Source organism: Trachurus trachurus, assembly GCF_905171665.1.
Source record: "Trachurus trachurus genome assembly, chromosome: 7".
Taxonomy (NCBI): domain Eukaryota; kingdom Metazoa; phylum Chordata; class Actinopteri; order Carangiformes; family Carangidae; genus Trachurus; species Trachurus trachurus.
Window position 1 is genome coordinate 16,826,362 of NC_139901.1, and position 72,089 is coordinate 16,898,450.

Genomic DNA, 72,089 nt, shown 5'->3' on the forward strand with positions numbered 1-72,089 from the left:
GGGTGAGACACCCTGGACAGATCTCCAGTTTATTACATGACCACATACAGTACAGGCGAACAAAACACATTCACAGTGACACCTGTGGGCAATTCAGATTCACCAATCAACCTAATGTAATTGGACTGTGGGAAGAATCTGGAGAACCTGCAGAGAACATGCAAACTCCACACAGAAAGGAACCAAGCCTGGGGATCAAAACCAGAACTTTTTGGTACCATAATAAACACTGCACCACTATGTCTCCCTGAGCTCCACAAGTTAGGGAAACAGGATCAGACACGAGGTCTGAACCAATATAGAGAATATACAAACTCCAGCCGAAAGGCCCCCATCTCGGGAATCTAACCCAAAAGACAGTGTTATTCAATCTCTCACCAAGCCATTCTGTGAAACATGTTTGTTTCACTGTTTTAATTCTCAATGCCACAAAATCGGTGTGTCATAGGCTGCATTTCAAAAGGCTCTGTCTTCAATTCCAAGAAAAGATTCAGGGGTGAGTTGTTAAGGTTAGGGTTAGCACAGGGTTGGGGTAAGTCACTAAAAAATGAATGTACTGTCCCCCTAATTGACAGAAGCAAATCTATGCGTGTGTGTGGCAGGTGGCAACTGCAGCTTCCAATATTAATGATGCTCCACTGTAGCAGTGCTTTGGCCACAAAGGCCAGTGGTTACACCTGTCTCTCCAGCGCAGCTTTTATCATTCAATCTGTGTTCATTAGCCTGATTGCTGCGGCCGAGGTGGAACAAGCGGGTAAGCTTTTAAAATATGATGGATGTGCAGATGAGTGTGTGTGGGATTAGGTTGGTGTTGGATTGCAAATTTGATTTGATTGAAATGAAAATGTGACAAAATTTGCTCTATCATTATAGACACATCTGCAAAACCACATCTGACAAACAACTGTCACTGCCCCCTTAAAAAATAATTATTCTAATAAATCACATTGCTGTAGCCTCTCCAGAGAGAAGCACTAATGTCCTCCAGTATCACGACTCCTTTATCATACTTTATTTACTTCTTCAAGTGGGTTATAGCACCAAAGGGGTCCACTCTGACCCACTTACATCTCTGCATGGTAATTTTTCATTTCAAACTTTAAACCGACTGAGGTTTATTATCAGTTTATTTTTGAGACATTTAAACTCTTATGTGTTGCTGGGCTTTTGCCGGTCAAACCCTGTGTGTTAAATTATTTGACATGTACACCAGGATCAAAAGCCCTAATGCATCTTTTACGGCCCCTGTGCGTTATGCAAATGGAGGTGTTTTAATGAAGAAATCATGAATAATTCAGGAGTGGTGCTCCATGAGAATCGCATCGCAGAAACAAAAAATCACAGGAAAAGAATTGGTTTGGAAAAATAAAAATTGACACTTGAGCTTCGCTTCCTTCCGTTTGATATCCAGGGCCGCTCATCACTTGCTTATTAACAAACATCAGCAAACTGAAATAAACCATTTAATTAGTTTGTAAAGTACAGGAGAGTGTCCACTTAACTTCTCTCTCGCTGCCGCCAGCCTTTTGTTCTGTAATAACACTAAAACGAAACACCAGTATAAGGTTTCAGTCTCTATTTGTCTCTTTGGGGGTTCTTTGTAAAATACCAGAGTCTGATTACTGCCAACACAGGAAAAGGAAACTTACAAAAAACTGCAGCACTTTGTGTTCTGACATTTGTGAAAATAGACCAATTGAATCATTATTAACAAGCATGTTGATGCGCTAAAAATAACATAAAAAAAAACATCTCTGTGGGTGAGCAGGTGGGCCGTTCAAACATGAACAAACAAGAAAGTCATTTGTGGAGAGAAGTTATGCATGCCATTTGTCTCGTGGCTCAGCAGCAGAGAATGTGAGCACTCACTTATTGTGCATGGATGGCAGTGTGTGCCACCACCACCGCCACCGTGTTGGTTTGGCAGCCGCAGGCTAAGAAAGGAAGGTGAGAATTATTCACTACCCACACAGCACTTACAAGTCTATTATCTAATCTTCTAGCAGGTGTCTAGATGAAAATCCTTATCTGGATCAAGCTCAGGATGTGTTGACCTAAATGAGAGACTGCAGTCTTGAATGACACACATATACCTGAGTTGTTTCAAATCATCACTTTGTTGATGTCAGTGTTGTCATCTGATTGACAGCTGGTTTGAGCATCGTTCCCACCACCTGGACCATCTGCTCACTTTCAGGAAATGTAATGCAGACTCAAGTACAAGTGAACAGCCCAGGGTCCACTGTGTCCAGTGCAGATGTCTCTACCAGAGCCCTCCTCCCCTCGCCCCCTTCCCTTTATTCTGACATAGCCAGGCTGACTTTGTAATCATATTACTGTAGGGTAGTTGCCTTTTCGCGACCATGGATGGCGCTGTTGTGTTGTTTTTGGCCCTCAGCGGTTTAGCGATTGTGGCCTTTTGGCCTTACAGGCCACCGTTTTGTTGCAGAGATTCGCCCGCACAAGCGCCATTTTGGTCAGTTGTTTGTTTCTCTGCCGTAAGGTAAGCTGCATAAACGGTGCTCTGTGTAAATGTAAAGTACTTATGTTTTATCCGTATGTTTTGTGGTAGAATGCTAGCCGTAGGTGAATCCTTATCTTCTTTCTTATTTTTTATACTTATGAGAGTTGTTTGTTTCTCTGCCGTAAGGTTGAACAGAGCTGTGAATGAGAGAAATAAACGGCGGCGTGGTCCGAGCCATAAATCAAGAAAACCATCCGTGTGTCCGACTCGTCCCTCCTTCCGCACCCCCCCAACACCTACACCAAACACAACGCAGAGTCCGGGTGTGGAGTGGCGTGAGCTCGCACGGCCTGGGTTACATTACCAATGCATGTCTCATTAGTTTCTGCCATGGCTGAGTGTCCCTGCCTCCTCCTGCTCTACTCATACCCTCTGTCTCTTACACACACACACACACATACACGCTCACACACAAATATCCACTTAATTGCTGGCTGGCATTTGAGAGTGTCTAGGCTTGCATCTAAAGCAGTTTACCAGGGAAATAATAGCCCTCTAAAAGGATTCTCTGTATGCAGAATCATCCCATTCCATTTGCATTCTAGTGCGACAAATTAAATTTTAGCAGAAGGTGAGCATAGCACCATGTTGAGATGACAAAAGAATGAAAGGAACAGGGGAGGAGGACGCCTGAGACCTAAATTAGATGGGAGCTCTTCCGTGTGTTACGGTGACTGGGACACTGTAACTTCCATTTGATGCATTTAGATTTCTAGCTTTTTCAAAAGTGGGAATCAATAGAGGCTTTCAGGTGAAGAAGTTTTGATGGAAGGCTGTGAAGAGAGAGACAAAATGCATTTTAAATTGTTCCAACCACAACAGACCCATGAATGTTGAGATGTTGTTGTCTTGCTTGACAGCGCTGTTTCTTTCTTTTTTTCATGGTAAGTTTGCTTGGAATTTCAGTAAACAGGTGAGCCAGGTCATTGTTCCCACATCAAAATGCAGACAAAGAGTGAAGGCCATGTGGAAGAATATGGATATTGAAACACTGCCATTTGTGTGTCAAAGTCATTCTTTTCTTTATCTGCAATGTTGTTGAAGCAGGTTTCAATTAAGAGCGTGCAGTCAAATAACCTTCGGTTCTTCTTAAGTCCCACCCTTTCCTGTGCCCACGCTTAAATCTTTCTCTGGTGAAACACTCCCAGCTCGTCCTTGAGACTATTTGTTCCGAGCAGGCCCAACTGGCTATTTGTTTCTTAAAGAGAAAAAAAAAGGAAGACTGTGACATTGGTTTATCTCTTGAAACCAGTGCCTCTGCAAATGCTTTAACTGTTTTCCTTCAAAAGCCACCAAAGAGAGGAAGGTCTTCCTTAAGAGCATCTCAGGAAACACCTGTCACGGTTCCCCTCTTGGTGAACCCGACGGTGTTCATTATTGATGAGATCTTCTTTAGTTGCAGCGTAAACTCAATATCTTGCGCCCTGAGAAAACTGCAAATCTTCCCTGCGTGCTACAGTTTTTTTTTTTTTTTTGCAGTTTCTTGTCCTTGCAGCATCTTCAGTTGGTTTAAGGTTGATACAACACTGAGTGGTTACAGCCTGCGGTTACGGGGCTGAACTCACAGCATGTGCGAGCATACTATCGATTTCCTCCCACCAGGCAATTTCCAGGGCACTTAGCCTAAATATCAGCGCCGATCAAATCGACTGAGAGGGAGAGATCTGTTTTGAGCTGGGATCTGTAAGTGAGTGTGTAGCATCCACCGGTGATCCCATAAGCAAAACAGCAGCCAGGCCACTCCATTCAGCATGTTGAAGTGATCCTGACCCATGCTCCTTCCAAAATAGGGCATTATGACTTAAGAAAGGGTCACCTGCATGTCCTCAGAATAGATTTAGTGCAGCAAAAAGAGAAAGCTGGTGGTGACACTCAGGGAGGCTTTGACCAGAGTAATCTTTTGTTGTTGTTTAGAGGTTTTAACATTCCATGGAGAAAGCAATTTTAAAACGGATGAGGGCGTAATCCCTGACAATACAGGGATTATCTCTTTAAATGACCTTTATCTTGCCATGAGGCATGGAGCGCTTACTATCCCAAGTCTGGTTTGATTACGGCTCGAATGCCTATTTTTAATCACCAGTCTATAGACAGAATGGCTGTAAGGAGGCTGTGTATTCAAAATAGAAGATAAGTGCCTCCAGGGTATTGTAGAGATATGCAAGAGGTCCAGTGACAGAGGTGGGAGGATTTGAATGAAGAAAAGCTCACATAAAGTAAAACAAACATTGTAGTCTTATATTAGCCTCCTTCAATAACTGCTCAGACTGGTGAAATTGGGCTCATTTTGGGATGAATAAATATGGTAGCCTACATACTGTAAAAGACAAGAAGAAAAAAAAATTCCCTGAGCCTCCTGAGCTTTTTTTTTTTTTTTTTTTAATTATTGTTATTATTCAAAGGCTTCAAAATGAACCAGAGAGATAGTTGTTTAAGAGGGATTTTAAAAGGTTCCCATAAAATGACAGATGAGTCAATCGCCTCCCATCTTCGTTAGTTAGGATTTGTGCCTCATCAAAGGTGCTATATTTCCCCTTCAGAAATTGAAGGGGAGAGCGAGCACTGCTATGGTTCAGATAATTGGAGCCATGGGACCTGGTACAGTAATGGGAAAGAAATTGACTACAATGTTGACTATATTTCATAGCTAAACTTTTATTTGATAACCACTGTTCTGTTTGGTTTGAAGTGAAAATACACTTTATTGTCAACTATTGTTTACTCATGTTGCTGACTGTGTGGGAGAATTTGTTTTTGTCTTTAACGAATGAAAGAAATTGATACAACATGCTGTGGCCATTAAAGTTTCTCTGGGTTTGCATTTCAAACGGGTCCACATTACCTTTCTTCAAGATGAAACTCATGTTTACAAAGAACTCACTGTTGAATCGTAAACATAAAAAATTTGCCAATGAAACATTTAGCACTTTGAAGGAAGCCCCACTGCTATATCCTGTTTTATTACATCTGTTTAAGTAAGACTGTTGAATAGGTCAAATCTCAACTTTATTTGACTTATATCCTTGATGAATATTTTAGCGACATGCATTATGTATGTGCAGATTCTCGGTATGTAGTACAGAGATAACGGGCAAAATATTTCTGTTTGACCTTTAATAGAAAATCTAACTTAATTCAGCCCTGTTTTTATCACTTTGTGCTCAGTCTGTGAACAAAATGTGCTGTATAATTTTTAGAAATAGCTAAGTACCCAAGAAGGAATTCTTGTTATTATGTTTTCCCATTCCATGTTCAGTAGAAGGACATCTCAACTTGAAAGCGAGCTTACCATAAAGTGTGGGTGCTTTTTAAATGACAGACAGGGGGCAACAAATAGAAACTGATGAATCACTGCGCCAAGTTTAAAAAAAAAAAATGAAACGGGAAGAAAGGACTTGACATTTAAAATTTCAAGATAATAAATAGCCCGGCTGCCAGATAATCTTAAAGGGATGTAGAGTGATTCACTCTGTGATATCTGCCAGAATAAAGGCACATGATTAAAAATAAGAGTGGGAGTTGGACAATTTGCTTTGGTTTAAAAACTTCCTCTTCAGTACTACACTAAGGTGAAAGCGTTATTCACCAAGTAGTCACCAAGCACAAACATATTATTACTTTAACCAATTTCTAAAGAGCAGAAATCTATCCCTTGTTGCTAAACAGGCATACAGGTGTCGTAAAGGTATGGTGGCCCTAAGATATGGGAGGCCGTTTGGAAAATAATTCATATTTGCTCTCACACACATCACTATACTCATACACCCACACTACTATACTCTTGTACACACACTACTATACTCATACACAAACACCACTATATGAGAGAGTGTAATAGTGTGTGAGTATACTAAGAGACAGACAGTCATCCATTTGACAAGAATTCAGTTGCAAATACTCACAATACGAATACAAATTTGTGACTTTTGAGGTTAAAACTATAACAATAAGTGTGTCCCAACCAGGTTCATTACTTACACTTGCACTCTAGCCGGGAAACACTTCCATTAATATTGTTTGTGTTACCTGTAGTGTTTTGTGAGTGTAGTGCACTCAGGGCCACCATAAATGCACATAATGAGCATTTTGGCAAATATATCTTTTTTTAAATTATCAAATTTCACCCATAAAATTTAAAATGTATACATTGAATTTGCAGTAATGGAAACATATAAGCATCAATGACTAGATATTTGTGATAATATGTCAAAATAAATTTCCTTCAAACTTCATGGTGTGTGATATGTTAATATTGTAGATATACATTGTATAAAATATATGTTTGATCCCCTGCTTTTTGTTACAGAAAATAATCAATGCACACCACTGATGATTCTGCTTAATAGGTAAAAAACACTTTATTATCATTAATAAAACCATGACACATGTCACAGATACATTTAATTGTCTTACAGTATGTACAAAAAGCCACATGGTTTTCAATTCATTTTGTATGGCGAGGATATTCTTTCTTTTCCAGTCTTTAGAAAATATCTCGGCCAACGTCTGCATATTTGAGTCATTTCTATTGCTCCATATTTGGCTGTTTAAGTTATATTTAATGCCATGGAAGATGAATATAAAACGTTAGGAGCTGATGTTGATTGTTTCCAGTGGAACGGGCTTTATGTAGTGACTGGGTTGGGTCCTCTGTGCTCGCTTACAGAACCTCTGTGTTTTTGTCCAGAGGAATATTCTCCGATAAACGAACCGTCTTCATCAAATTCTTCTCCGCCGTCAGCGTAGTCAACCAGGCTGTCTCTGCTCACGCCGTCTCCATTGCCATTCAGGGAACGCGAGCTACTGCCCCTCAGTGGCTTCTCTTCACTGTCACTGCCATCAACAACAACAGAGAAGGATGACCTGGGTCAGTGGTGCAGTGCATAAAGCAAACATATTGTAGAGCACGTCAGGCAGATGTTTGCGAGCAACACACATGGCCTTAAGCGGCTGTCTTTGACACATAGTGCACACACACACACACACACACACACGGTTTCACATACAATCAGAAGCTCCACACAGACACACAGAAAAACACCAGTGCATAGAGCGTGTACAGAACATATAGACTATAAAATGCTCTGCTGCGCTAACAGATACACAGGCTCCCACTAAGTTCTTATGGTTTCAACACATCACTACGGGCAGTAAGCAGGGGGGATGCAGTGGCTGCACAGCGGGAAAGCGAGCCGCACAAGGGAGGTGGGGAGAGCTTGCTACAATCACTTCACTAATTGCTAATTGCCAAGGCTTCAGGACCAAAGGCAATTTCAAATCTCTTTAGAGCCAACGATGGAAATTGCCAGAGTGCAGTGAGAAAGACGACGCTTGTGTATATACTATATGTGTGTGTGTGTGTGTGTAAGGGGGGGGGGGGGGGGGGGGGGGGGAGCAAGATTGAGAAAGGGAAAAGGAAGGCAGGAGAGGGCATATGCAATCCCAGACAAACAGCCTGTCATTCCTAGTATTCCCAAAGGGCCCTCACGCGGGCAGAGGAGATTAGATACCAATTTAAGGCTGGGCAGCTGGCCAAGTTGCAGGTGTCTCACTACAAGATGCAGGGTCACCTCAAAACACTGAGGATATTTCTCCTCCCTGACCTCTTTTCTAATTCCCGAAAAACCATCCATGTTCGGTAACACCTTTTTTCCCCCGGCTTAGTATTCATTCCACAGAGCGCCTGTGTTCAGAAACAGCGCTCAGGTGGCTGGTGTATGATATCACCATTGAGGCACGCTGTAGTTGACACTTGTGTCAAATACAAGCAAGACATTTTGAACGGCATTTTCTTGCGCGGAAATGGGGTTCAAGCTACGATTACAAAATCGGGTCTCCTTCACAGGGATTTTTAATAACCAATCTTATCTGTCCTATTTAACGATGCCGTTTACCATGCAAGCCACATAAGGTCCGCATTTCAACTCTTATCAAACCTCCTTTCTCTGACGACTCTAGAGCGCTGAAGATAAGTGGCTGTTATCTAAGAGCAGCGGAATGCCACAGCCGCTGCAGCCCCCCCACAGTGACTTTGAATACAGTGATAAAATGGGGCTGAGGGGCTGAGTGCCTGTGAGCCGCAGCTCATTCAAGACCTTGGTCGGGATCCAGCTCCGTCTCAGCTGTTGCAGTGAAAAGGCTTTTCCTTCAGCCTCGCAAATAGGTGAGAGATGGAGGCACATCACCAGGCAAAAGGTAATTAAATTTGTCTTGCCATTGACCCATGCTGACTTGGTTTGGGTGCAACGGGGAGACTTCAGGTGCGAGATGGATTTTTTACCCCGCCTGTGCCACCTTAAGTTGTGTTTGTTTTAGCTTAAAGCTGTCTGAGGGAGAACTGCTCACATCTGCTGCCATCTCCTGAATTGCATATAAACGTGTGAGAAGATGAGAGCTAAGATGAATGGAGTGGAAAAAAACAACAAAAAAACAACAAAAAAAGAAAAAGCCCGTTGATCCAGATACTATGACACCTGCTGTTCCCACAGTGGACAGCGGGGCAAGGCAACAGAGGGCTGTCTCCGAAGAGAAATCGTCTGGACCATAATTACCACTTGTCAGCTCTCCAGACACGTGGCATACCAGTGGGTGGTCCACTGCCTTCAGAGATTCAAAGGGCACAAGAGAGCCCTGAATCCCACTCTAAAGCCAGAAAAACAACATCATAGTGAGGCTAAGGGCACTCTGGGGGGACAGTAGTCAGAGCGGCATCATGAACCCAAACATGAGAGGCATTCTAAACAGAGAGCTGCAGCCCGGCCACACAGCTCACAAACACATATTAATATGGCTTCTCCTGCCCAAGTGTGGAGGCCGACAAAATGTCAGTGTTCAGCAACAACTCACTTCCATCTTCAACCACACATTTGGAGCTTTGAAGCAGTAAAACTTAGTTGTTATAATTTGTTGTATACTTTATAAATGGATTTGTACTGTAGTAACTGGGCAATGCATTCACCTTTTTAAATAGAATTATAGTTTTGGCATGAATCAAAGGAACATAATTAGCAGCAAACAGGCAAATTTTCAGTGGCTATGCTCTGAATAATATGACAAACAGAAGAGGCTGTTTTAGGTGATTTCTGTTGTGCGTGCATAAACAACCAGGCAGGCCACTGTCACACAGTCTGTGCAGCGCTGTGGAGAAAAATGGGATTCAGTCGATTTCCCTTAACTGTTGTCACTGTAGCAGCTAAACAATGCAAACAATAGAAAATTCAACAGCTATTATAAAACACAACAGCTGTCTGCCGCGGGCTTAAAGGCCCAGTTTTTCCACCCATTTGCCATGCTTAGTCTTTGCCTGTTTCCAGCAATTACTGAACATCTAAAATCAATCTGCATCTCTGCAACGCGAGCTTCCCCTTCTGCAATTAACAATGGGGTCTCTGTTGAGGGTAGTCTACAAAACACATCCTAATTCACAATGTGCATCGGTATTTACTGGTAAATCTACATCTGTCAAGTTGCCAGGTAAGCTCAGGCACTGGAGCAGCAGACAGCAGCATTTAATGTTTTAACAATATCTACCTCTGCATAAGCAGATCTAAGAGCTCGCAGCTGTTGTTGCCTGACATTCACTTTGAGTGAATACTACACGGCTGTCGAAGAACGAGCGTCCTGTCTTGGTCCAAGACACCCGGTCAAAGTTCAGCCACATTCAGTTGTTTAAATATGCATGGTGGGCAGATAACATGCTTGGCACAATATCACTGAATACAAGAGGATGCATGTTGGAAATGAAAATGGGGCTCATGTTATATGCATTATATATGAGGACTGTTGGGATTGCTGCCTCTGAGGCGTATGAGGTGGATGTGTGAGTGTATGTTTTTCTCTTTTGTCCTGCGTACTGTAAATCGGCTATTAAATATAAAACACACAGAGACGACAACAGTTACTTTCAGGCAGACAAGTTAAACTAGAGAAACTCTGCTTGATTTAAAAAACACACACTGAGAAACAAGCAGCCTACAATATGCACAAACACACACATTCTAACACATAAATTAAGTTAACTGATCCCTACAGAAACAAGCTGACTCACACTCTCTCTACTGAGTGCACACATGCACACAATCAGAAACTAACAACAAAGTGAAAGCACAGACTGCAAAATCAAGCTACAAGGGAACAAATCTTAAGTTGAGTGCCACCTTCTACTCTTAGCTACTCTGTGTGATTACCTAGCCCGTAAAATGACGAGAACACTGGCTTCTAGGCTGATCCTGGTAAATCTCATGAATGCAAGGTTTGCTTTTGGGATGGGAGAGAAAAAAAAACATCACTGTGACACATGACAAATGAGTTTCTCAGCCAGAAAATATTTAACATATGGTTGTTAGGTGAATATTGCTATAACACAATGCATTTCAAGGAGATAAAAAATGTAATTTCCTCAGCATACTGTTGCACTGCAGTTTTCCCCTGCAGAGAAGAAGTGCGGCTCACCTGTATTCACAGAACGTGTCATCATTCATTCCTTGTGACTCCACGTCAGGGTGAAGGTCCTCCTTCTCTTTCACTGCAGGGGAGGGGGGACATTTCAGCACCATTGTAAAAGAGCAGCACTTTCATCCACAGATGTAATACATCTTATTTGCACTGCTGGGACACAAAGTCATTTGCAATGCTCCTAATTCAGATTACTATAAAGGTTCCTGTACTTAACATTTTCCAAAGGGGAAATAACTCTGCACTATCTGTCATTTGTAAGCTTTTATCATCTCAGTGATTTTCTGTCAGATGATGCTTGGAAACTAGAGCAAAACCAACACTGAGGATTTACACTATACAGGTGCACAGATATGAATGATATGAACTTTTACATCACCTGTATGTGCACAGGAATTTAAATTCAAAAGTCAAATCTGAAAAGCTTTACTGAACTAAATATGACTGTGTAAACTTGGTATCAAGTCAGGACACTGAAAGCCTCTTTCTGTGCGTCTGCACAAAGTGCTGCACATCAGCTCTTTGTGTAAATATGCTTTAAAAATACCAGTTGCTTTTTGAGAGAGACAAAAGAGGGATTTCATGAAACGAGCTGGATGGGCAAAAGGGGGAATCCAAAGAAGCTGATGAAATATTCAGTGCTTCATGTCAAAAGCTGCTGCAGGGAAAGAAGTGGAGGAAGAAGTGGAGGAGAAAGCGAGCGAGGAGACACTTTGCAGGTAGGTATCATTGTGAAAGTGAATTTGGCCCTGACACAAGGTGGCACAAAGGCGCAGTGGTACAGGAAGATCTGACGAGAGGCGGGGAGGAGTGGAACAAAGCCAGCTGATTCTTACTCATCTCACTTGACAAGGTATGTAATCACAGGCATCAAGCAAATCTAACAGGGTCACACAAATTATTCCACATGCGGTAAAAAAAAAAAAAAAAAAAAAACAGTATGTTGCAAGCGCATTCAGGGGTAGACGAGCCTGGGCTTGGTGGAAGGATTGCATGCACACTGCATTTCCAAACAGGGTCAAAGTCAGGGTTGAGGCTCACTGCACATTTTCATTCCTTCAATAGGTCAACCAAAATAACACAAAAAGCCAAATCAAAGCATAATCCTGAAAAAAAATGTGGTGTTTAGAAACGTCAAACATAATTCCAGTTATTGTTACCAAATTGGACAGATCTCCTGTATGTGCTGTATTTTTCATGAGCAGAATTTTGGTTCACCTCTTGAAGTGAAAAGACAAGCAGTCTCAACCCCGGTGAAAGACTAACTGACCTTTTTCCATGGAGATTATGTCTTGTCGCTGGTGCGGCGGCGGCGTACCTGCATACTTGCCACCTTTGTTTCTCCTCACAAAGCAGGCCATGAGTGCAACAAGGGTGAGGAGCGCCACAGCACACATGGTTCCAATGACCCACCCCCGGGTCGAAAAGTCACTCTGCTTACCTTCCACAGCTGAGAACAAAAACAGGAAAGAGACATAGAGCTCAAAGAACCATTAAACACTCCAGTGTGTTTGAGTATGACAGCCCCCTCAAGCACTCCTCAAACAACTTTATCTTTGACCAAAAACATAAAATACATGATGGATTCAAGTTTGAAGATGTTCTCTCATCTTATTTCTCTCACATTCCCCTCAGCTACAACACTCTTATCTCCTCTGAAAGAATATTAGATAGGAAGGAAACAAAACAAACACACAGATATGAAAGAAAGAAATAAACTCACACATACACCACACTCGCTGTCAATTTGTCAATGGCATGTTTATGGCAGGTTAGAAGTGAAATGACTGAATTCTGTTGATTGCGACAACTTTCTGACCTCTCACCTTTAACTTGAGTCTGGATAACGTCCTCAAAAATGCTAGCATTATCGAGGAGCCTCTTGGTCATGAGGCGTACAGTGTACAGCGTTCCCGGTTTGAGCCCATCAATTACGTGGAAACTTTGAGAAGTGTTTACAGCCTCTGAAATCCGCCAGTTACCATCACCTACACAAGCCAAGCACAAGAAGTGCACAAGCAGCAAGTCTGTATTAGCATTCATGCTATCCAAATAAAAGATAGGACGAGCTGATTGATTAATAATTGTTTCAAAATGATTGTATTGGTTGTACTATATATAACTTTAAGTACATTTCATATCATGGACATAGAAGCTGCAAACATTGGGGTTGCAATGTACTTGTAGATGTTTATAGAAAACATCCCCAGTTGCACTTAAACATGATGGCACTTAAAAACATTTTCTTTTTTCTATCAATGCTTAGCAAGGCGGAGACAGGAAAAGTAGCTTACGGTTATTCATATAAGCCACATAAAGCTGTGACTCCTGCTGCTCTTCTCTGGCAGTCCAGCTGATTTTGGCAAAGGTGTCACTCACATAAGAGCTTATGTTCAACAGGGCTGGAACTGATAGAGAGAAGAAATGGTAGGAGGAAAATCAGGAGGAAAGGAAAACACAGACAGGCACAGAGAAAAGGAAAAAGAAAGCAGGAAAAGAGGATTAGCAGAGGCAAATAGGATCCCCCCGCAGCTTGAGAACAGTGGAGCTAGCAGAAACACTTCAAGACGACAGTTCAAAAGCCAACCCTGGGCCACAGACTTAATTGAGTGGAGCTGGATTTCGGCTCATAAAGGGTAGATATAGAGATTGTGGGCGGGAGTGACATCTAGTCTGCACTCTCTCTTAAACAAAGCTGGCATTTCCTGACTCCTCCACCAGGAGTGGAGGATATCAGAAGAGTTTGAAACTACTCCACCTCTCGGATCCATTGTTAGTTGAAAGTTCAGGTACATCAACATGAGATCACAGGGATATTATTGGCTGTGCATGTGAGAGTGCGAGCTATATACCTAGAGAAAGATGAGCAGAAATGTCTGGGATAGAGCTGGGAGAGGAGCGAGAGCAGTTGTGCCCTGAAATGAAAGATACGCCTCAGATGTTAAGATTCCTGCTACAACACTGTCAGGTCTAATGCTCTATATTGTGCAGCAAGCAAGCTCTATTGACTACACGAAGGCAGCATTGTCAGAACAGCCGGGAAAATTGATTAATAGCAGCAACGGTGAGAGTACAGTGCAGGTGATAGTAAACACTGTTACTATGGCAAGGACTGTGTATTTTTACAAAGAAATATATTGTCTTTACTGAAGGTGAATAGGAAAATCACCCAAAGTATATCTGTACAGCTTTAAAGGACAGACGTTCGCTCAGGCTACGGGCAGCTACGCACGACAGCAACACACCTACGACCTTGTCTATCTCTACCAACACTACTGTGTTAGCACGCTGCAGCTGCTGCAGGTGGTGATACATACTGTTCTGAACAGGGGCCACAGCTGGCGTCAGGGACAAATCTTCAGAGGGGTGAAAAGAAAATGAAATACAGAAGAAGATTACAAATATATGGAGCTTCAAGGTTTATAGGACGGGCACAAACACAAACACACGCTCACACACTCACAGATTCGTAGGGATTCGCGATTACACGTACATGCCACAAATATGTGGGCAACACAGCTGCATATGCCACCTCTTTGTTACTGTTGCTTTAGACTTTTTGACTGGTGGAGTACAGTACCAACAGAGGGAGCTGGTGAGCAAAAAGATCACACACTTTGGCTTCTGAATCACATCCCACTTATTTACTTGATTGAGGGTAAAGTGCACTTAATGACAGTTGATGGTGATTTAATTGACCATATTATCCAACAATATAATGCACAATAAGTGGAGGAGCAACTTGAAACTGAAGCAAAGAATCAGTGAGTTACATAATCTTCTCCTTTTTGTTTTTACTTCAATAACTTTCCATGTTTATAGCTGGTAGTTTCACAGTTTGACTGACATCCACTGGCACGCATACCCTTATCATTTCTAAAAGTCATTTCTTTCATTCTAACCAAACAGAACAGTAAGATTTATACCACATACTGTATGTACGAATAGTATTCCCTTGTGGTTTGGCTCCAGTTTCTCATCATGATATTATTTGAAACTACATTTCTTAAAAAAGAAAATGGAAAACCACAATATGAAAAAAATGTGATCTCTGTCAGAATTAATTTTGTGGCCAGTAATGACAGTCATTGTGTGTTTTATGAGAATTTGTACTTATATTCATTACGACAAAATGTTTGGTACCTTTTACGTAAGTTTGTGTTGGACACATAATATCATTTTTTTCTTTCTTATCATTTTCTTCTTTCATGATTATTTTTCATTGGTTTTGGTCTGAAAAACTGTGTAGTCATTTTCCAGTGTTAGTGATTTGACAGGAGAAATGCTACATTAACTGTGGTACATATCATTTAATTTGCACATATTTTTGTATTAGCTCTCTCATTGTCTGCTGTGAATATTGTGTGCTCGTTCCTGAACTTACAGTGTAACACTGCTGTTTACTGAAACAGCCTGTTCTGCTCTGATTGCTGAATCCTGAGCTGATTAGAGTCAATGTAAAGCCAGCCGTTGATTGTTATGTTTCTAACTAGACTTTTTCAAACATGACGTTCGAGCCATTAGCAAATTCGGTTTTCAAATGCCAGTGCCAGGAAGCAAATAATTTAATCTCTGGAGGAGCTGGTTATCTTTGTGTGGCTATAGAGGTATCTACTCCTCTGTGTTTTTTGTCAAGTTTGTAACCCGATTTATCTCTGCTGCTTTGTTATCTCATGAGACTTGATGGAGAAAAACAGATTTTTTTTCTGTGTCTGCCACACTCCCCTGCTATGGCTGTTGACTCTTCTCTCTCTCTTTCCCTCTCCTTACTGTACAGATGTTTCACACCATCTTTCTGTGTTTTATATTTTATCTATAGTTCTTTCTTTGCATTACAAGCCTTTCAAATAAACACACACAAGGTCATGCGCACACACATACACTTACTGCTGTTCAAGTAAGTTATGATAGACAGTTTTTTCCTCAATTTTTTTGTTTTGTTTAAGCTAGACAATTGTTTATCCAAACTCAATGGTGATAAGCATTAAAAGCTCACACAGTCACAAAGGTGAAATTTAAAAGGAACAGTTCAGATCCTGGGAATACTATCGCACATTTTCTTTCACCGTCACTCCATCCTCTCCATTAGTGTCTCTAAATTCACGATGCCCCTACTCTGCGCTATTGGCATCCATAAATCTACTCTCCCGTATTGTGACTAACATGCCCCGAGGACAGCGCTGTGACACACAACCATTTTATCTCCCCACCGAGCATCTACTCAACCATATTTACAAATAATGCGTCTAATGGCTCTCAGGCTGGACATCCACCTACAAGATGCACACTCTCAAAGGAAATATAAAAGCCAGGGAGGAATGAATAACTTTTATTAAAGCATTCAGAGATAGTGGAGGAACATTTTTTTTCCATTGCTAAGTACGGGGGAGTTTTTCAGAAACTTTCAACTGTCATGAAATTCTGGCAATCACTGAAATTAAAATTTGGCAGGTAATACTGTCAAATTTGTGAAATGGAGTATCAAATTAAAGTTGTCGTGTGAAATATAAATATAATATATAATTTATATAATTATATATAATTTAAAGGTACATTGTGTAAGTTCTCCTGTTATCTATTCACGAAAATCGATTATTTCGTTCAAAAGTACGTTTTTCATTCACAATAATTACCCCCATCAACAAACTGAAGTGTTCCGGTAAGCTCTGAATTTGCCGTTCATATCATTCATCTATACATCGAGCGGGCAAGCTCGGTGGTGGCTGACATGTCGTTTCGCCATGTTTTTACGTTCAGTGGCAGCGTGACGGTAGGAAACCACGGAAACTCAGCGGAGACACCGGAGCTGTGGGCTCAGGTCGAGGTGGCATCTGTGAAAAGTCACAGTGGTGCAGTGAGGACTGTGAGGACTGCACCTGAATGCTGCATTCAGGTGCAGTCGGAAAAATGGCAGTCGGTAACAAACCAGATGTCATTTTAGTCACAGAAGTTGAGAGAAAGCCAGTAAAACGTGGGTCAGGTAAACAATACGACATCGCGACGACACAACATATTGTCACGTGTATTGTTTCGCCTCGTGCTGGTGGACCACTTGTTTACATAAAGGCTTGTTTAAGCCGTTACGTTACAAGCAGCTGTTGTCCGTCTGCCATCTAACCGATTTCACGTGAATGCAGCATGAAAAATACGACTGAGTTGCTTGCGATCTACAACCGCACCGCTAGATGGGAGTAATTCTTACACAATATACCTTTAATGCATGGGCGTATAGAGAAAAGATAAAATGTCTAAGACAATATGCCGATGACACGTAATTTTACATGTCTGGAGTGTCAAATGAACAAGATGCCCTCCATCTTCTTGCCTTTAAAAATCATAATATTACTATCTTTCTACAGCACACAGAAAAAAAACTACAAGGCCTCAAGGCCAAAGAGATGCACTATCAAATAATCTTGGATCTCTGCCTCTGCAGATCAAATCAGAAGTTATACTTTAAGCCTGTGTCTTTGAATCCAAGCTAAGCTTTAAATCGCATATCAGCTGAGTGACCAAAATAGCATTCTTTCATCTAACAAAGTTTATGTATACGCCAGCATCTCAGACAATGTGAGAAATACTGGCAGAGTACAGGCACTCCTAAGCTAACACGATGCCACAAAGCCAATTCATGCTTTCATCTCAATAAGACTATTATAACTTCCCACTGGCCTTCTTTAAAAAGGGTATTTAGGGGATAAAAATTACTCATGATTGTGCTGCCAGACTTCAAAACAAACTAAACAGATAAAGCACAGCACTCCAGTTTTAGATGAGCTACACTCTCTCTCTATGTCCTTTAGAAGTTTTAAAAACGTCTTTTAGCTGTTTTACGAAGCTCTAAATGGACCTAAGGACTGATCTTAACTGCCGACTTCCTTACATCTTCAGGTTCACTTGGATCCTCTGCTGCAGGTTTATTAGACATTCACAACCACTATTGTGTGTAAACTGCATGTAAACACGTCATTTTCATCCAAAGTGTGAAAAAGCATTCACAAGGATCTCAGAGAGGCGATCTCAATGACACATAGATTACCTGTTTCAATTACATGTAGTTTCTTCCTTTGTTATAGCTAGTGCAGTATGTTGTGTACTGTATATCCCTCTATTACCTTGCTGATGTTACTTTGTACTTCGTATTGCTCAACCTTCTTCTCCCTATACCCATTGTCTCTCCTCGTTGTAAACCTTTAAGCTATTCCTGTGTGAAGGGCACGACTGTAATAAAGTTTATTTTCATGAACAAAAATTCATGTCAAAACAATTTTGACATGTGGAAATACAGAGAGGCAGGAATATGTAAGAGAGCTGATGATAAACCATCCTGACTTTTATTCAGTGTGGGCTGAGCTCCTAAAACACTGGATCCTACAATTCCCTCAGCTCAGTGGAGTCTTTGGATTAGATCATCCATGCCTTGTAAACACCCACTTTTTTTTTTTCAAACTCCATGGCTCAAGCTTGCAGCTCAAGCTTTACATAAAAATATGTAGTTTCCTGGCAAAGATAACCCTCATCATCATCAGAGCTTATTTTTTTTAGACTTGGCAAAATGTTTTCAAAGGCTGATGCTCACTACAACTATGAAAAATAGTTTAATTTGAGGCACAGTGCAGTGTTTGATTAGTATAAATATCTTTCATTTGTGTGAATTATTATAATGTAACTACTGTGTCTACAGCACATTATGCTTCTAATGCTGGGGGGCATTAAAAAAAAGAACTGCAAATCTGATTTGGTACACTCCCACCACAGGTACACTGATTTAATTTACTCACTTTGTGGAGTGACGGTGTTGCTCTCCTGGGCCAGCGGAGGTCCACAACCTGCTCGAGTGCAGGCACTGAGGTGGAAGCGGTAGAGGCTGCCCTCCTCTAAGCCCCGAAGCTGCCACTGAGTGATGTCAGCCCCAGTGATGTTCATCTCCTGGGAGTCAACCACCTCAAGTGTGGTCTCATTAACTATAGACGAAGGAGAAAGATGTCAGGTCAGTTCAGGTGGCGTGAGTGATCCAGCGATGGATAGACACGGAAAAAGTCATCACTGTTTGGCTCATGTTGTATGTTAACGGAACACAACTATAATGAGGGTCATTGGTTGAGAGAGAGGAAGGATGAGGAGATGTCATGCTAGTTCATGCAGAAAGTGAACGTAGCAGATACATATCCTGACAGGTGAGCTGAGGAGGAATACATTATGAAGAAAGGCGAGAGAAGATGAAATGAGCAGATAGAGAGCTCAAGAAGTGGTGGTGGGGGGTGTAAACAAGTGGCAACGGATGAAAAAATGAGGAAGAAGAGAGGAGCAAAAACTGGAATGAATGAAGGAAAAGCTGAAAACACCGACCCAACAATGTAAAAAGAGACAAATATGAAAACGGGTGGAAATGCAGCAGGAAGACAGAGACAGAAGGAAAAAAAAAGAGGCAGTAAAAGGAAATCAGAAGAGTAGCAATCACAAGCAGCATAACGTATCACCAAACATGCATTATAGATCAAAGTACAGTATGTGTGCAGAATGTCGAAAGCAACACACTTCTCCTGAAACCCCCTTCGTTGATGTCACTGCTGTGCCAAGAGTATGTGCCAAGCCTGTTGTACCTGATGTGTGTTTGCAGCACAGACCACTAGATATTTAATGCGTTTGTGAGCACCGTCAGGTTATTCCACAACAGATTCAATAGGTTCAACAGTTTCCAGCAGATGTACGCGCATAGCATGGCATGTAATATTTTATTCATGGAATTAACAGAAAACAAAATTTTGAAATATGCTCAGATGTTGCGTGGTGAATCAGTTCAAATGAAAAAACCTGGAGCACTCCACAGAGCACAACGTGTTAGAATATAAGGTCTGATTGTCGGTATGGGAAAAAAGGCAGAAAGGCGAGAGGGACAGAGTGTATTGACGAGCTGGTCAGACTCTGAGGGAGTTGGTGGAGGCGGCAAAGGGCTGTCTGCCTTCACATTTTACACACAAAAGACTTCAGAAATGTCAGCCAATGGGTGTGTAGGCTTTGAAAACAGGGAGAGCATAATGAAAGCCCTTTACTCATGTATCCATCCTAACTGAAGGTGTTTTTTTTCCAAGAGAAAATGCTCCTATACAAAGAATGGCAAATTTATCTGAAGAAGCGGCACAAACAGCACTGATTTAAATGATCCTATCTGGAGGAGAGCCTGCGGTCCAGGATACAAGATGAGAAACACTAAGGAAATTGACAGAGCACAATCTAAAGTAACCTTCACGACCATTGTGGAATGTTCAGTGTTAAACACTGCCACCTAGCGTCTGCTGTGATAACACATGTGGGAAGAAGAAAGGGACGGGAGCAGATGAGGGTTTGTGTAGCATGTTTTTGAGGGGTTTCTTTCAAATGGGAATCAAATCACACTAAGCACTTTTCTATGTAGAAGCACTTTTCTATTTCTATTCCTATGACTTTGACCATGTATTTTGATTATATTGTCTTTTTCTATTTGTGATTTGTGTGTCATGATGTCTGTGCGTGGCTGTTTTTTATACTGGGATTGCTGAGTGCCTGTCCGCACAACAAATTTACCAGCTGGTATTAATAAAGAAACCTTGACCTTGAAATCATGCTGAGAGGTAAACTGTGGTATCCCCAGATGACCCCCCCCCCCCCCCCCCCAACACACACACACACACACACACACACACACACACACACACACACACACACACACACACACACACACACACACACACACACACACACACACTTCCTCCCTTCTGACCTGATCTTTTCTCATCTCCCACCACTAATGCTGCACCTACACTCCTGCTTATACACCACCCACAACACCTCACACCACAGCGAAAAAAACACTGAGGTAACAGTACAGAGAAATCTTACTGAAAAACCTTGCAAGGCCAAAGGTCCTCACTGTGTGTGTGAGAAAGAGTACTTAGTCAAACAGCACTGTGTGTACTTACTGAGCAGGTACAGCAGGAGGTAACCAGTCAGGACTCCGTTTGCCTCCAGGGGGGGTCCCCACACCAGCAAAATGGAGTCTTCCTGGGCATTGGAGGCGGTCAGGATCGGCACTTGTTCAGGAACTACGCATATGACAGTATTGAATATTGTTAAACATGGTGGTGGAAAAAATATTTTGGAATGCTGACAGCTACTGTAGTCATGTAGTTTTTTTTAAATGTTTTTTTTATTATTGTCTTCTCATGCTTGATGTTTTCTGTGCACTTTATTTTGAACGTTTCTTTACCTTGTCACAAATATTATAGGTCTAGTGTGATGCTCTTAAGCAGCTTTGTCATTTTACAAGCCTGCGACAGTGAGACTCCTCTATGTACTTTCATGAAACATTTTGTCTATTTGTCATGACTTCTTTTTCTGTGTCTTCATGTCTTACATACTGTGGTGTAGCAATGTTATTGTAAGATTCCTGCAGACACGTTTTGAGAGAAATCTCTCCACTTTGAGTTTGTAGTGTGTGTACTTTTTCCAAGTGATAATAAGTGTTTGAAGAGCACTCATATATTGAGTGCCTTCTGCCATGTGTTGCTCACAACATCTTACCTCCTTCTGGAGTGGTGAAGGTGACAGGGTCACTGTTGGGCCCATTGCCCTTCTTGTTGAAAACACTGACATTGAGTATGTACTCAGAAAAAGGTGCGAGGCCTGGCACTATAGCATGACTCCGCTTCCCAGGGAAGGACAGGGACTGGCGGTCATCTAAAATCTTGTTGGGATTCAGGAGACTCCGTTTCTTCAACCACTGGACCTGTTAGAGAGAGGTAAAGAATTTTCTTCTTTCTAGCTTCGTTTCCCAGTATTTGGACCTCACCCACACTGCAAGAGTCCAGATCGTGACAACCTCACATTTTTAGACAATGGTTCAGTGTCTAGCTTCCACTATGGCTGCTTGTGCCCAGATGGAGCCATTTATTGATAAGAATGTGGGGAGAGGCATAAATTTGAGGAGACTATCCAAATCCAGTTCCAGACAAGTATGAGTGAAGAAGAACAAAAGGCAATAGACACATGGCATTAGTTAGATATGAACACACTGGACGTCTTCAGAAATGTGTGTGGCACAAGTCTGATGCACACGCTGGCTTTGTGCAGCTCATCATTTTCTCCTTGGCAGCACGCTCAGAAAGAAATTCTGCCTGAGACACCTGAATTCCTGGTGATCATGTGCAGCACTGCTGCTTCTGAGTCAACTCATGACAAAACCAGTTCAATGGAAAGGGTACACATTCAGAAAATGGACATTAGTGGTGTCTGACATACAGAACAAGGAAAAGGTTGTGCAAGCCTAACATCTTGCACATCTTGGTCTCACAATGTGTTGCCTCTTTTAAACAGTTTTAGTAGAAATGGGTACATAAAACTGAAGACACAGTGGAAGTGAGTGGTGTCTCTTTCCTTGGGATCGGCCTATGGTTATGACTCACTGCAGACAGGTGAGTGAAAAAGGGTAAGAGAAAAAACTGTGAATATAATGAGACCTAGAAAAACAATTAATAAAACTCTAATTTAAAGGTAAAACAGCTAAAACATTCTCACCCATCAATTGCCTTTCCAATTCAAAGCTAATGCTATTAGCCAGCAGCTCTCTCTACCCTGCTGACCTTCCAGAAACAGGAAAGCAGTGGGTATACTGTAACTTGAAAAAACACATTGACAGAACTCTATGTTCTATTAAAGCAATAACTTTTTAGGTAATGAGTAAATATGATGTCATAGGACTTTGCATTTAATTTATACTTGTTTGCCTTTTTGCCCTTTAATTATAGTCTTTAATAAGTGAAAGTTAGCTATTCTATTTTTTGGCTGCAGCTCATTATCATTATGCACCAGCTGTATCAACTAACTAATGTTAGGTAACCTTTGTTGAAGTAATTAGCCCTACTGTATGAACATAATTACTAGGTCAATCAATTACTTGGTAGTCACAACACACGTTAGCCTATAACATTATCTCAGGATATTAGCAGTAATTGTCTCTTTCTACATATCTCATGAAAAAGCCAGGAAGTTACTGTATTGTAAATTGCTGCTTTTTTAGAATTTCTCTGTTGCCTTCATTTAGACCACACTGGCTAAAAAAAATATCAGGCCTCAGGACCAAACTTACATTGTAGCCCCCAAGATGACCTCTCACTGTGGAAGCGGGAACCGGGGTCCAGCTAACTCGCAGAACAGTGGTGTTGATCACCTCCACCGCTATGTCCTGTGGTGCTGCGGTAGGAACTGCAGAACACATGGCGAAAGGTCAGAAACAACTGCAAACAACAGGTCATCTTTGCAGAGACTTTTTAACACTTTTATAAAACATAAACAAAGAAAGAAAATGAACTGTAAACTGCTCACAGATACAATAAATAAAAGAATAATAAACACATAAAAACATTTGGCAGAAACTGAGTATTTAGATGGTCTGTGGCAGAAGATGTCGTTCTTTTGGTTTAGGATGCGTAAAAGTGACATGTTTCTGGTAAAGGTGGTAAACACAGACCAGTGCTAGGGCAGCATAAAAGTGCACAAATACATCCTCTGCTAGACACCAAATAAAGCAGCTCAGTTGTTCATAGGTATTTATTTTTTTTATTCAGCGAGAAGAAATTCAAAAGAAAACATGAAATAAAAACACTAAATATTTTCCTCTCTACATGTTACTCCTTTGACAGAGTACAGAAGCACAGCAGACACTACTAGGGAAGCAGCCATTATGCCTCAGTAGGCCTACAGTGCAAAGTGTGTCGTGATCTGTCAAATCTCCGACAGCTTCTGAGACAGAAGTGGAAATTTGACATCCCTCTGCTCTACAAAGGTTACCTGCCACCTGCTGGATTTGAAAAGGGGTTTTACTTTTTTTTTTTTTTCACAGGGGAGGGAGAGTCACTACTGCACACCTGCACGGGGTTAAAACCACGGTCAAAAGGGGGAAAAAAGCAAGAACTTAACCTGACACATTTTCCTGCAGACAATGCCAAAAGACAACTGAAGACAGGGAGGAGTATGTTAAGACAAGAAGTCCACAGTAAGTTACAGGCAAAGCAAAAGCTACATGTGATAGTTCAGCTTCAGTGTGTGTTTTAATGAAATATTAAAACTAATATGCAGTAGAGAAAGTATTACAGTAAGTGTACAACTCACCATCTTCTCCAGAATAACCTGTGACAACTCTGGGTTCTGGTCCCCAACCATCGCTGTTCTTGCTCTGGATTTTGATCTCGTAGGGGACAAAAGTTCCCGCGTTTTTCACAACAAAGGAGTGTCTCTTCACCAGGTGATCTTTCCATGGATCCTCCATCCCCACTTTCCGATAGCTCACCTTGTACTCAAGGCCTGGGCCATTATGTTCGATAGGCAGCAGTGGCTACAACAGGACATGGTACTGATGACTTAGCAATCATAATGGTACCTAGTGTACAAGTTTTTTTTTTTTAATAACATTTTTCTCTTACCTCCCAGCTAATATCCATTTGATGAGGGAGATGACCTTGAATTTTGATGTTCTCTGGGTTCCTATCAGGAGCTTTGGAGAGATTTGTATTATTGTATTACTACAAATGAAAAATGTATCTTACCATTTAAAATACAGCTTTTACTGTTGTCTTTTTCAAAAACACATTTTCAAAATGCAAATATCTATCTATACAATTAAGCTAAAAGAGACTTGGTTTGGTAACTGTAGCAAAAGTGTTCAGATTTCATGAACATACTGTATACGAGAGCCAAGGTTAAGAAGCAACATATGTTCGAGCAGATACTTTAGGACTTTAATGGCCTCTAACACCCCAAAATATCCACACCCCCGACTGCTACAAAGTCCTGTGGCCAAAGGCTGGCCTTTCCATATGGCACCTCCCTGCATGTTTCAAGAGAAACATTACACATTTTCATGCTTTCACAATCAACGGATAACCAGAGCAGAAAATGTTAATTAAAGGGAGCCAGTCATACCAGCAGGGGGTGTCTTGTATCTCTCAGTGGGCTCACTAGGGGGTCCAGGCCCAACGGCATTAACAGCATACACTCTGAACTGGTAGTTAAGGTGTCCATGTAGTGCCAGCTCAGCTGTTGCCTGGTTACCGGGGACTTTCAGTAGCTCCTTCCACCTGCCAGGCTCCCATTGGCTCTCCTCATACTCCACTATAAATTCTGTACTCGTGGAAAGGGAGACATAACACAATCACACAATCAATGCATTACACTAGCTCTGTTTGTTTCACTTACAGTCATTTATTTATTATCCTAAGTACAGGTTTGACAGTTTCACTCGACTAATTAGAGAAAAGTTCAGGATCTTCATAAATATGATGAAAAAATGAGAAGTCAATACCAAACAGTAACCTGAGGCTGAAAATGAAGCCAACACAGAGGTACAAAAAAACTGTGCTTCTTTGAAGAGCTGCTTGAGTCAGACTCCAACAGTGAGTCAGTCCCCATAGACTCCTGTGTTATAATGACCAACTTTGCAGCAGGAATAAACATGTTTACATGCTGATACAAAAAGACTTTTGGTCTCTACAGCTAATTTCCTCCTTCGTGACAACTGTGCGGGGGGGGGGGGTTATACAGTATAATTCCCTCGTTTCAATTTTAAGGGTTAAAGTTCTTCATGATTGAGGGCATGTTGCTTTCAGTGAAAAGAGGGTGAGTGGATCAAGCTGGCATGAACCAAAGTCTTGGCTCCGCACATCTGTTTGCTTTCACTGTCACTTGCGACATCAGAACAAGCCACTTAAAACACTTGAAACCCCTCTTCAGAAGACTATGGGGGACTTCATGTAGGCTATATACATACATACTGTACACATACATACAAGTTTTAGTCTATTGTCAATACATGTACAAGTTGGAGTGAGGAAGCAATTAGCTTAAAGGTGTACAGAAAAGAAAACTGAATTTGAGCCCACTCTGGATCCTAAAATTAATGTGATAACTCATCTTTCAGACGATGTAGGCCAAACTTTGTGCAAAATTCTATTTTTGAGTAAATCCGGGATGAAAGTGTGTATTTTTTTTCCCACATTGGATAATGCAGGCGCACGGATTATACGTCAGCCTGCACACGATTCATCAGCCACTGATATTGGATCCGTCATCCGTCATTCAAACGTCTGAGACACGCACACACACACCGAGCTCGGGCTCGCCCCAGGCTTTGAATATCCCGCCCGCTCGATAACGACCAATCAAATTCGTTTTCCTCACTCTGGTAAACTCGTGTTGCAGCTCGTGACAACTCGGCGCGACAAACGGCCATTTCTGTACACCTTTAAGTTAAAAGTTACTAAGAACAGGAAGATACACTAGTTGAAGCATATACATCCCCTAAAACCAAGTTCATATTTTGGTTTTTGTACAGACTATAAAAAATTGGATATTACAAATTCATTAATAGGCTTAAAGCAGAAGTAAGCGATCCGGTCGTTTTGGCTAATGCTGCGTTCCAGGCAGGCTTTTGAAACCGTAAGTTACAAATTCAAGTCATGACTTACAACTTTGTAGCGTTCCCGGCAACCCGTAACTCGTGTTTTTCCGACCTGTTGCCTGTGAAAGTATAACTATAACGGCCACTCGTGTTTTTCCGACCCGTGAACTCGTACCAGATCGAACTGGTACGACTTCACAGGTCGGAAAAACACGGGTTACGGGCTGCCTTGAACGCACCATAACTTCTTGTCAGCCGATGGAGTTAGCAGCCCCCGCCCTCGTCATGGATCTATTGGTCCTCGTCCCTACGTCACCACATTCACGCGCATCCCTTGGCTGCACACACAGCCCTTCATGCCGTTATCTCTCCTCATTGGATAAAACTTGTAGGATACAAGAAAAGTTTTCTCCTCGGCTCAGAGCAGAGCAGAGTGACTGACAGACCCGTGTTTCGGACCAAACACTCTACGTAAGTGATTGCTGTCGGAAGATATAACTATTTAAGACTTATATTAACACAAAAATACCGCTTACTTCTGCTTTAAGAGATGCTGGTAGACTTTTTTTTTTTTTTTTTTTTAATTTTTGGGAGAAATAGAAAGGCTGTTTCCCCCTGTTTCCTGTCTTAATGTTACTTACCTTCTGACTCATGGATTTAATGTACAGACATTAGCAGTGTTGATTTTATGATTTTCTCAAAACTTCCTCCAACATCTGCACTGCGTTCATCCTCAAAATGACTTTGAAATAAAACTAAATTTACCTTAAAACCCCCAATTACTTAATTCTTGCAAACTGTGTAATCCACAGATATTGCTATGAAAACACCTGCCCTCACAACTCATGTAAAATGATTAATTATAACCCCAAATTATGACACATTTGAGTTTACAAAGGATCTTCAGATATTTTTGTTTTAACTTCAGATCATAGACAATACATAGCAAAGCTATTAAAAAAACATTACAAGACAAGGACACAATCAGCTGATAATTCCAAAAATAAATGAAAACCCTTATTGAGGCTTTAAATGAGACACAAGGTTTCCTGCCAGGTTCCTCAGCACTTTACAGCTATTTGCAGCCATCGCTTTTTAGAGAAAAACACTCGTTATCACTCAGCAGTGATCACAGCAGCAGAATCTGTTAGCAGCCCTTTTCACAACACACAACACAACAGAAGAGACATGACATTTAGTGATGTGCAGTTGCTCATTTGGAAGACGAATCAAAGAGCAACTCTTGTCTGTTTTAACAGCAGTCAAGGTGTGAGTATGTCGCTGTGAGGGGATCTATTATCAGCTAAAACTGCACCTATATTTTTGCGTATGCTGTATTGTCTATATTCTATTATGTTATTGTCACTATGATCTGCCTGCAGAAACATTTCCATCTCATGCTGGAATCAAGGTTGGAGTCTCTTTCAGCAGTCTTGATGATGCTGACAGTCGGCACCAAATCACACCTCATGAAATAGCCCCATAAATTAAATTACTCACAGACAGCTTGGTTCTTCTGCAACTGCACAGTATTCTCTGATTATTTTGTAATGACATCAATATTTACACAGTGATCACATCATTATATGAGCTGTAAACCCAAGGGTAACAACCAATCAACCGACACAACAGCACACAGTGTACAAACAGCTGTTGGTGATGTTTCTCTTTTGCACAAAACATTATAGAAGCTACAGAGTGTGCAGAATTAAGATAGGGTTATTCTTCTCGTACCTGTTACAGAGCTGGTGTGATCACTCCCAGGGACCCAAGACAGGGTGAGATTCCTTGGATTCACTGGAAATTCAGAAATCCCTAAATTCATTGGAGCATCAGGAACATCTGCAACACAAAATGCAAACAGCAACATGAGATTAACATGTAATCAATACTTAATGAATCAACTAATTTAATTTACATAACACACAAATGATCTTACCCAGCACCGTGAGTAGTGCAGTGGCATTGTCTTCATCAAGACTGGTCCTGGCAATGCATGCGTATATTCCTTGATCACTCAGGTTCACATTCATGATCTGCAGCATGCCATCGTCCACAAAGAACTTCTGAGTGCTTGCATGAGGATACAGACATGATGACAATGGTTATTATAATGGACAAATGTGTCATTTAGAAAGCTTAAATTCACAACAAGGTTGCATAATACTCTGAATAAAGATAGAAAACCATGGTTTATGGCCAATGATGTTTTCAATTAAGTGCAGATCAGACTAAATTATGAGATTTACATAAAAATCTGTTCCTTCGGTCATTGTTCCAAACATCTGACCTTCTTGGCCTGTCTGCACCCGATAAGATAAGAAACTACATAATTGTTTGGGATATTTCATGAGTTTTTTTTTCTTGTCTAGCATTAGCATGCAGGCGAAGACACTGATCAAAGCCACAGAGAAGACAAACATACCTGAAAACTAATGGAAGCACTAATCAAACACTGTCACCTACCTGGAATTTTCCTCAAAGGAAAGTGGGATTTCCTCCCCATCCTTTGTCCATACCACCTCAAAGGTGCTCCGCAGGCTTTTATCATGCTCTGCCTGGCACAGTAGCTGGGCTGTGGTCCCACTGATGATCTGCACATCCTGGGGTGGGTGCACTATTTTTGTAGGGTCTAAAGATAACACAAAGCCAAGGACAAATTTAACAGACAGGATTATGATGTTTGTTTTGTTAGGCTGGAGCCAAACAAATAATCATGGATGATTCCTGCATTCTTCTAAAATGATGCAAATAATGGTTCCAAATAATTTTCTTGATAAATGATTAGTGAAATGAGTGCTCAAAGTGTAAAATCTCTTGATATTGATATATGTATTTCTTGGTAACTGGTACAAATAATGAAAAAAACATGTTTGTAGTTATGTTCCATCATATTCTTATATATACTGCATCTTATTACATGAATAAAACAGGAATTTCAACTCGGTTTGGAAAATATTGATTGACTTTTCAGCACAACCATGTTCCAAGGAACCAAACACCTAGTTTTAACCACTTGATCAATCACAGTGGAGAGTGTTGGGAAAATAAAAGCTTTCTACATTGTGTATCTTAGACCTGCCGGTTAATGGTAAAACCACAATCTTTGTTGTCTGATTTTGCATGGCAAGCTTAAGTCTTCTATTGAACAGATGATCTGCAAAAACTTTTGTCTTTGTCTCAGACAACTGGGGCAGGTATGGTTATAACACATCTACAGTTAATGAGTTTCCTTTTAAAGGGTCAGTTCACCTGCTTAGCTACACAGCTTGAAATATTTAAAACCGTTCATCATTTGGGTGAACTGGCCATTTAATGAACGAACACATGCAGGGACTAGAACTGCACTTGCTCAAAAAAGCAATAATCATTCTGCTGAGATACCTTTCACATCCAGCACAGCAGTGACAGCTGCCGCCCCCTCTGTGTTAAAGGCAGAACACACATATTTCCCACTGTCATCTTTTTCTGCACTGATGATTTGCAACGATCCATTCTGGAGAGAAATAAAACGCTCCCCCTCCATAGCTTCTCGTGTGTCATCTCTGGCCCTAGAGGAGAAAAGTTTCCACACCTTTGAGTTAAGTTATCTGTGCCTATTTCATTTTGAGTGTCATTTTTGGCTGTTTCTTTGTTGCACAGTGAGTCATTTTCAGTATGTCGTATATAATTCAATGTATAATATATTTTCTCCCTTAAAAAATGAGTGAGCAACTGAGTCAAATTCTGACAAAAACAACTGCAATGCAAACCTTCTCAGGCAGGTTTGAGTTGAAGCATAATCTCAGTTGAAGCAAAATAATGTCAGGCGTGTTGATTAGATTCAAGTGGAGTATTGCCTAATAGAATCAGAGGAGCCATCCTCAGATTTTGAGGGGTTTTGTTGGGTCAAACGTGTTTTGTCACGGACTGTCTGAGATCCTGTTTCTCCTTTGTGGAACTGTAGCAGAGACACAGTGGTAGTTAACAGGATTTAATTAGACCAGTTTCAAGGAGCGGAAGAGGATTATCTCATTAAACAGACATAAGTGTCAAGATCAGACTATTTCGTGCAGACACCTGCAGCAGCGTGGAACTCACAGCATGACTCACTGCAGTGATATTCTGTGCTCTGGCTCTTTCTTTAAGATACAGCACAGACACTTGCAAACTGCACAAAGCCTGCACTGCACATACTGATGCATTCATGCACTATGATCCATAGTAGAAAAAGAACAGATAAAACTGAATAAAGCTGTCTAGAGGGTGTCTATATTCTTTTTCTCGGCACTCCTGACTGAGAGATGTCACCAAGACTGATTGCTAATTTACCCGTTAATCACTTACCAAAAGATCTTAGACGCTGGAGAGCTAAAAACAGTGCAGTTCAGGATGATGTCCCCTCCTAGTATTACAGCGTACTCATGGTAGTCCCTTGTCAATATCTGAGGAGCCGTATCTAAAGTTAAATGGAAAGAGGAGAGATAACATCTGTTCAAATGTCAAGTTATTACCCATGAGACTTTCTTTTCACAAAAAATAGAGGCAGGCGATCGGATGACTGGAAATATAGATATAATTCATATGCAGGATCGAGAATCTCAGAGAATCAAAATGCTGAAGTAAGAAGATCTCATTCAGACCAACTCAGTCAGTGTCTTCAAGAGAATTGTATACCTCTACAAAAACACAGTTTAATATTACTGTTTCAGCAGTTAGTGGAGTTTTATTGAGTGATAATTGTTTGGCAGCAGCTTTGATAATCATCATCATTCCAATAATTGTTGAGCAAAATTGTCTTCAAGGAAGTCTTGTATCTTTGTTTTGCGGCTATGATCCGATCATTCGACTAAACAAACTATCGTATGGAGGTATGTCAACTAGAGCGTGTGTGTGTGTGTGTGTGTGTGTGTGTGTGTGTGTGTGTGTGTGTGTGTGTGTGTGTGTGTGTGCTGAGAGAAAAAAACTCCTTGTTCGTCCTAACAATCATGTACAGTAACAGAAGATCTGTCTCAACTGTAATCAGTCAATAAGGAGCTGCAATGTGAGCACAAAATTAATGATTGAAAATCGCTTGCTGCGCCCGACATAAATCCTTCAAGCCATTACTTAAAGACTGTGGCTGCTCAGGGACTGTCTGATAATAGATGTTTAGGCCAATGCTTCCTGAATAATAATAGAACTGGGATCAGATTAACCAGAGATTGTAAAGAGAATGAGCCAACTCAAAGTCAGAAGGAACGGTGAAATGATGTTGAGCCCACACAAACTACACAACCTATCCCAGTGTAACAAAGTAACAGCTGTGTTCACTCGCCAGTAACTATGAGACAAAAGTACTCACTCATGATCATGATGTTAACATTGGCAAGAATACTGCCATGACTGTTGGAGGCTTCACACTGGTAGACTGAACTGTCCTCTGGCCTGGCATTATGAAGCACCACAGTGTCATCAAGCACTCGTCTGTTGCTCCCTGGATTATCTGAAAACAAGATAAAACACAACACCACAAACATTCCTTAAGCACAGCCTGCGTTTGCTGAGGGTAGATTCTCACCTGCTCAAATGTGTTTGTGTGCCAAGTGGAAAATTTGGAGATAACAATCTTAACTCTGAACAAATTAACTGATATTTAACATAACAGTTTGTTAGAACCAGTGGAGTCCATTGTTTGATTAAATGGGTAACACTTTACTTGAAGGTCTCATCATAAGAGTGACATGACTGTCATAAGAGGGAAATAAGAGTGACATGTCACAGTCATGAACATGTCATAAACATTATGCCAATGTCATAACATTGTTATTAAGTGTCATTCAGTTAACCCTAATCCTAACCCTACAAACCCGGGTGTTATGACATTGACATAATGTTTATGACATGTTCATGACTGTGACATGTCACTCTTTTGACAGTGTCATGTCACTCTTATGATGAGACCTTCAAGTAAAGTGGTATGGTACCAGTATATACTCCAATTCAGTGCATATTGTAATTTAAATTCTGAAAAAATCCACACGAGAGGCTCCTGTCAGGCCTGTCTCATGAGTCTCGAAGAACACTAAGCAGAACAGCTGCTTGTTGACTTGAAGTTTGGTTGCGCTGTTCAACGCACTGTTCCCCTGCCCAGTGGCAAAAGATGTATAAAACCACAGAGCGAATTATTACCACTCACCTTGGAGAAATTCTCCATTCCTCCTCCATGTTATGTCTGGCGGCGGTTTTCCACTGACCGAGCACTTGATGTGAACATCAGACCCAATCACAGTCAGCTGGCTCTGAGGAGGCTCTGTCAACCACTTTGGTGGCTCTGGGAGACGTTAAGGAGAACTGTGTTGGTCTGAGTCAAAACAACTGTCATCGCTGTGCCAACAGCCGCTGAAGCAAAAACAAATGCACCCACGCATATCTACATAATTAGTCCCTGATGTTGACCTACCTTCCACTATTACATCAAAGTAGTGGACAGCGTGTCCAGCAGAGTTGCTCGCTTTGCACATGTATTTCCCCTCATCCGTCTCATCTACAGAAGTGATGGTCAACAGCTTTCCAAAGTTGCTCAATTTTGTCCGTGACGGCAGCTTGACTCCCATTTTTATCCACTGTACTGTAGGGGTGGGGCTGCAGAATGAAACCATGACACGTAATGAGCTATAATTAAATATAAAAATGAAAATGGTTTATATTATCATAAAATGGTTGAGCATATATACATACAATCCCTCTGGTATACACTCGAGCTGAAGGTCCTGTCCCTTCAACAACACTTTCTCTGATTGAACACCAGAGGGCAGCAGCAGGCCAGGCATTCTCACTGGGGGGGCTTCAGCAGCTTTGACCAAAGAGAGCAGTCACTCATGTACATCTTGAATCAGTGGTCATTAAAACTAAAATATATAATTTATAGTCAGTCTATTTTCTGCAAGATGCAAAATAACTTTGTTGCCTGCTCACATGAGATGAGGATTGTTTTACTCTAAAAGCATTTGACATGAATATCACTCACTGGTATCGCCGCTGTCAGCAGATCCATTGTCAGGTTTCACTGTAAAAAGACAAACAAAAGGCTGTGGGAATAATTCTGGGAATGACGCTGATGCATCCCCAACATTTCTTGCTCAATCCAACATCAGTTTCTCAGAACACTGACATGCCATGGCATGCCCTGCTTCTTGGTATGCAGTACGGGAATATCCGAAATATATTCCAAAAAAAAAAAAGAGTACATGGGAGAACAAAAGCTAAAATAAGATAACTTGCTTTCCCAGGGATCTGTCTGCTGATGCCATGCCAAAAAAAATGTGTTATAGCTGTTACAGTTATATTGTGGGTTAAGCCATTCAGGTTACTTTTCAGACTTACAACTCTTGACTACAACAGCCATGGCAGTTTTCTGGACGATGGTGCGTATTCTGGAGAAGGCAGCAAAGCAACAGTAATCCTGGCGACTGTCACTGTGTAAGGCATTGGAGAAGTACAGGTTGCCATCAGTGCCCATGTAAACTCTCGCATCCTGCTCAATGTGCTCTAGACCTGGAAAAGAAAATGTTTGTATTAATGTTATGATATCGGTGTCAACAATGCCTGTATCTAACCAATCTAATCAACCAGACCTTAGGCATCTTTGAGAGCCTTAGAAAAGCACTATACAAATCTTATGTATAGTTGTTATTATTATTATTAACCAATGTTTTCAGCTGTGGTCATAAAGATGACATGAACTGGACTTGGACTCACATCAATTTTCAAATATATTCACTGCATGCACCAGAGGGACCAAATGTAAAGGTGGAAATTACTTCAACAACACCATCATGAAACTCGTGTGAAAAGAAGCTGCAGCAAACCAGAGCCTCATATTCACTCAACATTAATGGAAATGCCCTAAAGACTTTTCTTGTATAGCATCAGGGAACTCATAAGTGCACCGTGACAGGATGTTTGGTTTAGATAGAGCTATTATCTAAAGTAACGGGTCAGTGATGCTCTGTGTCACTCCTTGGTCAGCCCCCTCACAGTATTTAACAGTTCCATTTAAAATATAGCCTGAAGACATTGGTTGTTTCAATGTCAAGCTAACTAAAAAACATATTTGGTTCTGATTTATGTCACTTGGCACTCAAGGGAAAGATGGGCTCCTAATGTAATAATATAATATGGACATGGACTGATTGCAGAGACCTTGATGTTCTGCTGTGAGTGAATCATCACAGTTGTAAACTAACACTGAAAACAAAAACGTTGAAAGCAAACACAGCACGGGTGTTTTCACTCATTCTGCCCCACGCCTGTGGGCAGCTTCTTAAGCTTTTCTTTCTCATATCAGCTAGTTTTGTTGGAGGCGGACGAGAACCTCCCAAGGGGCTGGGCAGAAAACTCAACCCCTACTTATAAAGCACTTTAGAAAGAAGTGAGGTGACCTTTTACACAGTAAATCATTTCCTTTGGCAGTAGTGGGGGGAAAAAGGGAATCTGCTGTGAGGTAAAATTGTGTGCATCTTTCCTTTTTAGTTATGATTATTGTAGTGATTTTCACTGGAGCCCAATGGATGGTGACAGCAACACTGTGTTTCCTCTATATTCACTTAGCAGTGGTGCACCGTTGCTGCAAGATTATGAGCTCAAGTTTCACATGATCATTAATATCAACACCAACTAATGATTTTCTCTCCCACACTATACAAGCATGACAACACCTAACATTATCTTGAAATTATTTTGAGTCTTTGGCTAGTGCATCAAATCCATCAAGACCCTCTCCCATTCCCCATTCTTCAAAAGGCATTGACAGAAAACATGACATTAGAGTAGTCAAGCCTCTTTAAGCAGCAGGTCACGTGGTGAATATGGGTTACAGCAATCTATCAATATGGCAATAAATGTACAGTCTGGGCTGCCAGTTAACAAAGCTGCAGCTTGACTTACCAGGAGCTAATGTGTTAATTTTATTCTTTATTTATTTTATTATTATTATTTTTGGTTCATAAATTATTTATCTCAGTGCAGAAGCCACTGTTATCTATCAATTTTCAATAAAAGGTGTGAATATTTTTCTGTGTTGTGGCATTTCATTTTTTGATTTTAATTTTTGCAGATAAATGTCAAAAGACTGATATGAATAATTAATGAGTCAGTCTAAGTCATTTAATTTGAAGCTATTCTGAGTCTTCTCACATGGACACAGTCACAACAGCACTGCTACTGAAAAGAAATTCTAGTGGCAACACTGTAACATGCCTGTAACTTTCTGTTCACATCTACACACCATCTTAGACCTCTGCAGATATCTCCGTGACAAGGATGTTATTTCCTGCCAGCTTCTCACTCTTTAACAGTGAAGGCATCAGTATCCTCCACACAAAATACTTGTTGGATCGTCTAATCATCTCACAGCATCTGAAACGCTCTTTTCTGCATTCAACAAGCAATATGTGCAAGTGAAAGAGGTCAGGAGCTGAATTTTGATCTCAGATTATCTGTGCAAAACCATGAATGTCTCATCATATCCACAACCAACAGGCAGATCGTTGCTTCTTGGCTTACCAAGAGACATCCAGTATATCTGACGTGGAGCTACGCCTGATGGAGGGTTACATTCCAGAATGACTGGCTCTCCCTCCTTCACAACAATGGGATCAATGTCCTCCTTTGGAAATTTGGGGATACCTAATAAAAAGACAGACATTAGACAAAATGCCTCTTAAAAGAATTTGTCAGAAACACAAGGTTTCATGTAGAGGATACTTACTGGGAACTATGAGTTCAATCTCCTCTGTTATGGCAACTCCCATCTTGTTGGAGGCGTAACATCTGTATTTACCCTGGAACCGAATAAGGTACTTATTAGGAAGCACAAAAGTGCCACCTGTGTGGGTTGTTTTGCTTGTTGGGATGAAGGGAGGGACAAAGTCTTTGCCGTCTTTTTTCCATCTGTATCTGTTGAAGAAAAACACACAGTAGATTTCCTCAAATGAATGTTTGATCAGTGAACAATGTTAATTTTTTTTGCAACAGATGAAAGGAGCCGATGTTTGATCAGCAATGGTGTGTTATATTTATTTTATTTTCTAAATAACAAAGATAATGTTTAATGTTACTTACTCTGGTGGTGGGTTGGCCTTGGCTTCACACCTGACAGTAACAAAGTTGTCAAAGGGAAGGGCAATAATGGGCCCTGATGTGTAATTTATTATGGTTGGAGGCTGCTCAACTGTGAAGAAACACACACACAAGATGATCACAGACACAATAAATCTTAACATCAAGTTCTTAACGGTTAAAACACAGAAAAAAAAGAAACTACAGTTTCTAAACTTTTGTTCTTGTTCGTTCCTGCTGCTCTGTTTGAAGAAGAGAAGTCAGCAACTTGGCACATTGTGTGCCAACAATGCTGCATAATCTGGACAAATAAGGTGCTTAGATAGACAGTGAACTAAAATAGCACACCAGGGTGTGATTGCAAAACATTCTTAGCTCTCAACAAAGAAATATCTGCAGCAACAATTTACTCTAGGTTGTTATTTTTTAGTTATCATTTGAAGGCTTACATTTATGAGGATGGTTTTTGACAATTTCAGGGCAAAGAGAGAGGGAAATAGTTTCTAACCTGCTCCATGTCAATCAAAACTAATAAATCAGCTCCTCATAGTTATTGGGGAAGTACTGATTAAGTATGATGACACATCATGACACTCATACCTTCCAGAGGAATCTCGAGGCCTGCTGCCCTGAGGGTCAAGGCCAAAAGCAGAGCGAGCTGCAGGCTCCCTGCCAACCTCATTACTCTCCACTGGTTACTGGAGACAGTACAAAACGTGTTGATCAGCTGGCGTCACGTAAGGCACAGAGGACCTGGAAGAGACAGAATGAGATCGGGAAACAGGTTTAATAACTCAACTTAGAAAAAACAAAAAACCATTGGCTGTTCAGTTTCTACAAGTGGTCAGATAAGAGCCTTACAAGCATCTCCTCTAATCAGAGAAATGCAGTGCTGAAAGAACAGCCCAGAGGGCTAGTTGCTTTGCTCTAAATGGGCTGCAAAAGTTCACATGAAAATTTGCAATGCTCAAAACCTTTCACTTATTTCAACATGGTTGAGTGCCAAATGATATGAATGTAAACCAGTAAGCAGATACATAATCTACTTATAGGATCAAACATTCGACAAATAGACATGAGATAACAACATACAGTCCAATCAAATCAGTACTGTATACTTAGATAGTATTGACAATCTTTTCCGTTCTGCTTTGATGATTTCCTTTCAAACATACTCTCTCTGCCTCAGAATATCATATGCTGAATGAATCTGAAGCCTTGCACTTAAAGGCAGAGCTGTCATAGAGGAATAGGACAAAAAGAATTGAAATTAATATTTAAAATTCTTAATCATCCCTTTAATAGAATTAAATTATAGTAGTTAAATTTCAGCCTTTGCATATTAGGGACTACATTATACCCTGTGCCAAGTGTCAGACTGACACAGTTGTCATTTTCCTGTCCAGCACCCATTGGTTAAATAGGATATCAATATGCACTCTGTGAATTCACAGCGTGTTTGTCTATTTGAATGTGTTGTCTTAAGTTGCAGTGTGTTGAGCTTTAGGGGCTACCAGACACTCATTGCATTGCAATCTATCCACATGTTGGCAATAAGAAATTAATCATATATTCAAATTGCTTCTCATTTTTACATACAGTATTATCCATCAACAGTTGTGGCTCATTGTTGTGATGTTGTGAAGCACTTGTGCAGAGATTAGCCTTTGAACTGTGAAGTCTGGGTGGTGGCATCGTATGACGTGCTTACAGTAAACTCAACTGGCACAAAGCATAAGCTTCTGTCTGCTACGATCGCTAGATCCTAGATGGCAGACTATAAATTGGTCTAAGCCCGTCAGTATTTCACGGCTTAGTTCTCACAGTGCTGAGACTGTGGCGGCAGCGCAGGCAATGCCAAATGGGTTCACCCTCTAGCTAATCCTGCTATCAAGAGAATGAAGGCAGCGAGATCCAGCAGTCATACAGTGTGCTGCTTAACAATGACTGAGTGCTACTCAGGGTTCTTCTCAGGACACAAGGCTGCATGTGTTGTGTCTTCTTAGTGAGAAAGGTTAATGTGGTAATTGTTGTAGACTAGATTCAGGATTAAGCTGCTTGACTTAAGAATCAATTAAACAAATTGAGAGATCATAGTATGGTATTGTTTGCAATAAGGACTTTTTGTGAATAGGATTGAATTGTACACAAAGCTGGTTAGATGTTTGTTCCAGTGGAGTAAACATACATTTTCATGCTGTAATAAAGCTGTAAGCCTCGCTGGCTCTCAGTCTGGTGCTATTGTGTAGTATATTTCACGCACACACATGCCTGCACAAACGTACAGTTTTGCAATTGTGGGACCACCAACAGCCCTGACAGATGTAAAAACACAAGTGGCAGTGATGCGATTTAAATCACAAAAAGAACATCAGACCAGCAGAGTCACTGTTAGGTGGGAGGCCCACACTCCTCCTGTGACACTATGAAGTGGGACCTTTTATCCAGATTTGTGTTGATCCTGACAACACAGCAACAGGCAAATGGACGACTTTCATTCACGTGCAGCAAATCCACTGCCTGGTGCACACCCAACAACCCTCGTGGGTTGGGGAAATTACTTAACCGTCTACACACACGGAGAACTGTAAACCTGCCACTTCAACGAGAACAAACAAAGCTGACAGGGTCGGTTCAAAGGGCTAAATATGCGTAAAACAGGGTGGAGTCTTTGTGTAAACAGGTAACAAAGCATTTGTTTTGGGAAGCAAGGGATCTATTACCTGAACACATGGCAGATCATAGCCACAAATCTGCAGGGATTGTGTTTCCTAAGCCAATGGTTGGCCCGGGCACGAAGAGTGTGTCTACTACACGACTAATCCTTGACAGCACACATGTAGTGTATACAATCACCCCCTCCCTTTCTTTAAACTCAAACTCAGCACAACCCCCCTCAGACCAGCCAGACTGTGCCAAGTAAATAATGCTAATAATGTTAAATAATGCAGACATAATCTGTGAACTCTACTCAATATGCATACAGTAAGTAGGAAGGAACCACGTCCCAGGGAGTAACAACATCAAACTTTTTGTGTCAAAGTGACCAATACTTACTCTTTTTTGAGTCATTCTACATCTTAAATCCACCTCTAGCAGAGGCCCAGGGCAGCTCCACTACAAATCCATAGAAAGAAGTACAGGACAGAACCATCAAGGGGTCATTCCAACAACTCTCTCTGAACCAACATCTCTGACATATCCTTCCTCTGCCACCTCACGTTTCTCCCCTCATGGCGCACAGACACGCCTCCCTGCCCGCCCCTCCACTCAAGCGGCTAAAGGAGCGACAGGAGACTCACTGAAGTGACATATGTCGCCAAAGCCTCTCACTTGGCAAAGAGGCTCCCTAAGCCTGTGACAATGAGTGGGACAAAGCCTGCACTGCGGGGCAACTCAGTGAGCATTAAAGAATGGGCGGAGAGGAAGTACAGGCATGCCTCTCCCTCTCTTACTCACTCGCTCTCTTCTCCATTTTTCCTTGATCCCTCCATCCTGCCTTCCACAAACTATACACGCCCATTTACACCCGACTCCATCTCAATGATTTTAATGCAATGTGTCTTAGCTCCATTGAAAAGGGAAGGGAGTCATCTCATCTGAGAGGAGCAGAGCTTTTGTTGATGTGTGCTTTCATTTCCATGAAGTGCTGCAGGGTATTGATAAATGGAGGTTTGGGAGAACATCCCTCACATTGAAATGATTTTGTTGATAGAAGGCTATGATACATGATTTGGATTTTCCCTTTTGATTTTTGATAGTGTTGTCCAATTTCTTTTCAGATCTGCATTGTATTGGGAATGAAGGAGATTCTATCTACAGTATTATTTGCTAAGCCTAATGGAGACATAATGACCGCACCAACAGAGTAAGCAATGCTCACAGTGCCCTGCAGGGTCATCCAGTGAGCAGGAAAATGAGTTGGCATTCAAAGCTCAGTGTATCAGAGCCTGAAATTAACCAATGCAGGCTTCTTGTTAGTATTACAGTACTACACTAAGACAATTTGTTCTGTGAGATCTGTAAAATGAAGAATGAATGTGAAAATATAAAAATAGCTTCAATTAGAAGTTCTGGAGTGAAAACAATCTTAAATTCACTGTGTCTTTCAATAACTGTATAATGTATTTGTATTTACTCATTTACATATTTGCAAAACAACGTTGTAACATTTAAATCAGTGGCTCATTCAGACTTGTCTGTAATTGAGCGGCTAAAGTGAGCACCAAATGGCTGGACATAATTACACAGCCCATTTAAGACTGTTGTCTTCAAATGGATCTTTTCCGTGTTTAAGAGAGTAGGGTTTCAGTAAACAGAGAAATAAACCTTCGAGGTGAAGCCTAACAGACTTGCACATTCACTCAGAGCTTGACATGCCATGTGGACACGGGACAATGTGCTCAAAAGATTAATGCACATCAGAAAACAACTGCTGTAACATGACCAAACATGCATTTTCAGGCCCAGGTTTACACACACACAGTCACTTGGATGTCTGTTGTGAGAACTGGGACAAGCACAGGTGAAGCCAGACTGAAAATATAACATACCGTAACAATCACTATTACATTAGGATAACATATTTTCCTGGCATGACAGATCAAACTCCTCTGCCTATGGGTGTGAATTAAAAAGTACTACTTCAATTTGTTCAAGTTTTGTAGATATTGTTTATCTTATCTGATCATGTTGTACTGAAACAAATCCCAAAACTTACACTAGCCTACTCAATATGAGCAGGAGACTGATATACTAACATGGTCAGACTAAGTTGAAACCTTTTTTTTTTTTTTTTTTTACCTGTTTGATCATGCTAACCAATAAATCATGTAGTAAAATAAACACATAAAAATATGCACTCGAACTGTCATCGTGACTCACAGCTTACTAGTTACACCTACTTACTCACGCAGTTAAATAAACAAAAATGCAACGGAAGAGAGAGCACAGGATTTTCAGGGTCTCTGCTCATGACCAGTCTCATTGTACTTGTTCAATTAACAATCCCTATTTTGCGTCTCCTCTCCACTCCCATCTCAATCGCCCGTGGTGCCCTGCAGCACTTCCTCCTCAACAGTCGTTCCTTCTGGTGCTTTCTTATAATCATAGGTCATTGAACTCAGCTCCTAAATACACTTTAAATCACAAGTCGTTGTCCAAACAAACAAAGTCTTCATTACTGCAGCTGGGATGACTGACCAAGATGAAACAACCGTAAAATAAAATAAACAAACAAACAAAAACATATGGGCATTGGTATGTTAAGAATATTCAAAGACCAGATGACATGTCACGAAGACACACCTAAGATCATAACTCTACCACAACAACAGCAGAGGTTACAGCCTTTGTTGTTGCTATAACGATCTCACTCGTTGCTTGAAATCACTAACTATGTGAACTATGTGTACACACACTTCATAAAAACATAGAACACATGACTAGCACACAAAAGAACCAAATCATGACAAGCTTTGCTGTCAACATAGACAGTGACAGCAATGATGGAGGTGGGGGCTGACAGAAAAGAAGCCAGACAAACTCCATTCATGAACAAATACTAGAGTAAAAAACGTCTGGCTACTTTGTTCTCGCAAAGTACACAAACCAGTTTAAACTCAACAAGTTAGGCTATTCAAATGTCTAATTCTGTAATATATATATACACACAAATTTGTTTCTAATGCAGACATCACAAATTTCATAATGGTATTAAATTGATCTACAGCTTTTGGGACAAAAGAGGACGACTTGAATACCTTAGGCACAACTATTGTTTTACGCAGTTTTCTTATGCTTGCGTGCAGTTAATGTAAAGAACATATGCGTTAATCTTGTCTAACTGTTGGCATGTGCATGACATAAATCATTACCGCCCTATACAGTAGATGTTGACACATTGGTTTTTGTTTGGTACATACCGTAACTTCATTGTCACCATATTCTACTGAACTGCATGACTGCCCGGCTTCTCAGTAAAACAACAGATGCTATGAAGTTGTGCCAACATCAGGAGAGTTCCTGTAGCCTTATCTGAACCTCAGTGATTTTATCCTTACTATTAAGTGTCAGATACCATAGCCTGCTGATTGTTATCCGTGGTCTGGATAAAACATTCAATTTTTCATTCTTAAGGTCATAAAATAACAACTCCCATTACCTTAAAGGTCTTGTTGTCATTACTCATGTGTGGTGTTATTTGGGTTTTGTCTCTGCTTCAGTCTCCTAAGCCCTTCAGCAAACTTGTAATCATGTAAGTCTGGAATTCACACAAACAGCTTGCTGACACACATCAAACCTGTGCTTCAAGTATTATGTAAAGAGGCCGGAGCTCTAAACTCTTAGTAGTAGTCTACAAGCACAACAGGTTTAAAAACAAAAGCATGTTGCAGCTCATACCTCAAAAAACTTTTTACAGTAGAATGCCAAGTGTATACATGTGGAAAGTAAGAAAGAGATTAGTGTTTGAATGCTTATCTAAATGTGTTTTATCTCAGAAACCACTGCAGTGTTGTGCGGTTTATATGACCTACAGTAAAACTAATCCTTCCTCCTTACATATAAAAGTTTGTGGTAGCGCGCTTCTCATTTAAGTGCAGCCCAGCTCACTCGGTTGGGGTTTAGTGGCTCCTGCTCTGGAACACAGTGCTTTGTGGAATGATGTGTGAAGGGTTGCCTCTCTAAACAGGAGCTTGCCCGGCACGCAAACTGTTGGTATGCTATTATAACTTTAAATTCCTGTTATCAAAACAAAGACCTGAAGGCTGGGTGTTTCGTAAACAAAGTTCCTATCCTCCACCACTCCTTTAGCTTATTTGGAAATATTCCCTTTTCTCTGTCTCAGAGCAAATGCAATTATGATAATAAATCATTACAGAAACCTAATTTCCATACAAAAGAAGTCAAAGTCTGCAGAGTGACACAGGCAAGACAGCAACATGAATCACTACAGAGACATGTGCCTTGTAGGAGTGAAGGGTGACAAAGAGTGGCATTCAGGAGCTTAATCAGTTTGACACAGCTAGCAGCACATAGGGAGACAGTGTGGAGACAAGCAGTCACACTCAACTTCCTCCCTTCAAACTGCGAGGCCTCGAGAAGACCTCTTCACACCTTCCTTCACCCTGGCACATTGTTCACTGCTGTTGCAGAGCAGCAGATAAGCAAGCAGCGCTGCGCTCTGTGCTCTAAACTAAGCTGGTAATGAGTTTACAGGATAATCTTGAAGGCCTAAAGTGGTATTTGGTTGGGTTGGTGAGGTCTTTTTCAAAAACATAAAAATAAAATGATGAAGTATAGTTGGAAACGTTGTGTGTTTTACTGTTTGCTGCTCAAATGTCTCGATATTTGACTCACAAGTCAGTTGCACTGCTGTGTTTTGAAGTGCATGGATATGGTAAAACCGTTCTGTTTATATTTCCATCCTGGATTACATCTTCAGTGTTTTTAAAATCACTGATAACCATCTAGTGGGCTGGTCAGTGTAGAGGATCTATAAATATAACACTGTCATAGTGTGTGTGTACATGTACCTGTTTGCGTGCAGGAACAGCTACAAAAGGACAAGACACTCGCTGTATGAATCCAGTTTCATAAAAGGGATTTCCCCAGGAGTACTGAAATGCATGTATTTTTGAAGAAAGTCTTATGGAATGACAGACTCATCACAATATATTCACTAAATAAACTGCTAAATAAAATAAAATATCAATGATCCACCAACAACATTTAGCATTCAACATTTGAATTGTTGACTGACTCCTATGAAGACTGTGACAACATTAAAATCTCTAATACAGACAATAAGAAAACCTATAACCAATTACCCCGATGAAACTCCTTTCATCTCACTATTCTTCTCATAGGTGGGAGGGAAAGAAAGAGCTGACAGTAATAACCACCCATGGGGTTACGGAGACGCCCAGGTCCTTGGTGACAAGTTACGATATAATGCCATTTTATGATGTTTAGAAATAACAGCTGTTGTTCAATCCAGGGGATTAACACTGGTTTCCAAGGGGCTCAGTCACAGAAAGTCATAAAGCCTCACTTAAGAGCAAGACCTGCCTGATCTTGTAGCATGCACACACACCATTATAAACGCTCACTCACTCACATGTCCTCTCCCCTCCCTCCAACACTAAAAACACATTTTGTGGTTGTCATTCTTCAAGCTTCAAGTGACTGAAAAAAGTGGGGGGAAAAAGAGAGATTTTCCCATCACTTTGAAAAACACATTCAGGTCTATCTTAAAAGGACTAACACCTGCAGCCTAGTTTCTTCACAAACAACCCAGAAAAGGATGATGTGTAATCTTTCCACTTTAAACATCTGTTTGTCCGGGTGAACGGAGTCTGAGCCAGAACCTCAATATAATGTGTGTGACATTAAGAGGTATTATGCATAACCTATTGCAAATTTAAAAATATCTATGACACCTTTTAATCATAGAAATATGAGGCAATAAGTATAAATGGGAACAATGAAAGCATCACAGTAAGCTACAAAAGTGAAATATTTTCAGCAATTTTGGGAGTAATGACGAGGAATAACGTTGTTAAGTCTTGTCAATTAATTGCAGAAATTCTCTTCATTAAACTCATACTTTGTCGAAGAAAAAAAAATTAAGACAGAAAAAGCAATTTATCTGGCATCCACTGCATTTACAAAACCATCACAATTGTGAGAAACTCATCAGAAAATAAATTACTTATCCGCCTACTCATGATGAGTTTGCAATCAGTGAGTTTTGAAGCATCTGCTGCGACATGTCAAGAGAATAAGGCTCATGAGTCACTTCATTTTGCACCCTCGAAGCTGCTTCTTCGTATCGTTACGTCTGCAGCAAGTTCTGACAGGGGCTCACAACCCGTATGATAAATATGCCAAAGACAGACTTTCTCAGACTTTTTTGTTTCTAGACAAAACCCTGATCAATAAAAGAGACCATTTAAAGATAATTTGTGAGATTTATCATAGTTAATCAATCAGCAAGAAAAGTTAACACATCAGGTCCGTCCTCATTGGAGAGTGATTTTGACTCGTGGTAGATAAAATGTGGTACTTTGACACTGCTAGAGGCAGCCGAGGCAATTCATGAGCTGCTTCTGGCCACTGACTCCAATTCCTTATTTCCTGCTTTTCTAACCTGATTTGCCCTGCTATGGCTCAGAGCCAGTGGCACTGGAGGAGACCCATCAGCTTGGTAGGTCTAAATTACACTTGGGACAGCGACCATAGAAGCTGTACCTCAAATCACCCCATGTGAGTGATAGCCTCGATACTATCTAACACAGGCCCATGACAGGGGTACCCCTGTAAAAGTGTCAGGGACTTGCTTCATTTGCATTTTTGGAACACTATGAATGAAAGTGTTTGTTCTGGTCTGTACGCTCAATTGAAAGGGTCCATTAAGGAGTGTTTTAGGGGTTCCACTGTGTTGCGTCGGAAGTTTGGGAGCTGGTGTACGGAGGAAAGTGCCAGAGTGGGGAAAAAAAATCCAAGGCACATGGTGGCCTGAGTGAATCTGTATGCAGATGATAAACTGCTTGACAGTTTTTGGTGTGGAAGCATGTCAGGGCAACATAACAAGTGATAACATCAGAAACGCTAATAAGTGTTTCAACACCAACAGTGAATATGTTTCTCAGGCTGTCATTAAGTGGAGGGTGGCTGGCTGGTCTCACAGTCTGTGCCAAGTATCGCTGGAAATTTCTATACCATAAGTCCTAAGGTCAGTGGTTGCAAAATCTCCTCTGGCAACTCTGCTGGCTAATAACCATCAAATATGTCATTTTTTCACACACACGTGCTGCTTTGAATTAGAGGGTTATTACCAAAAACTACAAAATCTTAATAAAGTCTAATGAAACATGAAAAGACCACACACCTTGAAGGAGAACAAGAGTGAACATGTTAAACCTTCTCTATCTACATCAAGGTAAAATAAAGTAGTTTCAGCAAGTTTTTCTTCATGTAAAAGAATAAGGGTCATGTTTAGCCTTTGTGGATACTTTGTTAGGTACACTGGATTTGCAATGTACAGCACTGCAATAGAAGTTGTAAAGTTAACCACAACCGTGCAATGCAATTTCCCTTTGACAACTGTGGTCATAATGTTGACTAAGATGCTATATTTTGTAGATTCTTTTTTAGAAGATACCAAACCCTCATTTTCATATCAAGGGACACAATCTCTTGATGTAGCAAGTTTTCCTACAAGAAAGAAAAAGACAACACAAAGAGACAAAACAAGTGAAAAGTGATAAGGAAGCTTCTTTGGAAAGAAACATTTCAGACAAGCAAGCAGAGGCAAGATGGTTTTCCTGTAGGTGGCCTGATGGCAAATGCAGATACTACTATACCAACACCTGCTCTAAGGCCAAAACTGTGTACAATCACATATATGTTGCATAAGAGCACTGTGAGGGAGGCTGTGACCCTGAGGGGGAATGAAAGTTAGGGAGCACAAGGGGGACAAAACCATGTAGAGAGTGAGAAGGGGGGGGGCAGAGAGTTTTGAGGGTAATATCTATGGCACAGGAGAGAGAAATCCATGGGAATTCAACTCATTAGCATATGAATCAAATTCCAGCAGCAGCAAAAGACAGACATTCATTTCAGAGCCCGTTGTTAGGAGGTCCAGCAGTAGATGAGCAACATCATTGCGCAGAGCATACATGGGTCAACGTTAATCCTTCCATGTTGTGCGACAAAAGAAGACCTAAGGATTTTAGAGGCCCAACAAAAACGTGTTAAAGATACAACAACTTGTATAACTATGACACAGTATAGGAATTTCAACAGCCTTGTGTGTTAACACCATATGGGGTGAAACTGATATTTAAGGAGAATGCTGCTGCTTACCTTATCTACTTTTATCACATTTATCCACTTTTATTTAAACATGTTCAGGATATTTCCGTTTAAAGTCTTCTTCTTTAACTATGATATTGTTGCTCAGGGAAAGATTCACCATAACTGTCCACTATAATGTACATGTAACTGAAAATCAAGGAAAGCTGGAAACGCTACACGTCAGCAGCAGCAGCTCTGGGAGAGACGTGCTTTGAGCCTGCTATTAGTTTCTCAGAAGTGGTGGGGACCTGTTGTGGCTCATACAGATGATCCATTTTTTAAAGCAGGATAACATGTACGAACATGGAAACTGTGCGTCACAGCAAAATTCTTTACACCTGTCAAACATGGAGGACATCTGTCTGCCACTATGTTTTGACGTGTGCTTGTCCCTTTTGTTTTCTTTATTTTTTTGATTCTCCATCAGCTTCCTTCAGGTGGTCACTCTTTCTCCTCCCTCTTCACACTCTGATTGCAACCAATTAATTAAATACTTTTTCACAAAAATGAAAAAAGTCAGGCACCTGTGGGACAGACAATCCTGTACAAACAGCATCCAATCATTGTGAATGCGACGTTCAAGTCAATTGGATTGTGATGTGTCAATCAAGCTGCCGTCTCTGTCCTTCCCTCCCTCTTCTGCGTGTACCGCTCTACCGCACTAAACGCGTGCGCAATCAGAGTCTTCAATGAGTTACGACTGCGGAAGATGACGCCAGTGATCCAGTGTACCACACTCCAGTCTGGTAGTTGGAAATGTACCTCTAAGCTTGATGCTAGGTAGTTTATTATGATGTTAGGTGTTTTCTTTCACATGAATGAGCCATGAGAAACAGCTGGCGGACAGTTAGCGATGCTGCGCAGTGACACGCGACAGTATCGTAGAAAGCAGCGTCGCTCACATTGGGTCGCGCTGCTAGGGCGATACCTTCATGGCTTCACCTTGATGTGAACCCAACGCGTTGCGTGTTCCTGCTCTCTTGAGGCATGGCTTCAGAGAGAAGTCTGAAGAAAGGTGCTTGGACTTTTAACGTGTGTATTTTCAAAATGTGGCTGCTAGAACCATTTTTCCAGGATCTCCAACCCTACCTTTAACTATTGCAGCTCAGAGGCTACCAGCAGTTACTGTACCTGACACTTTAAGGAGGAATGTTTTCTTACTTAGTACATGTTTAACATTTGTAAAATTGATCAACCTCAATAGGACAACTTTATACATGACATGCTGTAGTGATGATGACACAAAAGACAAACATGAACGGTCTTATCTATAACTATTGTGAAGTCATTTAATCTGAGGCTATGCTAACCTGCACGAACATGCAAAACAGCACCAATTCTAGGTGAAATACACTGAACAAAAAGAAAACACCAAATTACAAAGACAGAAAAAAAGAACATTTAAACATCTCCTGTTAACTTGTTTGATGATGTTGGTTGATGATCCAAACATCATAAACTCCATAAAGAAAACTTCTCAACATCCAGTTTGATGGTGGTCTTGGCACACCACAAATGGCAATTTGGCACAATGTGGCTGCTCTATTCTGTGTGATTGTGTGATGAACTGGGCAACTCTAGGAGTAAGAAAACAATTGATCGAACACACCCATAGCATACTCTTGAAATTTCAATATCCCTACCATCATCTAAACAATGTGATCAATCTGATCAGACCAAGTAAATTATCTAATCTAACATCCAGTGATATGCTTTAAGTGTCCTGCTCAATTGACAAACTGAGTTCAGTGGAGTTCCAACTACCAAACTACTACTATTAGCCTTTAAAGCAATGCATTGTGCACTATTGCCCTTTGCAGAGCATGGGGAGAATGTTGTTTGCCCTCACTTTGAACTCACCTACTGTATCTGAAGTTGCTTCCTCTCTTTAGACAAAACAACACAAGAGTTTGCAATGATCTGGAAGAGGTAGCCACACACAGAGAGGATGTTTACTTCATAGTTTGGCAACTGGGACATGATGTCACTGTCAACAAGACGTGATGTATATGTCACAATTTATTTCCAAATTTTTGTCTCAAAGTGAGTGTCCCAAAGAGGGGACTTAACAGTGAGGGCACTGTTCAAAAGCAAGAGTCCAGATGAATGCCACGAAGAGGACTTCGAGTGCCAACAGACCATGTTACTCACTTGCTAGGAGGAATGCAGCCTTTTGTTAATTGAGCTCGTGCAAGGGCTCCTGAAAGTGCAGCACAGGGGGGGGTGGGTGCCAACTGAGGACATGGCCGCCCTCAAAGCCAGATCATCTTGCTCTTCTTCTGGTTCTCACTAAAGAAACTTCAGTTGCTCTAATTCAGACAGGGTGCAAAGTTATTTGTGCCCCCTGTGTGAGGCGTTGATTTCACCAAGCAGTTGTAGGCTAGAGCGGTCATGACCTTTGCTCTTGGTTGTTAGGAACAGCCGGAGCTCAGAGGCAGAACGCCAGACACCATGGTAACGAGAGCACTGGTATCCACGCCGGAAAGATTTACTGAATTTTAACAGATACAAGTTTAATACGCTGACGGATGAAAGTTTGATACTAACAAATATATCAACGATTGTTTAGGAGGATAGACTGGGTATAGACAGGGTGAAGACACAATCAGTTTCTGACAGTGATCCCTCTATTTTAAACCGCAGTGTAGACTGCGGTGAGATCCTGTCTCAGTTGCTGTAAATATTTCACAAGCATTCCAAATGTGGACTGGCTGTCCTCAGAGCAGAGCAGTAAATTTCCTCACCAAATACAAACATCAGTGCTGAACCCCCTCAGTCTCTCTTTCATGGTCATCCTCTCACCAACCACGCATCATTAAATTATTGGCCTTAAAGTGGGGAAAGGATTCCTGTATGTCCTTTTATGGCATGGAGTCAACGGGTTACTCCACAAACTAATACACACAGCAGGAAAGACCACGGGGACAACACAGCGGGGCCACCTGCCAGGTTTTATCAAATGAAAAAATTCTTGGACTCCAGCCTTCGTTAAGATGGACAGAGCTGGGACAGATGACTGAAGACTGATCTAATATAAAAAGACTGTGTTTGCAACAAGACATAATTTAGCCTAAGCACAGATCAGTGACACCATGTTTCTGACAACTGTTGAGTTACGTTCTCAGGATCAGATTCACTAACACACAGATTGCTTATTTCTTCAGGCATGAAGCACTCTCAGATTATCTTCTTAAAGGGTTAACACTTAATCCACACAAATGCTTTCTCAGAGAATATTGACATGTAAAATAAGTGATTATTGTGCTTCTCTGTTGAAAAAGAAACACAATCCAATTTTTTCAGATCCATTCTCTTCTGCAGGATTGAGATATTTGTGGTCTATGTATGTGTAATTGTGTATGATTCAGGTGTAATTTTACTCTAAGTTCCACCTGAAACTAGAGATCTAGCCTCTTATGTCTGTGTAACGACTTTTATCCTCTGCGGTGAAGACAAACATTTTATTTGCTTCACACTAAGCAGGTACCTGCAGGTCTCATGTTATGATAGATGTTAGTCTTTGTGGCATTAATGTTGTGATTACTGTATGTGTTTTCGCCTCCCTCCCCATATTTTCGACTCAAGGGAAGCCGCAGCTGTCTGTCTTGACAATATAATATCTGAAATCCTCTATAGTGACAGGTGCAGTTTACTCAACCACTTAACTATATTATTAGGTTATGTTACATTCCTTCATGTTGTGGCTGCAAGTTAATAGCATAATGTTCTTTACTATAAGTGACTGACAAGGAGTTTAACTCTCCCCAGCACATCACAAACTCACCCCCTGCCTGGTAAGGCTCTTACACTGCACTAGCTGCTCCTAATGGATAACAATGAGCTGCTCAGATGCTGACAGCAACTAAATATACTCTGTTCTGTCACGACATGTTTTCCAGCATTTCAAATCCCCCCGGTGCATTAAACAATATCAGCATGTTGCACAAATATGGTACCCATTGTTACATAATAAAGATATATAGAATTATACAGGTGATTTTGTCAGTTTACCAGTAACGTCAGGCTCCAACCAAGAAGTGCATCACTGAGAAAATATTGTAAAAAACCCCAACAGGATCTAATTATGCAATTACACAGGTTGCTGAGAGGTAATTATGTCTTCTTTCACTCTGGAAGACGTGAACTGTGCAGACTGTCTGTCTGGCATGTGGGAACACATGTTAGATATAATTGTTGCAGCACAATGTTGTTTACAACCTATACAAAAGTAGCAGGAAGTGATTTACTGGGACACGTTCATGCTTTCTCGTTGCTATCCAGGAGAGTTTTGATTTCCATTTCACAGTGTCAAAGCATTATGACATTTCCGGTGTAAATCCAGTTTGCATTTGAGCACTTGCTTCATAAGAAGTGCACTCAGGCAAACCATTCACCATGTGACATTTAGAATTTATCATCCTTTCTTTGCCTCTAATAAACTAGAAAATGATGATGAGTTATAGAAGTGGAAGGTTGAGTTTGTACTTGTGGAGACCCTTGAGTCAAAACAACTTGCTCAATACTGAGAGAGAAAAAAAAGTTTAAACCCAATGCTGAGGAAGGGAGCACCTCACTTGTGTGTTTGTTTATTTAAGGGCAGTGATAAATCCAAGAATGAATACTGTGGGTTTACTAGAGTGATTTTGCCAATCTTTTTTTTTGTCAAATTTTTTTAAACAGGAGAGATTTCTCTTGGGAGATTTGCTGAATAAAATGTGTTTGTCCAAAATAAACAGCAAATAAACCTGGAATATCTTCTTATTTAACAAGTTCAAAATATAACAATTTTGCTTGAAAAAGTAATGGTTTATTTACGTAATTTGCTGTCAGTCAACTGAAAGTTTTATCACTTGTGCTTGTCATTATGAAGTAATGAAGATTGAAAAACTGCAGGTACATTTTGGGGCTGTTTAGGCTGTTGAGAATTCTGTTGTTAAAGCAGAAGTAAGTGGTCCGGTCGTTTTCGCTAATGCTGCGTTCCAGGCAGGCTTTTGAAACCGTAAATTACAGCTTCAAGTCACAACTTACGACTTTGTAGCGTTCCAGGCAACCCACTCGTGTTTTTCCGACCTGTTTTACCTGTGAAAGTCACTATAACGGCCACTCGTAACTTCCGACCGTGAACTCGTACCAGATCGAACTGGTACCACTTCACGGTCGGAAAAATACGAGTTTCCTTGAACGCACCATAACAGTCCTCGTCCCTACGTCGCCACATTCACGGCGTCCCTTGGCTGCACACACAGCCCTGCATGCCGTTCTCTCTCCTCATTGGATAAAAACTGTAGGATACGATAAATGTTTTCTCCTCGGCTCAGAGCAGAGTGACTGACAGACCCGTGTTTCGGTCCAAACACTCTATGTAAGTGATTGCTGTCGGAAGATAGAACTATTTAAGACTTATATTAACACAAATATATCACTTACTTCTGCTTTAAGATTTAAGGACATCCTCTCGTTAAGTGTTAGACGTAGGGCCGTTGATTGCAGTACATGAAAAGTAATCAAATTCACGAGAGCACATGAACACAGCTTATGCAACGGGAAGAGAATCTGAGAGGACACCATGCTTGAATGAACATTAAACTGGATGTTTGTCAGAGTTTAAATTAAAACCTGACCTGTTTCTCATGTACCAACTTGTTGTAGTGTAAATGGATTGATTGAAAACTTGGCATCACCACGGGGAGCGAAGACCCCAGGATTCCCCCAATTACCACATTTCAGTCAAGTTGTGTAGCACAAAGAAAGAGGCTCGACCCATTTCGCTACCACAACACAAAGCTGGAGAGGCTGAATAGGCCAGCGTCACAGGCGTGAGCGTGGCCAATGCTCCGGGGCCCGGTCAACTCATCCACCACCGTTCCCCTTCACTCTCAGACAGAGGAGCAGGTACAAAGAGATATAATCTAACCATGCAAGGCATTCTGACTTTTAAGGGTAAAAATCCAATGAGCAGGTGAGTTCAGCATGAGTTTACAGCAAAATCCCCCTGTGAGGGTTACACCAAGAAACTGGAACACATCTTGGTCTCTCAAACTGAGCCAGATATTCTTGTTCTGACTGAATCCTGGCTTAAGAAAAGTGTTGTGACTCTGATGTGGCTATTAATGACTACAATTTATTTAGAATCGACAAAGTGGGTAGAGGTGGTGGTGTGGCTGTCTATGTGAAATGCAGATTGCTTCAGTTTTAAAAAAGACTTCACTATCTACATTCTTTGATTTTATCACCTTTAAAGTGGAACTCAATCACAATATCCCCATTATAGTCATAGGAGTCTATAGACAACCATTAGTCTCAGCTGAGGCCTTGATTAAGTTGTCTGAGCTGTTGGCTTTATTGGATTTAAATCTTGACTGGCTATCCCCCTGCGTCAAATAAGTTAAAGGATATCTGCAATGATATGAATTTGACACAGCTAATTTCTGAGCCCACACGGCAAAATACAAAAGATATTACTAAATCTAGTTTAATTGACGTCATTCTTTGTAACAAACCTGAAAAGTTCAGTTTCAGTGGAGTATTTGATCCAGGGATAAGTGACCACTGTCTTATTGCCTGCATCAGAAATGTGAGTATTATGAAAGCATCCTCTCAGATAAAAACTAAAAGGCAACTGAAAGACCTTAATGAGCAAGCTTTCTTACATGATCTGCATCGTAGTTCTGATGTTGTTAAGATCCCTGATGCAGAACTTGCCCTGAGACAATTCACAAATGTATTTAATTCAGTTGTTGATAAACATGCTCCATCTAAAAAAGTTTAGAGTTAAAGCTAGATCTAGCCCATGGCTTACAGCTGATTTAGCTGAGCTTTTTTAACTCCAGAGACAGAGCTTCGGCGCAAGCTAGACGGTTCAAAACGTCATCTCCTTGGCTTCTGTTCAGACAGCTTAGAAAACGCTGTACTGCTGCACTAAGAAAAGCTAAATCTGACACTATACAGTCCATCACCAGATCTAGTCACCACCCAAGCAAATTTTGGAAAGCTGTCAATCAGTCTCAAGAACTAGCTCCTTCCCAACTGACTGTTTTAGGTCGCACTGCATGGACTAGCACCAGATTATAATTCAGAGACCTCCAGTCCTTAACCCCTAATACACCTCTGGTCCGCTCAGATCCACCGACAAGTCATTGCTTTTCATTCGACTTACAAAACTAAAAACAAGAGGTGACAGAGCTTTTTCAGTTACTGGTCCCATGGAATAGTCTCCCACAAACAATCAGATCTTCACCCTCCATAGACATCTTTAAAACTCCGCTAAAACATATATCTTCTTGGGGCGTCGCGTGGCGTAGTGGTTAGAGCGGGCGCCCCATGTATAGAGGCACAGTCCTCGCTGCAGTCGGTCCTGGTTCGAGTCCAGCATCGGGCGCCATTTACTGCATGTCATTCCCCCTCTCTCGGCCTCTCTGTTTCCTGTCTGTCTCAACTGTACTATCCATAAAGGCATAAATGCCTTGAGAACTCCCCATCCCACCATTTCCACTCACTTGTGTTTTTCTTTCCCTCTCTCTCTCTCTAATCTTGAATGTGAAGCACTTTGGTCAACATCTGTTGTTTTAAAATGTGCTCTGAAATAAAGTTGTCTTGACTTGACACTCTCATTGCTCATTGAAATAAGCACTGTTTCCCTACTCACCACAGGTAAAGAATTGTGGAGGCACTATTAAAAAAAAAAATCTGTTTTACACTATGAAGATGTCATATGGAAGAGCTGCTAGTTCCACTTTGATTCCAGTGGATGCTGTTTACCACTCTGCCTTACAATTCATAACCAATGATTCATATAATACCCATGCACTCTTTATCAAAATGTCGGCTGGCTTTATTAATTTCCAAAGCCCTGTCACAGTTATTGCCTAACCCTAACCCTTTAACTCTGAAATCACAAAACATTGATACCCGCTCACAGACCTGGTTGTTGCTTCATATTCCATTTGTCAGAACTGAGCTTAAAATGTCCTTCTCTCACAATGCACCTCACACATGGAACAATCTGCAGAAAATGTCTCCCATCCGTACAGCAGTTCAAAAGAAGAATAGAATAATTAGAGTATAAATAAAGATTATAATAACATCAGCTGTGAGTGAACAAACGCATCCACACAAATCCATGATGCTGTCAGTAACTGTACTACTTCAGCACATCATATAAGAATAAAACATCTCAATTGAAACCAACACAACCTACAAGACTGAAAATTGGTAAACTCCTTAATGTTCCTCCTGCTTCACTTTCCGATAACTTTCACAAGCCACCATGAGTCAGAAATCCTGAGAACATTTGAGTGTTGAAGTGAAAATGTGATTAAATCTGAATGATTTATGCTGGAGTTCAGTCTGGTCTGAAGCATAAAGAACGACTACATTATTCTGGTTGATGTAAATGTAAAGCATATAGACTGGGGATGTGACATTAATATGACATTTTAGTAATTGTTTTTCATAGTTCATTATAAAACACATGTTTATAAATCATATTACTTCACAAATCAGCGTGTAATATATAGAACTTGACAGTGTCTTCATGTCTGATCTCCACAGATGGGTTAAAAAAAAAATCTCATCAAAGATTGTTACAGGGTTTAGGGTTCACTGATTCACAGGTGTTTACATTCTTACTCCAATTATCTACATGGATCCAGGTGCTTTGCTTGTATTTCACACTGAGCTCCAGACACAAGGGCTTAACGTGTTTACCCGGGAACTGCTCGTGATTTAAACTGATAGACCAAACTTGAGGTGTGAGGGTCTGATTAGACTCGTGCCAGCATCCCATTTTATCACTGTGCATCTCCGCGCAAACACACAGCTGTTTAGAGGTAAACTTATCTGACTGTACAACTCACCATGAGACGAGCAGCTGGAGATGAAAACAGTGCTGTGGGTGTCGAGGTTCCTCCTCTTTCCCCTGAACATCAAATTTAAAACACTGGTAACATTTAAAAGTGAGGTCGACTTTTTATCCACAAGATAATTGACGGCATGTCTGGCATCATATCTGGTCCAGGAAAACTTTGCGGCAAGTGCGCGCTTCTTCTTCTTCTTCTTCTTCTCAAACTATTTGACTGACGGACAAAACTGCAACTATGACTCAAGTCTCACCAAGGTCGTCCCTCTATTTTAGAAGCAACAGAGGTCAAAGGACACGCAGTCACTCAGAAGACGGTGTGTGTGGAATGACTGCTGTCATATACTATAAGCGGCATGCTCCAACAGCGCGTGCACAAACCGTGGGGAAATACTTCTCTCCGCGTGTGGTGGTGCGCGCGCGCGCGTCAATTGTCAATCAACAAAGTCAAATAAGGAGCGAGAGCGGTGTAAACAGCCTCGCACTCATTCATTAAACTTACCGACACAGTCTGGGCTGTTATTTCTGATATGCAAAACACGCGGTAGGCTACTAATGCATCGGTTGCTTTTGTTCTTGGTTATTTCATAGGACGAAGTTGAGTCGTAGAGCTAAATGCCGCACATTCCGCACATTTAAAGAGGATGATTGTGAGCTGTGGATCTGCAATTTGCCTGCCCCAGTTCAAAGGTGGCACACCTATAATTTAGGCTAAATGGAAACGCACTACTCTGAAGCACAGACAGGGGTGTAGGAGAAAAAATAAAACCTTGAATCTGTTTGTACAGTCACACCCCTCAGAGTTCACTTCACACCCCAGCTGTGGCAGAGTCATATCAGCTCCACGCCAGGACAAACGCAATTAGCACTCACCAAGAATGAAGAATGTGTTGTGTGTGTTAGCCTCCGGTCTGAGGGCTGAAACATCCTGTCACCTTAAGCCCTCTTTCACGTGTCTGGAGGAATGTGAAGTGCAGGTACATGCAGAGAGCATCGTTGAAGATGAAGATGAACACAAACAAGCTGAGTGAGACACAATTTCAGACTGTGTGGTCAGATAGTGAACATAAGTTTTACATTTCCATTCCATTATACAAATCCACTGCATTTTAACACCTCATCAGCTTTAATTATCAGTAGAAAGGCTTTGGATATAGAGTTAGCCTAGAGCCGAAACAATTAGGCTACTAAGTTAATTTTGATAACCAATGAATCATTAATCATTAAAAAAGAAGAAATATAAATAAGTGGTTCCAGCCTCTCATAATGACTGGATTTATTAGTCTCCTGTGGAAGTGAACTTTGATAACAGAGTAGCTTTGAACAACTTTTGAATATGTGGGATTTAAGGAAACATATGTAAGGTAGTTTCCCATGATAAAGACTATCCTACTGACTTTTTTCTTAATAGGTGATTAATCAATAAATCAAGAAAGTCATTGTCAAATGAATCCATGATCAGTTACAAATTGTAGGCTAACACTAAAAATAAGCTTATAACTGGGTTTTTATTTCTTCTTCCTGTGTGATAATAAACTTTATTTATGTAGCACTTTTCTGAACACAGTAAGAAAGTTATTTAGAAGAACAAAAAAGATTGAACAACACAATAAATGTTAATCAGGAAATGCCTTTCGATAAAAATAGGTTTTGAGGCGAGACTTAAAAATGGACACTGACACAGGCAGATTGTTCCAGAGCCAAGGGGCCCCATTAGCTCTGTCCCCTTTAGTTTTCATCCTGGTCTCTTGAACGAACAGGTGACGTCTACATGAGGATCGCAAAGAACTTAACAGTTCGTAAGGGGTTAAAAGGCCAGAGATATAGTCAGGGGGCAGGTTGTGAAGAGTCAATCAAAGCCAGTCAATCCCTCAAACAAGCAGGGACTATATTACACTGACAAGTCTTACTGTGAATTCGTGTTCGATACACTTAATGGAATTTAAAGCACACACAAAGCACATTACATAAGATGTCTAATTATATGTAATTTACTAAACTAAACTAATTATCCAAGATTTAGGTATATGTTGGCAATCAAAGTCAAGGATACCTTCACCAAAAGGCGTGTTGTGTTGCTTTAAAAGAAGAATACGCCACAACTTGGACACACACTAAAATCAGCTGTGGCTCAATTTAAAGACCTTAGGACACCAAAGGAATCTAAATGCAGCTCATTCGTTATTTTTCCAAAACTCTCACAATTCTTGATGATGATTGGATGCGTTTTTTTTTTTTTTTTAATACAGTGAAAACCTTTGATAATATATTCAACACAAATATAATAAAACAAAGTTATTTTCTTTGAAGTTAGTTCATGGCGTGATCTGTTCCCACAACGTCCAAGCTTGATTGTAAGGCTGTAGATAACAGGCGTACATTCCAATTACCACTTGAACCAGCAGTGAACACTACGTCCTGAACCCTGACATTACCTTCCATAGAAAGAGAGACACTGGAGCACAGCTTGGACTTCACACATTTTCACCCATTATCAGCCCATTGTGCGGCACTGACCTGTAATCTTGACCTTGAGTTGTGTTTCTCTCTGGCTCACAGCACACCACCACTGATAAGTGAAATGTGTGGATTCTTCATCACGTTTGACTCTCACTGTGTATAAACAGAAGCACTTCTAAAGTATCAGGAACAACAATGTATTGCAATAAGTGAGACCCTTATACTCAAGCGTTAAGTCTCCCAACCACGAGAGCAGTTTATTTCTGTTAATGCTCAGTAGCTCACATTGATCTCTGCCCTTCGTTTTTTGAGCTCCAGAGAAAAAGTGCAAGACTTCTTCCACAGGGGAAGGAGTATAGTAAATCTAGTTGCCATGGTAATAGATGTATATTTCATTGGCACGCAGGTCTTTCCTCCTGTGGTGTAACAATGCCCCCTAGTGACATCTCAGATGGCCTCGCACACCAGGGAAGCAGCAACATGAGCTAGACACAGTCATTTCCCCCCAGCCTCAATCCAGCAAGCTGAGGAAGCTTGAAATGATTTACAGTGACCAGGCTTTTCTCTCAATTTCAGCAGGAAGTATTAAAACATTACTTTTTGATATCATCTGTTTACACACTTCCCAGAGAAGCCAGGAGGTATGAGATGACTCATGAAGCCAAATATGTACATTTGAGAGCTTATGTTGAATTCTGATATTACAGAAGATGACATGTGTGCACTCTGTATCAAAGGGGTCGATCTCATGCTGTGGATGGAGTGTGACCATTTTTTCTAAGGTGCATTTGAGCTTGAAACATAATATCACCCACCTGCAATGCTTGCTGCCTGCTTGAAAGTGAAAAGTATTCGTGGATTTTTTCAGTTAATTCGCTAAGTAAGAAATGTTCTTTAGGTGCTTCAACTGCTCGATGCGCTGTATCTGATGTGGAGATACCGTTTTTATTTTTTTTGAAGTTAAAACTCTAGAGGGCGCTTCTGAATTTATCTCCTTGTGGTTTCCACACCTGTGCATATCGCTGTCTGACAAAATAAAATATTATATTCAGTATAGTAACTTTACAGTAAAGAAAAAAATATTTCACATCATATCCAAAAATAAGTCTTCACCATGGCCCTGCAACTTGTAAAGATGTCTTAATTTAATGGCACCCTACGATAAATATATTATCTATTACAAATAATCAGAACAATCATGACCAGTGAGGTTGAATGTGAGGAGGATGTTACAATTGTTACCAAAGTAAGATATGGTTGATGTGGGCTCCTGATGATGGAGATAACCAAGTGCATTTTTGCTCAGAAGAAATTTAAAGACCACAGAATTCATATCAAATTTCTTTGGTCATATAACCCAAAATTCATTGCACCATCTTTTCTGCTTTTGACTGATAGTCATTTTGTCATTACAAAGCGATCATTCAGACTGTGAATTTAAGCAACGCTTCAAGGATTATCCATAGCACAAGGCTGAACCACTGCTTGATGTATGAAATCATCCAATTATGAATTTCTTTGTACTGAAACCCAGCATGTGGGCACACTGACCTAAAGATGGTCGGGATCTCCCCCTGCATCTATTCATTTCAGTGTAATATTCAATATCGGCCTGTCATGCGGAACATGCAGAACTCAGGTGTTCTTTGCAGCGTGTGATTCCAACAACCTGTCCTCTGAGTGTCAGCTTCATAAAGGAGTGACAGAATGGAAGAAAGAGCCGGCCACGAAAGGAGGTGCAGTGTGTGCAGAACAATGCTCTTTTTGAGGATGAATGTGTCAAAGAATACATAACGGCATCTGAGGAAAAAGCTTAAGAAAACGCTTGCTTTTTAATGGCTGATGTTGTGTGGATGTCATTGGTGACAACAAATGCATCATGTAAAACTTCAGTAATAATGGCAATAAATTATATCATATTTGCTGCCCAACAAGCTTAGAGCATTGCAATAGGCCGTAAATAGAGATAGATTGGGAATAAATGGTGACTGATAAGTGCAATCAAAGCCAGCTGCCTTCACTTATTGACTCAAGACCCAGGGGTGTGAATGTGTGTGAGAATGTGTGTAATATCAGTGTTGCAGTGGAATAAGAGAAGTTACATCATCACCACTTAACCATATTACAAGCAGCTCGCTAAACTATTGGTGCCCAAGGGAAAAATTGAAATTGAAATGTTAAATGATTTTAATACACGTGCATATTGGGAATATGTGACTAAGGGTTGCATTTATGCTCTGGTATATTGTTCTCTGCTCTGCTTGTATATAAATCTCTCTACATCTCTCTCTCTCTCTCTCTCTCTCTCTCTCTCTCTCTCTCTCTCTCTCTCTCTCTGTGCGTGTGTATGTGTGACAGATGGATAGAATGAGATTGTCTGTGTGTACATGTGTTTTCCTTTAGCTACATGGCGTGGAGGAAAACACAGTCGTACATTGAATAGCTGCCACACAAATAAGAACATCACGACATTAATATTTTGTGTGGCTCAAATGGTTCTTTGTAATCTGTCTAAACAACAAAAAACTATTTGATTTGTCTTTACTAGTACGTAACACATTTTAATTTCATATACCCATCTAAAATAAATTAATTTATCTACAGCTAAATCAAAGGCCACCGATATTGATTTCATATTATTTAGTTCAAAATGGTTAAAGCCGGAGCTTAATGCACTACTTAATAATAGTAACCTTTAGAGATATAAAACAGTTTGCTTTTGTCACACACACACACACACACACACACACACACACACACACACACACACACACACACACACACAAACAGCTTTTCCTACAGTAATAGTACACACATACGAGCACTTTCAAAGCAAGGATTTATATATAATGCATAGTATTTGATAGATTTTCCATTTCATGTACACCCCATAAGTCAACATGTTGGCCATGAAAGGATGCTTTATGTTAATTAAGATGTTTGAATAATTCATGTATTTGACAACCTGAATGCTAAGCTATACAAAGCATCGGGAAACAGATGTGTTCACTCTTAACCAGCTAATGATCGCCTCAGAAAATGTGAGAGCCAAGCATATGCAGTGCTGTTAATAGTGAACGTAATGAGAAAACTTTGCACTATTTCTGCATCATTTGCCACCAAAAAATGTGCAAGCTAACATTCAAGAAGTGCAGAGTAGTCACTCATGACCAGCTTTTTGAAGCTGACTCCTGCTTTTAGCATTTACTCGGGTGTGATGATGGGAATATACTATGTGTCGTGATGCTGGTGTCTAATTGCTACAAAAGCACACCTCTAAAAATCAACAGTGATCATTTTTGTTTTTACACACAGGCTAATACGCTTGTGGTCTCTAATGTATGCTAAGTGAAGGAGAATCGTTGTTTGCCATTGACAGGCAAAGAGTGAAAACATTCATTAGGAAGTGACTATTGAAAATCCATACAGCAGTCTGCACCTTAGACCTATACATATCTAAATCCCAATCACCTGTGATAGATCTTTTCATTGAATACTTTGTGTGTGGCAACAGCTAGTGTGCAGCACTGGGCTGCAGGAGCCCCGGAGAAAAAAGTATAGAGCTCACTTTGGTGGGTGGCATCCCCATTGTTTGTGTATAAGCCTCTAATGCTCTCAAAATGAAGGTAAACACAACTCCCAACTGACTTGTTTTCTCATGAGAGAGGCAAGCATTTTATTTAAGGAGGAACACTACAAGGCCAGGCAGCGCTTGTCAGGTTAAGCAAGCTTGGTGAAGCTGGAGAATTTCCCAAACACATTTTCTTTGCTAATTATGCTGTAGATTCGATTTATTAACTTGTGGATGGGTTTTTTATAACTACTGGGGCACTGTGTCATTTAAATAAGCACTGACCCATGTCAGTGCATTCAAAAGATGTTGTCAGATATTAAAATAGATAACATATGAGTTCCTATTAAATAATTAATCAAAAACAACTTGCTCAGTTCTATTCACTTTTAAATTTGCTAAGAAAACATTAACTTTCTCTCTTTTCTGTCCAGTTCTGGTCTCTAGAGATATTAAAGGGAGAAATTTGTGACCCTGCAGCCACCAAAGACTGTGCGATTGTTGAAGATTCAAGCAGGGTATTTGAGAGGAAAAATTAACCATCTCATGTGAAGCAGGTTGACCTTGTAGGTTCAGTAGTTCTATTGATTGCAGATGTTGGACAACTGAATGGCCAGCACATATTGAACCCTGAGCACAACATACTCACGTGTATGCTAACACAATGATGAGTCAATGAAAAACCAGTGAAATGAGAGCTGAAATATTTATAAGTAATGAATATTTAGTTGAGAGTACTTTTGCATCATCTCCCATAACAGTTTTACAGTTTAAATATTTATAGCTGCTTAAATAAATGGAAGAGCCCCACAGCCTAAACATTGGGGATGTCTAGGTGAGTATAGACACGTAGCTTTTCAGTCTCTATGGATATAAAGTGTTTCAGTAGTCTAAAAGCATCATTTAAATCTTTGTGTCTCTATCAGGCAGTAAGGTAAAGCATCTCTGGATAGCAGGATAGACTTCCTGTCGGAAAATTCATAGCACATGGCAAGTTGTTCCATTTAACAATCTCCTCTTCCCACCCTTTACTGCACTTAACACCTCCCCTCCCCCTGTCCTGAGTGAAACTAAAGCATTAAAGCAATTTTGATTTGGTTATCACTTTATGTGTTGCCTTTGGCAGATTTTATATCCAAATGAGCTGCTCTGGAAATGCCTGTTCAGACTGGCATGAGGACGTGGGCAGCAATGTCTGCTGCCACCTGCTCCTTTTTCAATGTTTTCCGCTCAGCAGTGCAAGGCTACTGGCAGTGAGTCTAATTCTGTCTGCACTGCGACTTTACGATTTAGGGACCTTTTACCAGGGCCGTAAAGACATCTAGAGATGATTATGTCAGGGCAATTTAATCTTGTCAAAACTTCAAGGTTGGCCTAAAGGTAATGATACTGTATATCAACAAACTACTGCAGAAACTTTGTTGTACTGATTCCTGGCAGTTGGTGAGTTGAAGTCATCAAATTTGCACACTATCTGCTCTAAGGTGGCTGTTGTCACAGGCCACAAACACTACTTCAGAGCCCTCGAGTGAGACACTAAACTTAAAATGACTGCCAAGGGTGATGCGATGCCACTAAGAGTAAGACTTTTGAGGCTTTGTGTCTGATGTTGATTTAAAAATGTATCTTAACAACTCTGCTTTCTGTAAAGCTGGTACATTTCGCTTGGTTGATATTTCAGATTAGAGGTGACCCACTTGTGTGAAGCTTTGTTGTAACAGTTTCTGCTGAAATCGCAGGTGCAACAGCTTCAAACACTGTGAAACTATTGAATACAGCAAAGGGAACTTCTCAATAAACATATTCCACACATTCCGGATAAACTGCTTTAGCAAAGAGCACCAGTGGTCACAAGTAGCCCCTTACCAACGCCGACTAAAAAACACTTAACAGGACATTTGCTTAATAACACTACAAACTACAGCCTCTGAATGACCATTGAGCTGAATCAACACCTCTAACAGCACAACTGACCATTACAAGCTTCATCCACCTTATGTTGTTATTTTGTCCATTACATGTAAATAGGAAGGAAAATGTTATATAGAAGGGCTACAATACAGTAAGTGAGGCACTTAAATAAACACGAGTTAGCATTTTTACTGTAATCAATATCCTGTATATCAATATTAAAGTCAATTGCCTGGTGCTAAATTGATTTAATTAAACTGATTAAGATAAGTATTGGCAGTCCCTGATTCACAGAAAAGGTTTTCTAAGTGCTTATAAATTGTGATCCATATTATGACCACATCTCAAATAGATAGTTTTGCTTCTTGTTGCTTATGTTTACTCCCTTGGGTGTCACCCTGCACAAGTTTGTTAAATAGGGCAAGAGGGATCCGAACTGATAATGGATAGAGTCATTTTCCCAACAGTCTTTCATTCACACCATCATTTGTTCAGGGTTCCTACACATTTTACATTTCCAAATTCCATACTTTTTCCAGACCCTAATTTCCAGACTTCTCTGTGAAAAAATTCAAATTATTTGTGATATTTGAGTAAATAGATGTGCATAACATAAAAAAATCATGCAATTTATCATTTGTTTTCATTATTCTGAATGTGTAAACCAAATAATTTCCAGGAGATTGTAGCTGGGTATAATAGTGCAAACAAATAATGAACCCAAATAACTTCAGATGAGACCAAACCCAGATAAGTATTAAGATAAATATTTTTCCATACAATAGTTTCCATTTTCCAGACTTTTCCAGACCTTGAAATGCATAAAATCAAATTCCATACTTTTCCATACTTTCCATACTTGCGTAGGAACCCTGTTTGTTGTTGCCGGGAAGCTGTAGCTCACATCCTGCTATATGAATATTGCTTTATTCATCCTCTGTGCTGTGAAGCAACCTCTTTAGCAATACAGGATTCCTGTGCCCACTGCCTGGTGACTCAAAATTTAAATAGAGGCAGAGGCTTTCAGTTAACCTTTGTTTGGCTCATGTATAATCAATGTCTTTAAATATCTTATATGATAATTAATTGGTGGTAAAATGCCACCAGCAGCACTTTCATTTTTGGGAGATAACAAGTTTATTTCCTTTAGGCTATAATAAACTTATGGAAAACACAGATTTATTTCAAGATATTATATGCTTACTAACATCAGTAAATTAATGTAAGTTTTTAAATTGCCACCTATATATCTATAAAATGTATTGCTGCCCTATGCATATTCATGAACAGACAGACGGACACACAGACACATAGTGCCTCCCTCTGCTGAATTTACTGGACTCACCCCAGGTCAGACTTCACCAGCTGGTTTTTAATTGCAGGTCTCCTCTGTAGCCAAGCAAATTTTTTATTGACCTACAGGAGGAGGATTTATCTCAAAGTGGATCTTTCCCTTCATTAGCCCCTAGCAAGGCCTCCCTATAGTGGAGAGTAAATTCTTGATCTCCTAAAGTAATGGACCTCCACAGTCTTGGAACTGCAGTATGCAATAAAAGGCATGCTGGCCCATTAGTCTTCTATTCAAGGCTGTTGAAAAGGGTCCGGCTAATGAACTAAGGCTAACAGAAACACTGAAAAAAAAGAACAAGAAAACAACAAGGAAAACTGACTGAAGCAGTATGAGAGAGAGAAAGAGTGAGAACCCCCTCAGGATGGTCTGTGTGATATTAGGTGAACTGAAGAAAACACCCAAATCATTTTAGATTGACAATCGCATAGGTGAGAGATGTTTTTTATGTTCGTTTGTATGTATAATACAAAAGCACAAAGGGAAGAATATTTATGGTTTAGTGAAAAACAGTTGTGATGTAAGTTTACATATTTGCAGCAATGGCTGTGAAATTTTTCATGAAATAAGAAAGCAAGCTACTGTGTTTCCTCCTGCCAAATTGACAAATTGTCAAATTACTTTCTATTTAGAAGTGACAAATTGCCTCCCATTTCTACCTGTGTGTGTGTGTGTGTGTGTGTGTGTGTGTGTGTGTGTGTGTGTGTGTGTGTGTGTGTGTGTGTGTGTGTGTGTGTGTGTGTGTGTGTGTGTGTGTGTGTGTGTGTGTGTGTGTGTCCTTTTCATACAAGAACCTCCACTTTCTTCAAATTCATGCGTTTTCCCCATACAGCCTGAAGAATTCCTGTCAGGTGTGCAGTTTGGAGTTGAGCAATGTTCTGTGATCAAGAAACATCATAATTAACATCTTAAATCCTATTTGAAGTCTGTGCATTTGAGATTTCCTCCACCACTTTGTGGGAAATTGCTGTGTTTTGCCGTCTGTTAAACCGACCTGCAGAGTGAGCAAATTAAGCTGTGATGTTTTCCTCTACAAAACTGGGTTAAACATGGGGGTCGCTGCATTGTGCGATAAGCACAGATCTTGCAACCATTTGCACTTTGCTTTGTGCTCTCCCAAAATTAGATGTGCTAGTAATACAGGAGAATTTACATCGAGCCTTCGTAATGGTTGAGAAGTAAAACCTAATGACTTTTGCAGCTTAACACACACATTCAAGGCACAATGCTCATTCCTATCATACACACACATACTGCAAGTGCACACACACGCATGCAGACACACTCACACACAATAAAGGAAGTAATACCTTCAGGGGTTTGCTATTAAGATGGTTAATCCCTAGGCCTCGAGAGGAGTAGGATAAAATATTCCTGGAGGAAGCTTTTCACAACAAGCTCCTAGGATCAAGTGCATGAATAAATTACAGGCATAATTAAAGGAAATGTCAAATGGCTGCTGTATGGAGCGTTATTAACGATGCCCTGGCCATGTTAAAGGAACCTGGGCCTGAAATGAGGATGATCGATGTAGGTTTAATGGGGTTCCTAGTAGACTGAGATAATACAGTTAGGCCTCAATGAGGCCCAGCAGAGATATTGTGACTTGTGATTGTTGTGTTTGGGAGGGAGAGGGGTAATATACAAGAGTGTTAGATTGCTGGTAGTAAAGAAGACGGATTCAGTGTTTGTGTATGAGAGAAAGAGACAGACAGAGTAATGAAGGGCTGTTGTTTATCCAAGATTGGGAGTGTATGGATAGAGAGGAAGGGAGTTGGAGGAGAGAGCACTTTCTTTCCAGTCATGTCATGGGAAATACATCTTTTCAACATGAACCAATGCTGTCAGCGGATGCTTATCAAAAACCGTGAAACGTCAGCCTTCTGCAGCTCTGGACGTACAGCAACCCAATTTCTTTCAGTTGGCAAATGCAGTTTTCAATTATAGTCAAGTCAGCTAAAGTAAATTTTCTTTACACAGCCCAAAACCACAAATTAGTCTCAGAGGGCTTTACAGTCTAAACATACAACACCCTCTATCTATCCTAGACCCTCAACTTGGACAAGTCAGGGGGGAAAAAAACTCTTCAATAAGCATGGAAAAAAGAGAAACTGCAGGAGGAAGATGAACCTCAGGCTGGACAGACCTACTGATGTATATAGAGGAAGAGCAAGAGCCGGACTTTTAGAATTACAATATGAATGAACTGAGTCATGCTCCCGTGGGTCATATTGTTGTTGCCATGACAATGAATATCAGTGGTACAGTGGTACTGTATACCACTCTTAGGGTAGTGACTTATGGTGTAACTTTGAGGGCATGACATTCTATCTCACAATCCTGATACTGGAGCTGAATCCCGCTGTCATTAGACTTTAACTTGCACCTGGGTTTTCCTCAGTTGTGCACATGTCAAAATTTCAGTCGGTTAATTACAAAGGGAGAAATGTCCCTAACTTCAATATCATCATTATCACCCAGTTTTGTGTTTGAGAGCGGGTCCCTGCTCCATTACATTTCCATAACGAGCCAGTCGCATTGTTTGTGCACTGAGTGACACAGTGGAAAACTGGTTCAGTTGTACCCACAACACTTCAGTCCGCTCCAATCAGAGAGTAGCTTTAGCGATGCCATTCAGCCCCCATGCAATACCCCACTCACACACAAAGAAGAAGCCACACTCACACATTTTTGAGTAATTTTAACACCCCACTCTGCAGCTCCATGTTTTCAGCCACTTGCAGCTCATTATATTGCTTTCCTGCTACAGTACATGTATGCTTGAGTCCCAATGGCTCTCACTGACCCCACATGTTATAACTGGCAGCCACTCCTAGCTCATAAGCTCGCACAAGATGATTTTATGCTGCCTGTCTAGTGTGAAATGAAGGCTTTCTGAAGTAAACAAGTGACTGGTGAAGAAGGTCGAGCCAAAGCAACCAGCAGGAAAAGCCAAGTAACACTTTGCACTAAATAGTGACGGTTAAGACAAAAGATTAGAGAAGTAGGTGTTACAATGGGTGGCCAACAGACCTGTTTGTTTGTTTTGAGTGTGCTGAGAATAAGACAGAGAACTGCAGCTTAATCCACTGCTGAGATGCATTAAGCCATAGTTTACATTCACATTCAATCAATGACAGAACAAGCACAGGTGGAACTAATAACATTAACGATGCGGCTCTAGCCCATTGATATGTGGCAAAACTAAACTAAATGCAGCAATTTGTTAATTTTATTGAACACACCCATGCAAACGCTCATAGAACATGACAAAAAGCAAGTGTGAAAAACAATGAACAAAGGCTGTACTTTGCAGGTCTTCATAGCTTTTGGTCATTGTAGGAGGAAAGAGGAAGAGGCGAGAATTGGCATTTTGAGAAACATGCTTATTGGCTTTCTTGGCCAGAGATAGATGAGAGGATTGATACCACTCTCACATCTTCCTGTTACATGAAGCCAGGGCCAGAAGCAGCCTGTTAGCTAAGCTTCGCATGAAAACTGAAAGCAGAGGGGGGAAAAGCTTGTCTGGCTCAATCTGACCAAAGGAGAAAACAAAATCTGTCAACCACTATCTCTAAAGCTCGCTAATTAAGAATTTCTTAGCGCCTATAATAAATTTGTACTAAAACATAAAAATGTAAAAACAAGTTGCAGTATCATGGCAACCTCATGGTGACGATAAGACAGATGCAGCATCTGTCCCACAAATGCCATGTTTTGGCACCGACTGTAAAACTCAAACTTGTTGGAGAACTGGTATCTTTTAAGTGACCAAAAAAAGAGACATAACATGTTTAGGTCCTGGTAGGTAGATTTGGTTACCTTTACTAAACTAAAAGTGTCCTTGCTGTCATGTCATACAGTAATAGTATGAACCTACAGTATTTGACTGGTGCTCTCACCATGAACAATCGCTTTCTGGCAAACAACCAAGATAATTCCTGTCTATACTTATAACTTCTTTTATCTAGGTAAAATTACAGTTGAATGGTTTAATTTGGCAGAATCATTTAATAAATTAAAGGCTTTTGGAATCCTCAATGTTCATTTCCAGAAACACAACAGGCCTGTTGATGTACTGGATATAATGCCTTTATACCGTCACTTATTGCAGATTATTGTAAATACTACACACATGGGCCTCAGCCACTGTTGCTATGGAGAAACAGTCAGCCAGAGGTGTGAATCAGAGTTGTGATAAACGTCATCATTGCAACTAGAAGCAAAGGACAGCACCGTTCTTGCTGAATTCATCAAGTATTAACTCAGAATCCAAACTAAATTTTCAATTTCAACTGCTTAATGTTTTATCTGACTTCTATAAAGCTCTTTAGCTTTTACTCAGACTCTCTGGGAACTTTTAAGCTCTGTGATTGATATTTTGTTCTGAGATGTATGACTAATACCGGCTCAATTCTTTGTGCATGAATTCCACATGACGTTGGAGTCAATCCTTTGGGATTCTGCATGGCTGCATGACATCATCTGTTCGACCACAAGGTGTTCCACTGGATTCACATCTGCTGAGCAGTTATCATAGTGGAAGTACTGTAGTCATTAGAAGATGGTCCATAAAAGGGGGCCATAAAAGGATGCACTTGGTCAGCAACAATACTCACTTCAGGCATTCAAGGGATGATTGATCAGTATTAGGGCAGGAAAATAACAAACTTTTGGTAACTGTACTCAAACATTACAACTATTTTTTTGTAAACATAACGTGGCTGGCAATACATTTGACTCATCACAATTCTCTGAAGAACTCATTGAAGTACAGCATTTAGTCAGTGAATTTTTGGTTATTCTGGAAAAGTGATAAACTATGTTGTTTCCATCAGAGGAGAAAAAAAACAATCAGTCAGCTCTTCCACTGTCAGCCATGTTTGAACCTGTCAGTGTCCTAACCATTAGATAAAGCTGAGGCAGAATATTCCACTAAAGACCATGATCTAATATGAACTTGAAAATGTTGAGAAATTAAGATATATTTCTAATGTTCACTCTGTGTACATTCAGTCTGTCTGACTCTGGATTCAATTGTGTTTTTGTCCAGTTTAGACCCTGCATATTCTACCAGCTTTTTTATTCTACAGGTTCCACAGTCAGTTAGTTGTTTCAGTGCCATTTGGTTTCTATAGTTGTGGAACAATGTGTTAATTTTGTGTTTCAATTCTTATATATTTTTTAAATTAAAGGGATATTCCGGCGTAAATTTGACCCATGGTCCAACGCACCATAACACCAAGTTAGACCCCCCTTGAGAGATGAAGTCTGCTAACCGCTAGCTTCTCTTTTTTTTTTTTTAACTGCTAGCTTCTCTAGTTGTAGCACCATAACAAACAGCCAGTATATGGATCCACTAGCCACCGATAGGCCACTTACAGCCACAAATAATGCTCAGAACAGCACCAAACGTCATCAACAGTACAAACAGGGTCCCAGCCCATAATACAAGGCATCAAACATCTGTTAGCTTAGCCTGGTTTCTATTGAAAAGAGACGAAAACAACTCACCCACTCTCCTCCAGTTATAGGCTACGTTATGCAGCAACTTTCCGTGTCCAGCACAGAGTCCAGGCACTGACAACACACGTCCGAGGCCGACTGGTAGCATATCTGGTTTCAGCGGCCACCGACAGGCAGTGACCAACACACTGACCACTTGATTGCCCCAAGTCCAGCATTTAGACTCAACCAGCTCTCTCCCTCTGTCACTTTTAGCTTCCGTTTCCAGCACATAGCCTCCACCGCAGCTGCCCCTCTTTCACTTTTCTCCTCCATTTTCTTCAGCTTGTCTTCAGTAAACTCAGTCTCAAACTGAAAGGGGCGCCCATCGAAATGAAACCAGTTGTTGTTCTCAAACTCCATAAACTCAGCTGTGTCTGCGATGTCTCTCCTTCACTAAATTACAGACAGTCTCTTCCTGCAACAAACGGCGTCCTGATCGCGCGTGTGACGTCGCGTCAAATCTCGCGCTTGTTTACGTAATTCTCTCCGTTCATTTCCCTGTGAATACTCGATAATAACTTTTATAAACTGATAGGCAAGATACATGGGAACTTTGGCTGCATTATAGAGTAATACACATACGCATTGAGCTGCGGGACTCTACTTCACTCGGTAATCGCCTCCACGCCAGCTCACTGCCTGTAACCATGGCTGTAACAAGCAGACATCACAGAAGGGACAACACGGCCGAGAAATGCAGTTTGAGAACAATGACGACTGGTTTCATTTCGATGGGCCCCCCTATCAGTTTGAGACCGAGTTTACTGAAGACAAGCCGAAGAAAATGGAGGAGAAAAGTGAAAGAAGGGCAGCTGCGGTGGAGACTATGTGCTGGAAATGGAAGCTAAAAGTGACAGAGGGAGAGAGCTGGTGGAGTCTAAAAGTTGCTGCATAGCGTATAACTGGAGGAGAGTGGGTGAGTTGTTTTCGTCTCTTTTCAATAGAAACCAGGCTAAGCTAAGACTTCATCTCTCGAGGGGGGGGGGGGGTCTAGGTGTTACGGTGCGTTGGACCATGGGTTTAAGTTACGCCGGAATATCCTTTTAAGAAGTTTAACTCAAGCAAAAATTGACTGAGCAATATTCA

At 40.7% G+C, this 72,089-nt stretch overlaps 1 protein-coding gene across 1 annotated transcript; it reads right to left on the reverse strand.

The window, feature by feature from the left end:
- Positions 1 to 7,034: 7,034 nt before the first annotated feature.
- Positions 7,035 to 39,686, reverse strand: chl1a (cell adhesion molecule L1-like a). Its single transcript, XM_083975943.1, has 28 exons — positions 39,546 to 39,686; positions 37,089 to 37,241; positions 36,492 to 36,600; positions 36,139 to 36,326; positions 35,934 to 36,056; positions 33,753 to 33,923; positions 33,397 to 33,435; positions 33,108 to 33,222; positions 32,830 to 33,011; positions 32,566 to 32,700; positions 31,732 to 31,872; positions 30,735 to 30,846; positions 29,793 to 29,959; positions 28,875 to 29,040; positions 28,348 to 28,481; positions 28,143 to 28,250; positions 24,935 to 25,132; positions 24,436 to 24,506; positions 24,125 to 24,347; positions 23,103 to 23,218; positions 21,539 to 21,743; positions 20,938 to 21,060; positions 18,760 to 18,942; positions 13,273 to 13,386; positions 12,805 to 12,966; positions 12,249 to 12,428; positions 10,976 to 11,048; positions 7,035 to 7,357 (listed from the first exon to the last, which is right to left on the reverse strand). The coding sequence occupies exons 2-28, from the start codon at positions 37,168 to 37,170 to the stop codon at positions 7,150 to 7,152; spliced, it is 3,828 nt and encodes a 1,275-aa protein (XP_083832069.1). The 5' UTR covers positions 37,171 to 37,241; positions 39,546 to 39,686; the 3' UTR covers positions 7,035 to 7,149.
- Between the last annotated feature and the right edge of the window lie 32,403 nt (positions 39,687 to 72,089).

Coding starts and splice junctions, on each gene's coding strand:
- chl1a (XM_083975943.1), bottom strand. CDS start 37,170: ATGAGGTTGGCAGGGAGCCTGCAGCTCGCTCTGCTTTTGGCCTTGACC. Junction 21,744..23,102: donor GTCATCTTGGGGGCTACAAT/GTAAGTTTGGTC, acceptor TCTCTCTAACAG/GTCCAGTGGTTGAAGAAACG. Junction 12,967..13,272: donor TGTGGCTTATATGAATAACC/GTAAGCTACTTT, acceptor TGGCTTGTGTAG/GTGATGGTAACTGGCGGATT.